General features: G+C 45.6%; 2 protein-coding genes across 3 annotated transcripts in view; both read left to right on the top strand.

The window, feature by feature from the left end:
- Positions 1-27064: 27064 nt before the first annotated feature.
- Positions 27065-55572, top strand: ATCAY (ATCAY kinesin light chain interacting caytaxin). The gene is made up of 13 exons (XM_006278683.3): positions 27065-27452; positions 29541-29672; positions 36486-36550; positions 37881-38102; positions 39112-39297; positions 40224-40326; positions 40957-41088; positions 42646-42732; positions 43075-43173; positions 44637-44672; positions 47157-47192; positions 49182-49217; positions 50204-55572. Exons 2-13 carry the CDS (start codon positions 29596-29598, stop codon positions 50211-50213), a joined length of 1089 nt encoding a protein of 362 aa, XP_006278745.2. The 5' UTR covers positions 27065-27452; positions 29541-29595; the 3' UTR covers positions 50214-55572.
- Positions 55573-66015: 10443 nt separating this feature from the next.
- The window catches only part of NMRK2 (nicotinamide riboside kinase 2), a 9078-nt gene continuing 3404 nt past the window's right edge, over positions 66016-71689 (top strand). The window contains exons 1-4 of one of the 2 annotated variants that reach the window (XM_019485390.2): positions 66016-66214; positions 69659-69749; positions 71203-71251; positions 71438-71609. In XM_019485390.2, the coding sequence (XP_019340935.1) occupies positions 66189-66214; positions 69659-69749; positions 71203-71251; positions 71438-71609 (338 nt within the window). In that variant the 5' untranslated portion in view covers positions 66016-66188. Of the gene's footprint in view, positions 66215-67995; positions 68156-69658; positions 69750-71202; positions 71252-71437; positions 71610-71689 lie in introns of those variants that run through there. The other variant, XM_059719476.1, reaches the window with a different exon arrangement.

The following is a 71689-nucleotide window of genomic DNA, read 5'->3' as shown; positions in this document are numbered from 1 at the left end:
GTCTAACTGCCTGATGCTTCCAACCTGTGTAGTCGGTAGGGCGACAACTGCACGACAGAGAAGAGACTCTTGTCTCAGAAGGTGATGGCTCCCCTGCCTCTCGTTACCTGGACAATGTGACTAAACACAACCTTGGCACCGCTGGCGAGAGAACCACAGGCGGGTGACATTCCTTGCAATGCCCTTTTCTATTGCAATGGGATCGCATTGACGTCCAGTCTGCTTTTCACCCCTGCCTAGGCCTTAGCAGCGATGAGTCTCGGAGCAGCCCGCTGAAGTCATTTTGTTGCACGTGCTCTGTGTGAGGACACGACCCGCTTCCCATTACACTGACTATATTTGGCTCTCTTGTTCCATAATCCATTTAGCTTATCTTTCTCCTACTTTTCCTGCTGCCTCCTTAGCCTTGTTCAGTCAGGGATGGGCCTAGTGTTCACATCCAGAGGACTGTCAAGCCTACGCCACATTCTCCCCTGGGCCAGATGCTGCCTTTTCTTTTCTGCCCATGGAAGATGTCAGCAGGTAGATGAAGAGAGCAAGTTCAGCCCAAGAAAAGCAGAAGTGACACTGCCAGGGCTTGATTTCTTGGCATCTAAGAATACAAGTTTGGTAATGCTGACAGTAGCAGACACCTCAACTGGTACAGGCGGGTTAGCCACAGAACTGGGCATGAAGAGCCAAATGAAACCCCATTCCTTCTCCTAAAAGTAGACCTGGGTTCAGGTTAAGCTGGGAAACGGGCTTAAAGTCTGGATTTTCCATTACACTGGCCACATCTGCACATGGGCTTAACTGCAGAGGAGACTAATTAATTGTGGAGCAAAGCGAGACTGTCTACATGTGTGACGCTATTAGGCCTCACTAAACTAATTAACATCACCATAAGATGTTGGGGACAGTACTATCTTACGGTGGGATAATTCAATTAAACACGTGTAGATGCTCAGCACCCTCGTGTCCCAGACAGCTCGACACTGCCCGACTGCCACCCAGAGCCCGGGACTGACCTGCTGGTGCCCCCTGCCAGCAGGGCAGGAGCAGCCCTGGCATAAACTCCTCTACCTCGGCTCAAATTGCTGCTGTCCCAGGTGCACGTGCAGATGCTGTGCTGGGAGTAGTTTACTCTGGCTCAAACTGCTCCAGAGTTTATTGCTTCAAATTAATTGCATGTGTAGATTCCCCCCACTGAAGGCTGGTCTCCACCTGATAGTTAATTCAGATTAAACTAGAGTGTGTTTAAAAGCACCATAGCCATTCCCAACTATCTCCCTGGGCAGACACGCCTATTCCAGGATACAGCTGCCCTGCTCCTATTTCTTTTCATTCACTTTCGAAGTGGACTAAACTGAAGGGTTGCCTACACAGGGAGTAAACGTAGAGTAACTATTCCTCATTAGCGGGGATCCTGGCTTTCTCTGATTTTAAAAAAATCCCCAATCTTCAGTTAAAAAAAAGTAACCCCAAATCCACATTTTTTCCATGATTAGAATAAAACAGCACTATATATAGGTCTGTATATTAGTAGTGTTTTATTTAAATCATGGAAATATGTGGATTTGGGGTTACTTTTTTTTAACTGTAAATTGGGGATTTTTTTAAATCAGAGAAAACCAGGATCCCTGCTCATTAGTTCCTTATGGGGAGGTTCTTATTCTGGCGTGACAGTTCTTAATGCTGAATTTGGAATTTGGAAGCGGATCAAGGTAATCTGGAAAACGGCATTCATCTGTGAACACGAGTGGATCTACCCATGGAGTTCCTCCAAGAGTGCTATTGGGTGGATAAACTCCTTGGTACCTTGCCACCACTCTGGTACTAAAGTGTATACACCTGCTATAGTCCATTTACATTGCTGGAGGGGTGTAAAGGAGTCTTTGGATGAAGGAGAATCAGGCCCATAGACTCCCAGTACCACTGGCAGAAGCTACTGGGGGTTCCTCAGTGCCGAATGACTTTCAAACCCAAACCCTTTCGCCCAGCTCCATAGAAGCTACTAAGATTCCTTAAAAACCTCCCCTTACGCATAACTGCCAAGTGATTCCACTTAGCCCAGACATTTCTCTGCTGAGGATATTCCTGCCTAGGCCGCTAATGGACTCATTCAGCCACATGATACTGGCTGCAAAAAAAATACAAGGAAGAAAATTATTGCTAGAGCTGGAAACTGAAGGTCACCTCCAGCTGAGAGAGAATGAACACAAAGGATCCAGCAGTGGAAAAGCAGCGTCTTTCTTTAAATAAGTAGCCATAATTTACAGCTGCTAGGTCTGCTCTGTATAACTGCTGGAAGAAAACCTGTGTTAGTGCCAGGAGACCCTCTTTCTACACATCTGTGATATTTGAAGGCAACAGCTATCCAGAGCTGGAAGAAGAAAATCACTTCTAAGGGCAAAACAGGGCTTATTTTTGTAAACTGTCAGCTGCAGTCAATCAAAACCAGTTGTAACTTTCCTCTGTATGTGGTAATGAATTCTCTATACGTCCTGGGGCTGGTTCTAAATTAATACATATCCGTGACCAGGCCTGATTCTGGATCGTTGAAATCCAGGGGCATTTTACTAATGACTTACCTTCCGTGAGAACACAATCATGACTTTGGGTAGAGATTTGCACCAACAAGTGATAGGTGTGAAATGAAACCAATCTGCTTTGCCCAAGTGGAAATACGTTACATTTGTCAACGTGAACGAGTGCAAAAATGTGTGCGGCTTTGATTGAGAACAAGCCCAGGAACTGTTCTACCTTTTCCCCCCCCCACATTTTCTAATACAAGAAATCATCCATCATAAATAAAGCATGGAGTTTGCAAGGTATGGACTTTCGAAGCCTCCCCTGACCCTGTGGGCTCTACAAAGAGGCAATTACTTTGTGAAATGAAGAGAATAGTCAAGGAAAGGAGATATTCATTTCCACATTTAAAATTATTTCGAGTTTACTGGCCAGAGCCTCTATTGGCATGACCTCGCGTGAACTCTATCGATCTCAAGGAGCTATTCCAGGCTCCATCAGCTGGAATTATGATCTATGTTTTGATAAGATGCACCCTGCTTTTAACCTCAAAATAATCTTAAAAAATAGAGTGATTTTTTTTTTAAATTAACCTTTTTGTGGCATTCATCTTTCTAACCCTCTCATAAAAATACTCAATAAAATGTTGGCAAAACCTCTGGGAGGCCTAAGGGATTTCCGTTCCTCTTTATAGTCTGACTGGACCCCTTTTTGCTGAACAAATTACAAAATATGTGGGTGTCTGAGGTCTACCCATATTGCTTTCTTACTCCGGGCATTCAAAGGTCAACCCATTTGCAACCATTTTCATAGGGCAAAATAAGCTACACATGAACTGTCACTGAAGTTTCTTCTTTGGAAGCATAATCTGGGCAAATGCCCCCAAATTCTAAACAGGTACATCAGTAAAGCAGAGAAATTTAGACTGTATCTGTTCCTTTATGACATAATGATGTGCAAGCAGACATGCAGTTGCAGCGCATGAAAGGGCAAAAATCGTGGCGTGTACATACGCCCTTAAATCATAATTTACCCCAGACTCTGACAATGTGCCTCAAAGTAATAAGACATTTGTTAAAGTTTATCCAACCAAAAATATGTTTGTTCAACTTACATTTCTCTCCAGACTTCTGTTCTTCCTTATCATCAAATCTGTTTTTTTCTTCTTTAATTTTATTTTTAACACAGTTCAGAGGTTCTGAAATTTCGTGTAAGCATCCATCTCTTCCAGATCAAGATTGAAGTCAACCTGTGTATAGTTTGTTCCACTCAGGGCAGTAGAGGCCACATAGGCAAAAAGAGCAGCTGGTTAGCAGCGGTATGGGAAGGCAGCTGGAGAGCTACCAAAATACTACAAGAGTACAGGCACAACCACAAAAGCATTACTGGGATTTACTCCTGATCCCAACAGGAGTAAAAACTCAAAAACAATTTGCCAGTCGCACTGATATAAAGGAAAAAAAATCCCCCTTACATTCCTTGCAAAAGTTTCTTGATTGCAAAAGTTGGTTGTTCATTCCCTGGTAACAATGTGTTTGGATAGTGTATAATTTCTCATTGCAGAGGCAAAAAGGTCACATCATGCCCAAGAAGAATCAACTCTGATTACCTAATGCCCAGCCCTGGGGGATTTTTTATCACCAGATAGCCTCACTTCTCCAAGACTCCTCCAAAATTCAGATCTTTCTTGAGCAGTGACAGGGCTAGGTCTTCAGCCAATGGAGAAATTACTGTTGGCTTCAGTCAAGCTGTCAGTTTACAGCCAGCTGAGGTCTGGCTCACCTCACCTGCAAAGCTGTCCAAGAAGGGGGGCTGTGCGAGCAGCAAACTGGTAGTCAACGTACTGCAATGGCCTTGACATAGGAGAGATCTGGAATTCATTTTGGATCCTGGATCTTCTGGGCTGGCAGGAGGTGGGAGCCCCAAAAGCAGTGTGTGTGTGTGTGTGTGTGTTGTTCTGCGGTAGCTTCCTATTAGCAACTCCAAAGAATTATTTCTAGCCTTAAGATAGAAACCCATCTACTCCTTCTTAGCCAGACAGATGAAAAGCCATTGCACGGGACCCTGGCTTTGCCAAAGTTAAAGGAAAGAGGTAAGAAAAACCCCAGTATGCTGACAGAAAATAAGAGGAGTCTGGCTCCAGGAGAGAAAAACAGTGGCTCTTGGCTTATTTTTTAAAAGTATGAATGTTTCAGTTCCCCTTGCTCCCAAGACCCATGAGTGATATCAGTGCTTATATGAGGTTTTGTATCAGCAAGTCTCAAAGGCTTTACAAAGGAGGTAAGTTCTTGAGCAACCCCTGTAGAAGGGGCTGATACATTAACACTGTTAAGTCGGGCAAAAGGCAGATGGACTATAGACTTACTCAGTATTTCTCAACCAGTGGGACGTGTTGAGAAAAGGGGTGTGGGTACGCACTGTGGGACATGAGAAATAAGTGGGACATTTCCCACTGGTGGGACACAACAGTCGTGTAGGTGGGACTTCAACTCACTTGAAAATTTCCATTAATTATTAATATAATACTAAAAGGCATGTAAACGTAAAATTACACTTCTTGGGAAAAGTGGGGTTTTGTTTTTATCATGGTGGGACCAGGGTTTTTTGGCAAAATAGTTGGTGGGACAGAAGGTGCAAAAGGTTGGGAACCGCTCGACTAACTGAATCAGAGATGCATAAGGTTTCACGAGCCACAGCTCATTTCATCAGATGCTGAATGTCCAAGCTGGGAATTATTGACATTTTTAATGGAACGAAACATTCAGAAAATGTTCAACTCAGAGATGTCAAAATTCATTTCAAATGGAGCGTGGCGACCTGCCCAAGGCAGAAATATTTTGTTTCAGTTTGTGGAGCTGACCCAAAAGGCATCGAGTCACCGTCAGTCCATGCTGTGGCACAGGGCCCCATAAAAGTTACAGCAGGAGAGCCCAGTGCTCCTTCCTAGTTTATATGCCCTGTTTTCTGGCTGCATGACATCACTGATGATGAATCCATACTCATGCGATTCCCAGAGTCCACTATGGGAGCTTAGTCGAAGCAGGAAATGTAATCCTCCAGCCAAAAAAGACAGACTATGGTCTGAATTCCTAAGGTCTGAATACAAACCTATACAGAGAAGGAGCCCACCTTAAGACATTTCCCACAAGCTCTGAGCACCCTCCTCTGAAATTCAGGCCCTTTTCTGGTGCCTCGTGTTTGGCATCTGAAAACCATCGAAGTCTCGGCCAGACATGAGTTAAGCAACCTGTGACTTCTTCAGAACTTCATTAACCAGAATGAGTCTGAGATGAAAGAAATGCAAAGCTTCATGTGGAGGGGAACGTGCCTGACTCATCCTGAGCACATCACAGGCCTGTTTGCACTCACTTCCCACCAGCAGAGAACTCACCCTAAAGACACTTTTTCTGCAGACAAAGCCCTTTCTGGAATTTGCATGTTCTGCCTGTTTATTGAGCACTTCTCTGCCTACGTGAGTCTTCCCAGGCCTCAGGGGATCGTGGCCACACTTGCCATCTAAGGAAAAGCCTTTGTTCTTGTCCAAAGAACCTTTCCAGGAAATTCAAGGGCTTTCCGAGAAGCACAATCCGCAGGGCCCGGTAATGCACGTGAGGGATTTTAAACAAACTGCAAGAGCAGCATGGTTTCCAAGGAGGAAATAAACCTGAAACGTGGGTCTCTCACACCCTATGTGAATGCCCCAGCTCTGTGACTAGTAGAAGAGACACAGACCCATCTCTTCCAGGGGCTGTGTGGAAGCAAGGACTGCCCTCTGCTTGGTGTTTGAAAGACAAGGTGCAGCCCGCAGCCTGCCTTCAGGAGAGGATTCAGGACTGTGGATCCCGGCTGGGGAGATTCCTCCTCCAGGTGCTTAACACCAGGTTGTGGACTGCACTACAGGCAGTAGGCACAGCTACAACAGCACGCTGTGGCACCCACACCCGTGTGGCACTGAGCACCGAGGAACTGGCCAGAGACCACAAAGCAAGCCTGTGGTGGACCTGGGATTTGAACTCAAACGAGATGGCTCCATGTCTTCAGGAGGGATTGCTTCATAGACTTAGGATGTGTGTAGACAAAACAAAAATTTCCATTTACATCCATGCAACTGCGTTTGTGTTTGCACGACCCGGGATTTCCTGCCCCTTTCAAGTCCATTTAGTGCCTTAAACTAACACTACTCAGAGAAATTTTACTTTGCTGTGCTTTCCTGTTACGCCACTCCAACTGTGGATTTTGTTCGTGCAAACACCCACAGACTCCAAAGGAATCTGATGATCCTCTGTTCTCATGCAAAAATGCTGCCGGGACTTTCAAGATGCCACGGTCGGGACTGAAGTGTTCTTTCCCATCAGCATGAAACGACCTAAGCATCACGCTCATTCCCCCGCAGGATACCACCCTCCCCATGTTCCAGCCTATACCCAGAGGTCTTTGCCAACATCAGACAAGGCCAGGAGGGATTCACATTAATCCAGCGTGTCTGCTACATGCACCAAGTTGATCGCGTCCCCAGATAATGTAAGTTGAGTCCTTGGAAATGAACAGACCAGGGATCTGAGTTGTGCAGAGCTGGTGAAGAAACATCTTGGCAGTCATGCGACAACATCTGTTGGCTCTGGATTGAGGATCCAGAGGCCTTGTTCTTGGCTTTTCAGAGTCAACTCTGCAGTGACTAGCTTGTCCTGACAAATGAGATGCAACTTTGATGCATTGCAGGAAGGAGATGAGACTCCCATAATACACCAGGCCAATTCTACCGTCCGGCATAGAGAAAAGAGGGGAATGCCTTCCTGGACACCTCACGTTGGACTGGGTGCGCAGCGGAAGTTGCGTCTCTCCTCTGGCGCATCGCTGCTGGTCGCTGTAAGGAGCTGGATACTGGAGTTAACAGAGCAGACAATGCCCGTGTCCTAAATGCACCTCTCTGAATGACAGCGCCATGTGTCTTCCCATCTGACTTGACCTCCACTGCCTTCTTATTGCTCCTGAACTGCAGCCCACCCAGAGTCGTTTCCTTCGGTCCTGGATCCAGCGCAGAAGGGAATATCTCCAGGCGGCTATTTCACACGCTCCTACTGTTTTGGATTAGACTCCAACCACCTCTTAAGCTGTTTAAATTTACAGGCCTGAGAAGTGAACTTTCCACTCCGGCAGGCGTGATTTAGCCACCGCAGCGCATGACAGAGGCTTGGATGGCTTAGGAACGATAAACAGCGAGTATCAAGCCTTGACACCTCCTCATAAACATCCAGGGAGCCAGCTCTGGATCCAATTCCAGCTTGGGCTAATTAGAAAATTACCTTCTAATTATAAACCGGCTTTCAGCTTGCCCAGCTTTGCACCTTGGCTGTTCAGTCACACATCAGAGGAGCAGACAGGCCCTGTAACCTTATCTCCCATACATATGGTGCCCTATGAAGCAACCACCTGCCTGTGGAAAAATAAACCCCAAACTAATGTCCATTCGTCGGCATTAAGCTCCCCTTCACACTGCGAACTCGAGCGAGGGAACCCTTTGCAACTAATTAGCTATGTTGGTGTTTCATTTAAGATTTTCTGCCTCCCAGCAGGGAAATCCATTAGGAGCTACTATGCAGCCATGAAAATGTATTAGTTGCAGACAGATCCGTGCAACTTTATTTCTCCTTCTTTCCACCTTCAAGCCTTGCCCCATGGCTGCATGGGCTTGAAAGAGAAATCTCGAGCCATATGTGTGAAACATCCTACCACAGAGGATTGTTAATCCTCATGCATTTTCCACCAGCAAACTAGAAGCAAACAAGGTTTGTAGAGAGGGGCACAAAGGATCTGTAGAGGGTTTTCTTCTTTTCCTTTCACAGCTGTTGACTGCTAGAAATGACAAGGCTGCACATAAAAACAACCAAGGTCTCTATGCTGTATCTGAGAGAGTTCACACAGTCACTGGCTGGGTATGTGAACTGAAAATTGGCTGTGAAGTGGAAAAGGTGGAATGAAAGAGGACCTTCAACATGCTTTGATGACCTCTTTCAAACATCATGTCCAGAGCCTGAGGAGTTTCTGTACAGGACCGACACCACTCCTGTGCGGGGTCACTGAGTTATCGTTTATAAAGTAAATTTGAGGGGGGTGAGAGGAGCTAGCCAATGTCCTAGTGGACTCCAAGATGAACATGAGCCGGCAGTGTGACGAAGCCATCAGAAAAGCTAATGGCACTTTATCGTGCATCAGCAGATGCATGACGAACAGATCCAAGGAGGTGATACTTCCCCTCTGTCGGGCGCTGGTCAGACCGCAGTTGGAGTACTGCGTGCAATTCTGAGCACCGCACTTCAAGAAGGATGAGGATAACCTGGAGAGGGTCCAGAGAAGGGCAACTCGTATGGTTAAGGGCCTGCAGACCAAGCCCTACGAGGAGAGACTAGAGAAACTGGATCTTTTCAGCCTCTGCAAGAGAAGGTTGAGAGGCGACCTCGTGGCTGCCTATAAGTTCATCACGGGGGCACAGAAGGGAATTGGTGAGGTTTTATTCACCAAGGCGCCCCTGGGGGTTACAAGAAACAATGGTCACAAGCTAGTAGAGAGCAGATTTAGACTGGACATTAGGAAGAACTTCTTCACAGTTCGAGTGGCCAAGGTCTGGAACGGGCTCCCAAGGGAGGTGGTGTTCTCCCCTACCCTGGGGGTCTTCAAGAGGAGGTTAGATGAGTATCTAGCTGGGGTCATCTAGACCCAGCACTCTTTCCTGCCTATGCAGGAGGTCGGACTCGATGATCTATTGAGGTCCCTTCCGACCCTAACATCTATGAATCTATGAAAAAGCCCTTAGGATGGTTTTAGACCCATCTGACTTGAAGCTGTTTCACTTGGGGGGGTTGACAGTCGGGGATTTCACAGCTGTCATGTGCCTGCTCGTTCCACCTGGGAAGAAACAGCCAGGATGGCCGTCTCTAAGACCCAGGCTTGAGCATAGACGGCGCATAGGGAGGGCATTGGGGGAGGCATGTGCCCCCCCACCCCCACCCCGAGAGCACTGGTGCCCCCCTTGACAGCGAGTGCTCCAGCTGGCAGGGGGGCACAGAGATCGCCAGTGCCCCCCCCCCCCCAAATTGCCCACTGGCGCACTCAGCAACTGGCTGCTGGGGACCTCCCCTCCCAGTTGTGCCCCATGGGTGCCCCCCAGACTTGGGAGGCACCATGGGCTTGAGAGCCTGGCATCGAAGCTCCATCAGTCACGCAGACCTTGCCGTCAGCCTGGGGACCCCTGAGCAGCCCAGATTGGAGCAGCGCGAGTTGTTGTTCTGCATCAGTCATTGCCCCCGGGGTGGAGGGGGACAAAAAGAAAACCAATTTCTCCCGGCTGTAGTACAAACCCAAGGCAGGAGCCCCTGAGGTATAGTGTAAGCATTACTTACTCAATTAAAAATGGGTTTGAGGGAATCTGGTTTCCAGGTTTGAGGCAAGGGAGAAAGCTAACCGGATCCTTCTGACGGCAGCTGGCAGTGCTGTGGATTTACGAGCCGGAGTTTGCAAGGGGTCTTTCTGCCAGAGCATGCTATTTACCTAGAGGGAGATTAATGAGAAAGCTTGCATCTCACGTCACAGGGCTCAGATCTGACATGGCTACCCAGCACGGCTCCTCGCAGCCGAAGCAGGAGTGGATCAGGAAGGGACGCTGCGGGGAGACAGACAGAGCCATTCAGCGATGACCCAGTGGGAGACACAAATTTTGAGTTTGCATGTCAGACAGGATGGTCGGGGGCGGGGAGAAGGGTTATAGCTGGGACTTAGCACACCTGGGTTCTCTTCCCATCTACAGGCTCCCGGTACCTAGGACCCTGGCTCTATATCTATATCATATTTCCTTTCTGGGATTGTGAGAGGGCAATCCATGGGGTGATCACATACTGTGGTGACAGCTAAAGTACCCTAAAGAGCCAGGCTGGGTTTGTAAAACATATGCATCACCACCGGGCACAAGGGAATGCAAAAATCAATGTGGCGCCTTTCTGGATAAACCAGGAACTTTCCAACCAATGGCTTCCTCTGCAAAAAGCTTCTTTTGTGTGCCTTTTCCAACCCTACTCTCGCATCTGGGGAGCCCAGCTGCCTGGCTGGTTCAGACCACCCAAAGGTATCTGTAAGGTAACACTGCCAACATTAGTGCACTTACTCAAGGTTTTTATTGGGTAATTGAGAATAGACTCCGCTCTGCTGTCTTTTTTTAATTTTTTTTTGTCTTCCTTATCCCTATGAAATTCTTCTCAGTAACGCGAACATGCATCTGCCATGTTATAGCTCGTGAATGGCTTCCAGAAATGGCTGCGGACAGGGGCACGGGGCCATTTTTACACATCACGCAAAGATGCAGAGGAGGCACGTGGTCCCACAGCCATGGCATGAGCTCAAAGGAAACCAAGCCTTGCATAGGTCTGAAAGGAACTGCTCTACAAGGAGGCCAACCTGCTTTCTACAAAGATGATGGAGGGCAACCTGGCTCCATCGCTCCCCATAGTCTCACTCCCTATTTCAACATCCTCTTCAGACCTGCCCTCCTGTGTCTGATGTGCCTGGGGGGTCACACACCCTACCTGGGGGACCATAGAAGGTGGAAAACACTGACTGGAGAGCAGTCTGTAGTTACTTTGCATATAGCAAAGGGCATTAGAAAACCAGAGCCCCTTCCTCATCTCTCTCCTTTCAACACGGGCCTCCAATCATGCATCGTCCACTAGCAGCGAAGACTCTGGAAACTTTGCCTTTGGAAAGAGAGAGACAGGAGAATCACAGAAAATGAGGGCTGGAAGGGACCTCAGGAGGTCACATCTAGTCCAACCCCCTGCTCAAAGCAGGACCAGCCCCAACTACATCATCCCAGCCAAGGCTTTGTCTAGACAGGTCTTAAAAATCTCCAAGGACGGGAAGTCCACAACCTCTCTGGGTAACCTGTTTCTGCGCTTTACTACCCGCCTTGTAGGAGAACTGTTTCCGTCCCCTTCGCTCTCCTTCCTGGGACAGGTTTGGTCCATGGCATTGTAAAGCCTAAAGAGCATGCACGCTAGGTGAAGCCTGATGAGAGATGTGGACCTTCCTCTATGCATCAGAGACTGAAACCAGCCTGGATAGATGTTACCATCCTGCTCCAGTATTGTGTCACCTTTCCCTAGCATAAATGCTGATGAAGGTGCTGGGCTGAAGACTTGGGTCCCTTGTCTTTAAGTGAATTTAGATGTTCCTACCTGGAGAAAGAAATGCTTCTAATCAACAGCAGAGTTGGATTTTCCCTTTGAGACAGTGCAATTGTTTCCTTTTGTTTTTACAGGAAGTTATTGCAAATGTTTTTTTCTCCAGAAATGATCAACCCAAACCTACATCCCAAACTAATAAATGTTCCTTTTATTACTCATGCAAAGTAATCCGTAAAACATCCCTGCAATCTGATTCCTCTGAATGTATGACTCTTCCTGTGCTATTAATTCATCCCAGGTCTTTTCTTTTTTGTTCCCCATGTAGAGTAATTCACAAATACCTCACTTTGCGTGTATTTTACAGACATGATTGTGATCACTCATATCTGGAAATGCCTGTGTGAAGTTATTACAATAGCTTTAATATACCACAGACTCCCTTCCAGTGACTCAAGAGCAGGGAATAATATAGCATTGTCAGAGGTTGAATGGACCAATTCTCTAAGGACACTTGATGCTCAATCAAAGGAATAATCAAGAGCCTTGTAGCTCATAAATGTCTCTGTGAATTGAGTCAACGGGAAGGGGTTTCTTGGGTGCGAGTTTTAATTTGTTGCATTTTGGCGGTGCCAGGATGCCCACGTTGTTGGGCAGTGACATGAATGGTTACCGGATCCGAGGAACTGGTGCGTGACCAGGAGCAAACTCCAGAACTGAGAATGGAGAATCAGGAGCTGAGAAAAGCAAAAGGAAGAGCAGGCGATTAGGAGGTCTTCAGAAGAGGTGAGGGTCCATCCAAGAACACTACGTTGACACTCATGCCAGTTTGAACTAGCCGCCTTCATGATGTGCTCAAAGCACTTGACAGAGAAGGTCAGGATCATCGTTTCCATCCTAGAGCTTGGGAAACTGAGGCACAGAGAAAGGAAGAGACCTGCCTGAGGTCACGCTGCAGGTTAGAAGCAGTCAGAAATAGAGCCCAGGCCCTCCTCCTCCCGAGGTAAAAGATCAGCGGCAGGTCAGACATGCGACAGAGCTGTTCTGGAGGGGGAAGGCAAAGTAACCAAAGGCTTAAAGTTAAGCATGTGCTTAAGTGCTTTCCCCAGACATCATCTGAAGGAGCTGCTGGGTGCTGAGTCCTACACAGGACCAGGCCATTTCACCAAAGTGCTTTCCAAAATCTTCCCGGGGATGAGCCCGTTCTATTCTGAGCACCGCTGCTAACCTACCGCGAGATCCCAGGGAAGCCCCTTGACTGCTCCAAGTAAAATGCATCCATTTCTGGGGGTGGAAATGGCTGATTAACACTGCAGAGCCCCCAAACCTGATGCTTGAGGACAGGAAATGAAGCACCGGCTATCAAGTAGAAGACACAGGAGCAACCCGGTGGGCAAGCTCAGTGAGTGCCCTTGTCTAATTACCGTCTTCCATGGGAAGTCTTGCTTAGCACAAACTTTTTTATCCCTTCAAATGCCTTTCAGTTTATTTCTTCCCATCTTTGATTCCAGCTGCCAAGGCAAACGTGCTCGTGGATGGGACTGTATCTCATGCCTGCATTTTCCAAGCACCGTCATAGCATTTTTCAAAGGAAGAAGGCCGGAAACTGCAGTCATTGCAATGTTCCCAAATGGAAATGATAATGGAAATGGTCATAAATAACCATCCGGAGCAAGAAGGGGCCTTCCATGGGTGGATCTCAAGACCACAGCTTTGCACAAACTAGTGGACTTGGCCTCATGGCCTTCCCACCCCCGACCCGCCTTGTGAAGCAGCTCATTATTGTTCACATAGATTACAACTGGGGAAACCAAGGTACAAAGGATGTAAAGCCAAAGTCAATGGGAGATGCAAGCACTCAGTACATCTGAAAATAAAGGAATGAAGGAAGGAGCCTAAAGTCGGTGGTCTCGTGTGACCTTTGCAAGACCACACAGGGAATCTACAACGGAGCCAGGACCGGAACCCAGGAGTCCTCGCTCCCAGCCTCCTCCTCCTCACCACGCTGCTTCACCGGAGAGCAGTCACTTTTTCTTGTAAAGAGCTTCCAAATTAATAGCCTTCACGTCTCCAAGGTGTCAACCCCAGAGGTGCAAATATTTATCCATACTTGGAATTGCCCAGTGACGTCTGACTAAGTGTTCCCAGACCCTTGAAGAAGGTTGTTGTTTTAAGACCTGGACTGGAGACACCTGGCTGGAATTAATCAGCAGATGCAAACGCTGAGGCTGACTGAAGCCCCGATTAACCCTTTGCACATGGGCAACAAGGTCGCTCAACGGTTCATGGAGGCACCTTCTCAAAAGGTTTGTTCTGTCAGTGGTCGGGACCGTGGGTTTTAATGGTAAATAGGGAAAAGCAACTGCAATCGGCTGTAATGGCCCCGAATCAAGAAAGCCTTCGTGCAGGTGCTGACTTGGACGAGATGGGAGTTAAGCACCTGATTGTTATGTAGTTTAATCTTAACCTCATTAGAAGGATTGGCACAGGTGGGAAATAGCCAAGAAGCGGGGCTGATGGCACCCTCTGAGAAGGGGGTTTGGGCTTCAGGTACTTCTTGCATAGAGAACTGATTGGACCACAAATGATCAGAGATAGCCCCTGAATAGTGATCGCTGCCTAAGGCTGCATAGAAAGGGGGCTGCTTCTGGTTTCAATGGATGGCACCTTCCAGGCCTTTCCTCTATTGCCCCTTGTCTAGAAGGACGAGAGAATCCAAAATGCAGGCACCTGCCTAGACCTGAAACCCCACATCTTCTCCCAGCCAGTACCCCGGTGCCCTGAGTCTCCTCAAAGAAAGCGTTAAGGAACGTTACCTGCGTGCAGCATCACCAGCTCAGCCTGTTGAATAGATCGTTATCACCATTAATCTCGCAGGGACATTTTAAATATCACCCATCACTGATGAAGAATGAAAGCAGCTGCAAACCGTCCAGAGCCCCCTCTAATGCTCTACCACTTACCTCCTAAAAGACAAACACCTCCACTAGTGGCTGAGGGTATTGGAGAGGCTGCAGGGTCATGCATGGATGGGGTTTTTCACAGATGGTTGAAGGTAGGGGGAATAGGTCACCTCTCCAGGAAGGTCTCGCTGATCAAATGTGGAGAGTCAGGCACTGCCTCTCACAAACACCAGATGAGAAGGAGTGGACAGGACTCCTTCCAGAGCCTGCATGCCTACGGGGGCCAGTAGTGACCAGTGGTGAGCCCCTTTTCCCCCTTTCCTTCCTCCCCTAGGGCTGAGCACAGCCCTGCTACGGCCAGGCCCCGAGAGACCACAGCTGACTCCTCTCTCCTTAACCCAGACCTGCTCCCAGTTGGCTTAAACTAAACCCATAAGAACCCCTCTTACACCAAAATAAGATGAAAAGCTGGAGTTTGCACCAGTGCAACTGGTTTGGTTGAAATCCAAGACAGGAGAGAAAGAACCAGTGCTCTCTGCCTCTAATCTGCTGCATCCTTCCGGTACTGTGTGCTTCTCAGCCACCTTCACTACAGTGCCGGGCTAAGAAACAAAACCCTACTTCTATTTTCAAGGAGAGGAGAAAAGCTTCAGTGCAGTTCTTGGATCCTTGACTGTAGCTCTTAGCCCACTGCCAGCTATAAAAACACAACGGTCTTGAATAACATTGGTTTTCATGGTCCATTTGCCTGTTTGTTTCAATTTCCCCTTCTGCCCTACTCAACTTATTGGCAACTTGAAATCTGCTTTCACAGCCTTGCAGGCAGCGTGGGGATCTTGGGGAATAACACGCCCACAAACTGGGGACCAAGACAGAATTAGGACTGGGAGGAATGGAAGGGGACTTGATGAAGAGGTAAAAGGATGGAGCTGGGGGAAGTGGTAGAGGGCAACATATAGGGGAAGGATGGGGTGGAAGGGGTGGGCGGAAGGATGGGAAGAAAGGGTGGAGAGGAGATGCAGTATGGGGATGGGGGAAAGGAGGAGGCAGGGGAGGGGGTGTGGGATGGGATGGAGAATGCATGAAGGGGGTTGGGTGGAGGGTACAGGAAGAGGCCAGGTAGAAGGGAGGGAGAGATCATCCCCACCTGCCATCTCTCCAGCTCCAGCTCCCCTGCCTGCAGCCCTCTGCCCAGGCCCAGAGCAGGGGCACTACGGGGCACTGGGAGATGGGCAGTGCCAGAAGTCTGGGCTTGTGGGTGCCTCTACTGAATAGCCAGGCTGGTCCCTCTGCGTAAGCCCTGGTTGGAGAAGGTGCCATGACTTCATTCAGCCCAGTGACCCTTTGTAAGCAGAGCAGGGATGCAAGGGTTGCCAAAACACCAGAAGACAGGTGCTAAGGATAAGCATTGGAGACTGGTCCACTCCACCCAGGATGGGGTCTTGCATGGTGTTTGGGCCTGAGCCCGTCCACTGGCTTAGTGACAATGTCTCTTCCTGCACCAGTGGCCACGGAGCTGTGTCCATCCAGTCCCTCGCCTTCCTCCCAAGGTCAGACACACTCGCCCCAACCTCAGCCCGAAGGAGAAGACCCACGGATGGCCAACATGGTAGCTGTGGTATCAGGGGTGTCTGTCTCCCCTCTGCAGCCTGGGGCTGGGAGATTAACAAGGACATCGAGAAGGGAGGCTAGTGGTAGAGCTAGCAAACACCGACCCAACCAGGACCCCTGATGCTTTGCAGCCACCTCGGCCCTGAGCAATCTGCAAATCTCCCCGTCCAGCCCAGCAGAAGCCAGGAGGGAAATCCCATGCTGGACACCACTCTTTGCACGTTGGACTGAGGGGCCAACACAGCTTCGTCCCTCTCCCCGCATATTTTCTTACTCAGGGAAAATAAACAGGCAATCAGAAGAGCAGGAGGCTTTGCTGCTAATTACCAAATGGGAAGGCGTGGCGGAGGTTTTCTCCCTTGTTTATGAGAAATAAACAGCCACGTGGCTCAGGTTGGGCCGTGCAAAGCCCCAGGGACGTGAACTATTTAGCTTGGCGTAAACAGAGCCCAGGGCAGGACCCTAATCTCTCCCAGATGCCTTCACTCCCTGACCATGTGCTGATCTGAAGGATCCCAAGCTTACCAGGAGACACTGCTCCCCTGACCTATCCCCCTGCCAGAAGGGCTGTCCTCACTTGTACGACAGCTCGGGAGAAGGGCAGAACCTCCCTCACCCCTACGGTGGGCATCCCCGGTGCCCCACAGCCTCCTGCCCTCACTTCTAGCAGTGCAAAGCGAATGGAAACCCTCGCCCAATGGATCTGGTAGCACTTTAAACCCTACTTACATCGGGGTAAATGATGGCACAAAACGCCTGGCTGTGGTGGATCGGGGCCCAGGGCATGAGGGTGTGGGAGGCTGGAGCTTGGGGTGCAGAGCACCGTCGAATCTGGGCCCAGGCAACAGGAATAGGGCAATGAGGGGCCTGGGTTGCACAGCGGTGGCCAGGGATGGGGTAAGGAAAGGGTCAGGGGCTGGGTGTAGTGCAGTATCAGGTGGCTCTTGGTGTTTCATGAGCGCAGAAGGGAGTCTGCGAATGAAAAATAGGCCTTCAGCCTAATGGCTGACTTACCCCAGCCTTACCCCCCCACACACACGTATTCTAGATAGACATAAATGAACAAACATTCATCTGTAACAGTGTGACACGTGTTTACACAGCGCTAATGAGCGCCTCCATCCTGGAGACTGGGAGCTCCCTGAGGGCATCTCGTCTGGGAGCAGTGAAAGGGATGGGATCCCAAGACAGGGAAGCGCTTGCGCTGGGTAACGTTGGTTGGGCTCTGCCCTAATCCTGCACCCGTTGAGGGAGCTGCCCCTGGCCAGCAGCAGGAGCAGGAGCAGACCCTGGAGTTGAATGCAGAGATGTCTGGCAGCCCAGGATTCATGGAGACATGCGGTGGACCCTTCTGCTGTGGGAGAATTTGGCAGCCTTACCTGGACTACAACCAGGAAGGTCTAAACCTGGGAATTTCTGCAATCCACCTAAGCCCATTTGGATATGCAGCCTGTGTCCCACCTGAAGCCGTAGTGTGGCTCTCTCCCAGAGCCAGAGGTTAAAGGGGGCTCTCCGGGAGGAAGAAATAAAGGTCCTGGAGACCAATTTATTCTTTCCTGATACCTTCTTCCAGTGCTTCTTGAGGGACAGAGGTGGGGGAGCTCAATCAGATGCTCCCACAAGGGCACTGAGTCACAGGCCTGGCTTTCAAGGCCTCCTGGATGCACATTGCTCTCTTAGGACCATCTCCAGTCCAAGGGATTCACTTGGATGATGCAAAGGAGTCCCTGACAAGGACCGGTCCCATTTTCTAGGTGACTCATCCTGAGGGTTATTTGTAAGATGCAGGCAAATAGGATATTAGAAGCAGCCTTTTCCTCGGGTCTCTTGTTTACGCTACAATATACATATCTGGTGTGGCTTTCGCCAACTTTCCGCTCGGCCTTCCCAAGAAGTCGTTAAGTGGGAGGTTTCTGGGAATAGCCAGGGAGCTCTTGGGCCCAGACAAGGGGAGGGTCAGGCATCCTTTTGGAGACGGAGAAACCATCTGGTATGCATGAGAGAGGGAGGGTCCAAGCCGTGGTGTGCCCCTGCCTCAGATCTCACTCCCTCATACCACACAGATCCCACATGGTCCCAGTGCTTGTGTCTCTCTGAGCCTCTGTGGAAAGTTTCTAATATCCATGTGAAGTGATGGGGCCATCAGAAAATGGCCATGCATTCCTCTGCCTACGCTCGGCTTGTTCCTCGGGACCTCAACCACACAGCAGCCTCCATGGACTAGACTTGTAGTTGCCTCCATCCCTTGCAGTCTGGCCTTCCCTCGGCGCTGCTGTTTTCTGGGCTACCAACAGTGGCCGGTCTGCTCGGGAAAGCCCCCCTTTATACTACCACGGCCCCGTTGTCCTGACCTCCCCTCGTGGCTGCCTCAGTCGGGTCCTGGCATAACCCACCAGCACATGTGTCTCTGCCAATTCGCAGAAGAAGTGAGCTGTTAGCTAGGGGGGATTAACTCAAGCTGCAGCCATCGGTATGGTTAGCGCTAGAAGTCTCCCGTTCAAAGTCCCCTGGGTTATCCAGGATGGCAGTCACTGCGTAGGCAAGAGGAGAGATGGAAAGAAGTGGGAGGCATTTGAAAGGAAGGGAATTGGGCCGGGCGGTGCAGATGTTGACAGGGTGGATGTCTCAGAGGTGCCAATGGATTCAGGCACTTGGCTCAGACTGCCTTGCCGGGCATCCAGGAATGAACTCCCTTCAGCTCCTTTGAAAATCCCAGCTTGGAGTAGATGGCAGGAAACAGCACAACAGTGCAGATATCTGCCGTGTGCCAAAGCTCACACCCAATAACATCTGTACCTGGCAAAGATAAAAGGCGCCTTGAAGATCCCAGCTTTCATTAACAAATAAGGGGACCTGCCTCCTCCCAGCTTGGAAATCCCTAGCCCTCAGGAAGGAGGAACCAGGGCACTTGGGATGGCAGCTCCTGTAGGGAAGCCCCTTGGAGGAACGGCACTGAAACCCACTCATTCATTTTGCACTGGTGCCCAAAGAGGCTTTGGCTGGTAATGACTTTCTACCCCCAGGCCTGGAAACCAAAGCAGTGTGATCCAGAAACCTCAACCCGCTCAAAGGCAAAGAAACCTCCCACGAAGAACTGGAAGGCGCTGCCTGGGGAAGGGTGTAGGGGTTTCCACATGTTTATTCTGCGATTGCTAGAGCTGCCAAGATCACGCTGGGGTCCCGCAGTCAGGAATATGCTAAGAACGTGCCCCTTGGCCCCACCCCAGTTTGTTTATTGGCACCGAAAGTCATAACACAGGAGGCCTGCACAAATTACAGGCTCGGCCGTGCCAGCATCCAACTCCCCACAAGCCACTCATTAGTCAGAGCCAGAAACTGTTTTGTTTGTAGTGCACTGCAAATTGCAAATGTTGAGCCACATCATTTGCTCCCATCGTGTCTGTGCCTGGCCATCACAGTGCCCAGCCTCAGACAAACCCGGCTCCCAAGCGTTCACCTTGTCCAGGCAGAGGGATGCTGTTGTGCAGAGCTAACATCCTGCCAGGTCTCTGCTTCCTTCAAGCAGGGTATAGGAGCTCAAACACCACACTGAATTAACAAGGACTGAACGCCGTGACATCTGCAAACGCCCTGAGCTAAGCATCGAGGTGGAGGAATGCTAAGCAATGGCGCAGGCCTTTCCCTCTGCCTTGCTCGGTGCCAAGAGGAAGACGAAGCCTTCGCCTCAGTCACCCCCACTGCAGATGACCATCTTCCTCCTGCTCCTCCTTTGCAACTGTGCACTCCTGGTCTGAAGGACTGGCTGGCCTCACAGGTCCCTGGTCCCTAAAGGGGACTGCCCTGTTGCACCATGACATCTCTGGTCCAAATGCAACATCCTCCAGTCCACACACAACAGCCCTCCATCCCCACAGCAGCTTCCTAAGGAGGGGCAAAGTGGAAAGGAAGCAGATGGCTAAATCCAAGCAGGCTGCAGGCCCCAGACAATAGTCCTAGTTTTAAAGCAACCAGCTTGGGAAGGAGAGATTAGAGCTGGGACATGCCACCTTCTTCTGTGCACCCTCCATGTAGCCCTGGCCACTCTTGCAAAGGGGCTGCTGGTATCCTGACCAGTCTATTCCTGCAGCTCTTCCCCTTGCAGCTGTAAAACCCAGTCCGCTGATGTGAATAAGCCTGGCATGGGAGTGCTGGTAAAAGACCTCTGCAAGCCATTGATTCTCGGTTCATTGGTTGCACCAAAAATTCAAGAGGGGAAAAAACTTCCTTCAGGGCAACCCCAGCTGACAACGTTGTAGCTCTCCTCGTGAAATGGAAAATATAGAAACAGAGTCGTTTGGGGTCAAACAAAGCATCTCTGTTCAGGCCAAAATGAAACAGCTCATGTTTGCGAGTTTTTGAGCTCCTTTTAAATGCCTTCGCTCCGTAGTTAAAGACAGGCAAATTTCAAAGTGAAAATTTAATTTGGAAATTAAAAGCTGGAAAGTGCCATTACAGAATTATCAAATAAATGCGAAGCTTTGGCGTTTCCCTTGGGGGTTTTTTTTTGTTTCTTTTAGATGAACCTAGTCACCAAATTCAGTCCAAATTCTGAAATTGCTTCCAACAACCATATCAGAAATATCCCCCACCTCTGCTGGTACTTTTCTTAGGAGGTTCACCAGGGAAGCATTGGGCTTCTGCAAAGTCTTTTGTCTACTGGGATAAGAAGGTTACATTGCACCCATTAGACTGTATGGAGCAATTAAGATTCAGCTGAAGCTTTGCTGAGTTGGAGATCGTTCCCCAAATCTCATGAAGTCTTGTATTAGTCCTGGACTTGGACTCATGTGAATACATGAGAATCTCATCGTTTTTTCTTTGTAGAGTTCTAACCTTTATGGTTTCTAGGGAAACTTTGAAAATAGGACTGGAGAAAACAAAAAGCAAGAAAAAAAAAGCTTCTTTTTTTTTTTTTAAAGAAAAACCTCCTGCTTTTTTAAGCTCATGCTATCCATCCTGGGGAGATTTACTCATGAGTTTTGAATGCTGAGTGTCACTGCAGTCACTCTGCTCCCTGCATCTTGCTCTTTCCTACAATGACCATTCCTTCTCTGGGCTCATCCAGGAGCCCATCGACCAAAAGCTGAAAAATGCATTTCATTTTTCATGTGAAATTTTGAAAAAAGGTTTGAGGTTTTCCTCACTAATATCCTCTGAAAATTGTTTCAAGTTTGATCTCTTTGGAGGGGTCAAGCTCCTTGGTCACCTTGCCAGAAAGACCACTGGTGGACAAGGGGGCATGCTGATGGGGCCTGTTTGGGGTTGGGGAAGGAAGGGGCACCACCATACTTAGATTAGTATTGTGCCAACTCCAAACCCTACTTATTTGGAAGCCCTTGCCTCTGGAATAAACTAACCTAAAATTCTCTAGGATTCATATAAAATCTGCATGCACGCATGCAGGGGTTGTCCGGGCCTCTGAGAGCACGCCTACGCTGCAAGCAACACAAATGTGTTCTTCATTTGGTTTGCTCTGTTATTAACTTGAATTAAGCTGGTAACTCAAGCGACTGCGTTCTCGTTGCTCTCTCAAACTGGATGATTCGGGAGAGCCAGTCCTAGTTAAGAGCACCCCTTTTTTGGCAGTGTGGACGTAGCTGCAGAATCCCTGCTGGGATGTTGTTTCAAACACTTCAGTAATGTCGTTATAACCATGATGGTCCCAGGAATAGAGAAATGGAAGATTTGTCTGGTTAGGTCTTCTATTGGACCAGCCACAAGTCATTTCAGAGACATGAGATTTCATCTCATGGAAGATCATCGGGTCCAACCCCAAATAATGATGACCTCGTTCCCGTGTTAATTAAAACACTTGGCATGCTATAATTTAGCTGCTCTCTTTCAGCTGTCCTTTCCTTGGTCTGTAGCTGCTTCTGATAACTTCTCTGGGCTGCACAGGTTTGCTGCCCTCTTGCCCCTTTTTTCTCATGGCAATTTTCACTTGCAGAAAGAAAGGTCTTTGTTTCCACCTAGTGTTTAGCTTAGGCTGCATCTGCTTCTCTCCCAGACCTGAGGGCAATTTGTGCCCAAAAGTTTGCCTAATATCTCTGCCACCTGGGAGCCTGGGCTCATTTAAGCTATTCCCAAGCAAACCTTGCTTCTTTAGTTCGACCCTTGGTAGCTGTGATCTCCTGGCACCGAGTGACCCCTGCAGCCCAGTCCACAGATGGCCAACCCTGGGCGGAGGAAAGGTTTTTACGCCAAGCTGCTTAGAATTGGGACCTGCTGCCCCTTAGCGGCCAAGTGCAAAATTGGTGAAACTGGAGAGATGTTTCAGTCGGTCAGAACTGGGATCTGATTCCCTCCTCCAATAAAACACAAGGGGAGAGGAGGGGGGTTCACTTTAAAATCTGTTGCTTTAAAATCTGACCGTCAATAATAACTGCTTTTATTCATTTTTGCACCTCACCAGCGTAACGACTGATGTGGATGTATCTTGACAGGACAATAAATACAAACGAGATTCCTTCCCTCGTCACTCCTTTTCCTTGATGAGGAACTGAGGCACAGAATCGTAGCAAATGAGGGCTGGAAGGGCCCTCAGGAGGTCACATCTAGTCCAACCCCTGCTCAAAGCAGGACCAGCCCCAACTAGATCATCCCAGCCAAAGCTTTGTCTAGACAGGTCTTGAAAACCTCCAAGGATGGAGTCCACCTCCTCTCTAGGTAACCCGTTCCAGTGCTTCACCACCCTCCTAGTGAGAAAGCTCTTCCTAATATCCAACTTAACCTTCCCTTGCTGCAACTTGAGACCGTGGCTCCTTGTCCAGTCATCTGTCACCACTGAGAACAGCCCAGCTCCATCCTCTTTGCAACCTGCTGCAGGGAGTTGACAGTGGCTATTAAATCCCTTTTCAGTCTTCTCTAATCTATACTAAATTAGCCCAGTTTCCTCATCCTCTCCTCACAAGTCATGTCCCCCAGCCCCCTAACCATTTTCATTGCCCTCTGCTGGACTCTCTCCAATGTGTCCACATCCTTTCTGCAGTAGGGGGCCAAAATTGGACACAGTACTCCAGATGTGGCCTCACCAGTGCTGAATAATCACTTCCCTGGACCTACTGGCAGCACACCTACCAATGCAGCCCAGGATGCCATTAGCCTTCTTGGCAACAAGGACGCACTGTTGACTCATATTCAGCTTATTGTCCACTGTCCCTCCAGGTCCCTGTCTGCAGAGCTGCTGCCCAGCCAGTCACCCCCAGCCTGCACCGGTGCATGGGATTGCTCTGTCCTAAGTGCAGGACTTTGCACTTGTCCTTGTTGAACCTCATGAGATTTCTTTTGGCCCGATCCTCCAATTCGTCTAGGTCACTCTGAATCCTAGCCCTGCCCTCCAGCATTTCTACTACTCCCCGCAGCATGGTGTCATCTGCAAACTTGCTGAGGGTGCGCTCCATCCTATCTTCCAGGTCACTGATGAAGATATTGAACAAAACCGGCCCCAGGACCAACCCCTGGGGCACTCCACTTGATACTGGGAGGGAGGAAGAGTCATCAGGGGACCAGTGGCATAACTTGGGGAGAAGCCAGGTGTCCTGATGCCCAGTCTCGGGCCTTATTCCACACTGCTGGCATGGCATTGCTCAGCGTGGTCAAGCTTGCTTCCTGCCCCGCGCTCCTCCCAGATGCTCAGTTGCCCACACATGCATCAGAACCCGGACCTGGCTGGATGGCGTGACAGAGGGAGGCCACGAGTGATGTGATGGGAACGATGAGGGAGGCTGGTTTGATGGGAAATGGGTTTGTGGGGCAGAGGCTGAGACAGAAAGTTCAACAAGATCCCATGGGAAGAGTCCACAAGCCTGGAGGCCCCTCCGAACTTCAAGTAAGCCCCTGGATTGCCAAGGGTGGAGCCCCTGGAGATGAATCTCAGAGGAGTCACAAATGGAGAATCCAGTGCCTGCAGCTGAGCCCAGCTTCCCCCTGGGGACAGAGCACAGCCTTCTAGCAGGGGTTCTGGTTTGAGCTCTTCCAGGCCTGCAGGGATGACCTTGGCAAGTCACTTCCCTTTTCTTTGCCTCAGTTTCCTCATCTGTAGTCCTCACAGTCTAGCTGGGAGGAGGCATCCATTGGGCCCCCAGGGGTCTGTCCGGGGCCCAGTATTGTTTCACATCTTCATTAACATTTTGGAGGATGGCACTGAGCAAATGCTTAGCAAAGCTGAGGATGACACCAAGTTGGGTAGAGCTACAGTACAGACACTCTGGAGGGCAGGGCTAGGATCCAGAATGACCTGGCTACACTGGAGAAATGGTCTGAAGTCAGTCAGATGAAATTCAACAAGGACAAATGCAAAGTCCTGAATTTAGGGTGGCATAATCTCACACCCAAATCCAGACTGGGAAAGTGCTGCTGCAGAGAAGGACCTGGGAGTTACAGGGCACTGTACACTGAATGAGAGCCAACAGTGCACTCTTGTTGCAAAAAAAAGGCCAATAGCATATGGGCTGTACTAACAGCAATGTCTCTTGCAAACCAAAGGAAATGTTTTTTTTCCATTCTGTTGGTGAATGCTGGAGTCCCGTATCCAGTTCTGGGTCCTGCTCTTCAAGAAATAGGTGGACAGATTGGAAAGAGTCCAACATGAGTCCAAATTGATAGCAGTCTTCAAATGCCGGAAGGGCCATTATAAAGTGGATGGAGATAGACTATCTCTATAGCCATATGGGACAGGACTAAAAGCAATGGCCTCAAGCTGCAGCAGAGGAAATTTAGGTTGGAGATTAGGAGGAACTTTCTGAGTATGAGGGTGGATCAAACCCTGGAACAATCTGCCCAGAGAGGTTGTGAACACTTTATTCTTGCAAATTTTCAAAAGCAGGTTGGACAGACACTCGGCTGGGATGGTTTAATCAGAGACAATCCTGCCTGAGCGAGGGGCGAAATGAGATGTAACCTCATGAGGTCCCTTCCAGAGCCAGCAGGTGGCATAGGTAAGCTTTGCATTGGGATTCGGCTGCCGCAAAACTTCAGAAGAGAAAAATGCTTCTCATGCAAAAATGAAATAAAAGCATGAGCCAAACGGTCCCCCCTAGCTGGACATTTCTATGCCAGCTTTCGGAAGCAGTAGCTGAGCTGTCTTGTCTCTTCTGTATCACTCTTCTGATCTGGTCTTTAGCGCTGCTTGAAAAATGGTAGTGGATAGAGACCGGGCAGTGTCCTTCTCAAGCAGTGGTACTCCACCTTTCTACAGTCAGGATTCCCCTTGTTAGGATCCAGGCACTCCTTGGAAAATGCCAGCTCTTAGTTTTCAGTCCTTTGTGGACTACAGAAAAATTATGGAGCAATTCTTTTGTTGCAAAGAACGCAGAAAGACCGCAGCTAGTCAGGATGGAAGATTTGGCCTTCATATGCGATCACCAAGTACAAGCAAGGTGTAGTAGATCCACTATGGTCTAGTGCAGTAGATCCACCATAGGCTGTGTCTGCTGTGGCCGGATCTGGACCACTGACAATGGGAGTGGGAGACGAGTATGGGGCTATTAGTTGTGGAGCCCTGTTCAGCCCCTCTGTGACATGCCATGCCAATGTCCCCATGTGATGAAACCATGACACCTTGCTGTTTCGGGGCCTTGCATTTGTGTGCAAGGGATGGGATCGGAGTGGGATTTGCTCAGCAGTTACATCATTGATTGAAGCTTCTTTCATGAACATGGGGCAGCCTTCGTCTCCATGCTCTGTGCAGTGTCCAACAACTCACCGAAGCTAAACCCATTCAAGTGGGATTTTCTACAGTGCTCCCAGTCACCTCCACTCTGCTCCCATTGATTTCAGTGGGAACTGGAATCTGCCCCCGTGCCACCATGCAACAAATCACGTGCAGCTTTTTGCCTCATCTTGCCAGACGGAAATCTGTTTCCTGATCAAACAAAGTTCCAGAAACAGAAAAAGAGCTGGAGATAGATCCTCACCTTGTGTAAATCCATGCAGCTCCATCCGTGTCTATAGCTTGACATCAGCTGGCCCTTGCAGGGACTATAAGGAACCAGGCCATAAATGATCGTAGAGCGTCATTGTCATTGAGGATGATGCTGATGATAAAGAAGAAGCCTTAACTGTCCTGCTGGATGCAAGTGGCTGGCCATTAGCTCTGGTGTAGGATTAGTCTGTATTAGTCTTTATATGGCACCCAGCACATTGTAACTCCAGTCCATAGCACTACAGCAGTGCAAATAAAAATAATACCTAACAGGTGTGAACACAGCAGCAACGAATTTCCAAATGAGGACAAATTTCCAAACCAGGCTGAAATGCAAACAGGGATTTTCATGGGAGCCACTGAAAGACAGAGAGCTTTGGACACTGGTACCTCTTGGCAACCTCCCAGCCTAAATCCCCAGCTGTTCCCATTTCCCAGAGAACAGCCTCCCAGCCCCCACCTCCTCTAATTTGATTTTTCTCAGCTGCCACCAAAGACCCCCTCACTCCTGCATTTCCCAGATGCCTCGCTTGGCCTAGAGGCTCCTGGTACTAGCAGCAAGGAGAGTGCCTGTGTTTCTAGATGCAGAGGGAGGCTGCTGGGAAGGGGCCGGCTCTTAGGTTTGGCACTGAAACCTTCCTTGTACTGCTCCAAATGCGGAGGCCACCGCTTTGCTTTTGAATGAATGATGCGCTGTATTAAAAAAAAAGCCCTTTCTTTTTGCACTGTGCCAAGTCCCTTCCTTGGTCGGGCCCTGCCGGAGGCTGAGTATCCTCCGTCCTGCAGAAATCGGTGACAACCAAGAGAGCTCTGCACCTTGCGGTTCAGCCCCCTCCCTTCCTCCCCCCAAAATATTTGCTGTCTTCTATCCAATCAGAGGAGACAAGACACTGAAAGCTCCCCCCCACCCTTGTGTTTCATACTGCCCGCTCTCCACCCACCCACCCAGAGCACACACCCCCCACGCTCTCCCAGCACACAAAAGCGGTGCAATTAGCTGTCTTAAGGGAGCTGAGGCTTTGCCAGCTGTGAGCCGAAAATAATAAAATACCTCAGAGGCAGAGCACAGGCAGGGAAGGTGGTGGCGGCGGCGGCAGCGGCTGCTGTAGGAGAATACAAATAGCTGCCATCGACATCTGAAACAAAGGGACAGCTCCTTCCAAAAAAAGGCCAGCACTGATGCATCCATCCATTCTCCCAAGGAGACAGCCGGGCCCATCTGCATTTCTCTTAAGACACTGGACATCCTAAGGAGATCCTTTCCCTAGAAGGAGGAATGAACAGCTGGGATACAGGAGCGGTTGTCTTTGTTCCTCAGTAGAGAGAACAGACGGGCGAACGGTGAGTACAGAACGCCCTCCATACTGCTGGGGAAAGGTTTATTTTATCAGCATCAGGTCTGGCTCTTGGGGTTTGGGGGTTTTTTTTGCCTCGACAATGCTATAGAAAGGGAGCAGAGAGGGTAGGTTGCATTCTTCGGCTCTCCGTGGGCTCCAAGACATCCATCCTTCCGACATGTTGGGAAATCAGGACCTGGCACAAATCTGCTGCTTTCATGAGCGTTGCAACCAGCAAGGCGCTGGGATAAAGACAGACAGTGGGATGTACGTGCTCAGAGGCATCATGCAAACACAGGGAGGGGAGGACAGCATGGTGATGCCTAACTATGCAGCTCATCATGCTGCTCCAGCTCCCACCTCCCACAATAAATACTAATATAAAAATGACCAAGTGCTTCTAGCCAGCTTCCCCTCCTCAGAGCAATGCAGGGAGAAGAAGGAATTGATCACCCTCTAATCCATCAGTCAGATCCCCCTCTTTAAAAATACATGACTGCTTAGGATGCATAAAGGCGCTGGTTACCAAGAAAAGCTTTCTAATATGTGAACCTTGGGTCCAGATTCAGATCTCACTGGCCCCGGTGCAAGCCTGGGGAAAGTCCATTCACTCCAGGGCTGTTACTCAGGTCTCGAGCTGATGCAACGAGATTGCAGTCTGGCCCTTTGCATTAAAAATGTTACTGGACAAATCATGTAGATCATCTGTATTGTGCACCATGAATGCAGGGTAAATGCTTGTGCGCATTTCCAGCATGTGCTGCCTACCGTGCATATGGGATGTTATTTATTTAGCTTGACTCTATGCCTGGTGCTGAGCAGAAACAGGGCCCGACTCTGCTTGCTCTGATGTCAAAAGGCTGTTCGGTGCCATCCGGCAAACTGAGGAGTGTGTGGGCCCTTCTTAAAGGAGCATGCATTTGAAGACGTTGGCTCTGAAGCTGTGCACGCCCCAAATTCCTGTGGGCATCACGCGGAGTTTTAGGTAGGCAAGAAATACAGCATCGGTTTCTAAAAATAGACAAAACAGAGCTGATTCGTGTTGACTGGCAGTGTAAATGGCCAGTCAATGGCCAGTAAATGGCCTTAAATCAAAAGCAAACTATAGGCACCTCATTTTTAGGCCCCATGACACTGCTGGGCTGTGGTCTTAGCATAACTGAGAGTTAGGCCTGTTGATCCTGATTGTGCTGGCATTGTACTGGCCTGGATCAGAAGTGTTTCCATTAAGTCAAGGGGTTACACCAATGTAAAACAGGTGTAAGTGAGCACAGAATCAAACCCACTGAGTCCATTTGTGCCACCACCATGCAGGTACTCTGCACGCCCAGCACGCGGCTTTATACCCAGTTGAGGGTCAGTGATGATTTCCACCAGGATAGCACTTGGAGGTCCCTCAGTGAAGCTGGACCAGCCCTTTCCTCCCAGACTCACCACTCTGCTCCTATCTGAACATGGAGGCTACTTGGATCCCAGCACAGAGGGCAGCAATTTCCTTGGGAAACAAGATATTCACATCCCTCTGAGACAGTACAATGGAAGCAGGTGCCACGAGACCTGAGACCAACTTGGTATTTTTGCCTTTCAACCTGTATTTCATCTCCTTTGGCCCTTCTGGTTGTGACCAGCACCGTTGTTATTGCCAAAGATAAACTGAGAGGAGTGTCTATGGGCCACACAACCAAACACGATCATTCGCAGTGGATCTTTGCAACCGCTGGGCTTAGTGAGAATCACAAAGGGGCAGGAATAGGTTGTCTGCAGTGGTCTCACCACCTACCTGCCAACTTCACCTGATTTTTTGGCCAGCAGCATTGATGTCCATGGAGCACTTTGCCCTGGAGCTTTCTGGATCGTCCATGCTAATTTTACGTAGAACGTATATTTAATCAGTCGCATTCAAGCTCATGCTCCCCGTCCCTCCCCTGACACCACCCAGGGCTGGGGCTGGATTTTCCAAGTGGTTCTGCCAGCCCCTCTCCAAGCGCCAGCCCTGGGGAATGACATGGGGAGGCAGAACCCAAATTCTGTAGTTTTAAAGGCATCTTTGTCGAGGTTCTTGTGACCAGCCCTGCTGTGTTTCATGCTGCAGACCAAGCCTCCCAGCACGTGACACTTTGTGTGACCACAACCACTCCAGGAGCAACATGGGCACCACGGAGGCCACGCTGCGGATGGAGAACGTGGATGTGAAGGAGGAGTGGCAGGACGAGGACTTTCCCAGGTTTGTTCCAGCAAAGCCTCTGCTAAAGGCTAGGGAAAATTCAATTTGTTCCCCAAAATCGTCAAATAAGAAAAGGAAGGTGGGGCAGTGGTCCTGGGGCTGCTCTAGGCTGAGGTCCAGACAATGCTGCTCACCCTGCAGTGTTTGGGAATTGGTGTCTCCCTCCACTTTTTAAACTGTGGGTATGGCTATCATCATGAACCACAATCATCCCTCCACAGGCACGCAGGTAGCAGCGTGGGAAGTGTAGGGTGGGCAAGGAAGACCGTCAGACATAGTGAGCCGTAACAGAAAGACAGATGCCTGCTTTCCCCATCTAGGATAGAGAGTGCCTCCACCAGAGAGCAATTCTGCCTCCCCTGGCTTTGCACTCAGACAGGGAGTCCCGGTGAAGTAACTGGAGTCAAGGGCCCATGGGCCGCGAGGAGTGAGACTGTTCTGGGCTGAGGGATCCGGCCCAAAGGAGGAACGTGTTTCAGGCCACCTGGCTGAGGGAATGGAAATGCAACGTGGTTTTGCTCCAGCTTGCGCCTTATCAGCCCGCTGGTCCCTTTACACTTCCTGCGCCCAGGCAGGGCAGGACTCACCGAGGCCATTCTCTTTATATGCGGGAAACTCCTGGATGTGCTTCCCTCAACTTGCAGCCCTTAACCCTGCTGCTGTTCAGCCAGCCAAATCTCCTGCTGCCCCCCCTCCTTCCCTCCTTGGACAAGGAAGAAAGTCAATCCAAACTCGCTGGCAAAGACTGCACCCCGTTAGGCCAGGTTGTTGCTATTTATCTGTATTGAGTGCATGTGAAATTCCCTTAAACTCATAAAGCCTCACGTGCAGTGACTGAATTGACTGAGCGGGTATAAGCCTGCTCCATTAGGCATTCAGTAGAGATGTTTAGAGCAGAGTGCAAGGGGAGGGGGCATCAGGTAAGCCCTAGCTTCTAATTTGCCCAGGTGGCAATGGGTAAGTCACTGAGCAAGTTTGGAAGAAAAAGGAAATTTCCACTCACTTGGAAGCCCTGCTGTAAGCTGAGGCCTTGCAAGCGCATGCATTACTGATCAAGGTCCTTCCAAAGCAGGCCAGGCTCAGCCTGGGTGTAAGCAAGTCTGCCCCACTGAACTCAGAAGAGTTCATAGACTCACAGATTTTGTCGTGAGGAAAGACCAGCCAGGGCAGAACTCCCTCTTGTATTGTTCCCAGGGTTTGAAACCAAGTCTAAATGCCAGGGGCCACAGTCAGTGTGGACTCTCTCTTTTCCACATGAAACCTGTTTCCCAATAAATAGGCTTCAAAGCCAGGAGTTATTTACTGTACGTCTCCCCCTTCTTACTTCCACCCAACTTATCCTGTTTACATACCCCGTGCCATGCTAGGATGCTGCCTTGCCCACCCCTTGGCTGCAAGATAGTTAGAGAAGGGCCTGGCTACATCTGCCCACACCCAAAGCGGTCCAGCGCTTGCCTCACTCCTCTCTCCGTTCTCCCGGAGATACCTGTGCAGAATGCCGACGGCCCAGCTCCATGCTGAGACTGGAGGCAGCTGGCACTGCCAGACGGGACTCGGATCCAACAGGAGGGGAGTCCTGGCACCTGTGCTGCGGGGGTGATGGGCCCTGTCAGCGAGCCATCTCCTCTCCCCAGCTGCAGCAGAATCCCCCCGTCCCCGGGCGACAGCGCCTCTGTGTTTGCAGGACAGAGACCCACTGTGCGTCTCCGGGTGGTGTGTGCAAGACCCTGCCAGGGCACCCAGTGCAGTCAGAGGCCTCCTGTCTTCCCTTTTCACTGGAGGATTAGCGGAGCTCTATTTATGCAAGTGCCAGCTGCAGAGCTCATCTAAGCACCTCTGTCTGCCATCCCTGGTACCCTGCTCCTTTTCATTCATTTGCCCTTCTCTCCCAAAAGAAGGCTTAGACTCAGTGAGGCATCTTCCAGAGGATGGGAATGGCCTTGCTTATTGCTAGGAGGATGAGGGCCCCATACTGACAAGGAGGTATGAGAAAGCAAGGAGGTTTGCAGAAAGCTGGGACCTGAATCCCAACCTCCTTGAGCAGCACTGATATTTATACTGCAGAAGCACCTAAAGCATGGTCCCCAACCCTCACTAGCTCGGGGGCTGCAATGCCGAGCAAGCGATGAACCATGGGCAGCTTCATGCTTTGCCGTTGCTGTTATCGTTTTTATTTCCTGTGGCAGGAGTGCAGCAGGAGAGTTCCCCCGGGCAGCATGCTGCCTGCAAACCTTACGCTGGGCACTGCTGGGGACCATCCCCTATAGAAACTAGAAGCTACCTGAGATCTGGTCCCTTGCGCTAGGTGCTGCACATAGCAGCAAGCAGGCCCTGCCCTAAAGATCTTATAGCCTAAGTAGGCCAGACAGTGGGAGGGGAAACAGAGGAGCAGCGATGTGCCCGAGGAGGCCAAGGTCCAAGGCAGGAGTGACACCCAGGCTTTCTGAGTCTGAGTCCAGTGCTCCATCCGCTGGGCCAAACTGTGATGTCGATGCCGGAGCCTCAAGTATCCATTTCTCTGTGGCTACTGAAGTGAGTGACAGACTCGTTGTCCATTAATAATACTCACTTCTCTCAAGGTATTTCCCATTTAGAGCTCTCAAAGCTGTGGGTTGGTATGAACAGTCCCAACGGGCAGACCGGGAAAGTGAAGCCCAGGCAGGGGAAGCGACATGCCCAGGGTCATGTGGGAAGTCAGTGGCAGTGCAGGTAGAAACCAGGCAGCCTGAAGCCCAGGTTCCCTGGTCTGGCCTTGCTTCTGCTGCATAGGAACTGAATGAGCAAAGATGCTGCAGTGTGTAATGTAAATGAAACAGAACCAGTTACAGTGACCTGAAAAATGCCCAAGCTCCTGCTCAACTGGCTGCATTTAGCTGGACTTGAAGCATTATTTAAAGCCATTTGGTCCCCTTTGGCTTTAAAAATCACAGAGCTCAGAAGCCGCAGGCTGTCCCTTCCAGCTTGCGCTGGCGGCAGTAGCTCGTTCCCCCGAGGACATGCCGAGCATCCATTTTTGCTTAGCTGTGATTAACCCATTCAGCTACAAAACACACCCCGTTTCCCATTCAGTTCCTTGCCTAGGACAGGAGGGGACTATTCGCTCTATGGAAAGCTGTTGTAGGTTGTGTTTCCTGATTCTTCCTTGCAAAAGTGCAGATTAAACGTGAATTATTGCAGCTCCAGGCAGAGAGCTGTAACGCAAGGCAAGACTGATCTCACTGGAGCAGGCAAGAAAATAAATCCTCCCCCTCCTCATCCACTGCTCCCTCAAGGTTTCGCCTCCTGTCTACAGTAGGTCTGCACTGTTTGTGACTCCGGTCCTGCAATGATGCTGTAGCGATGCCTTGGGGTGGGTGCGGGAGCATGCTCACTGGGGCGCAAAGCATCCATCTAATCACAGCAAGGAGAGGCTCGGGCTGTTTGCTGACTGAGAGCAAGTGCCTCATATGGTGAAACTGGGCATCATATGATCAGCACAGAGCAAAATGGTGGCGCAGGACCCTTAGAAAAGCTGCTTTATTCAGGAAACTCTTAAGCTAGCTGCACATGGGAAGGACAAGCCAAGGCAAGATTCACCCTAGGAACTGGGAGCTAACAGTTTCAGCATCCTTTTCATAGATTTGTTTTGTTTCCTTCTACTTTTAGAAAGACTATTCGAAAGGATCTGAAAATCCTGGATCTCTGTTATAAACCATAGAGCCTCACTGCAGCATGTATTTTGGATCAATCGAAGAGATGGATGGGCCTTTTTTTGGACACTGCACCCCTGTGCAGGGCTGTGTCAGGCAGTGGGGGTCAAATCACAGTCAAGTATTCAGCCCAGCTGGAAAAAAAAAAAAAGGATCCTGTGGATCTTTTCAATAGATCTAGGAATATTATTCGTTCCTGTCAGTTCAGGGGAACGCTGTCTGATATGCACAGACGCAGAGACTCAGACCACTGAGCCTTTGATCAGAACTCATACATTCATAAATATAAAACCACCAGCTCCAAGAGGATTATCCCTTAATCTAAATATTCATACCGTTTAATGTGTCTGGTGGTTGCAGCGTCATGGCAGCGCAAAAAGAAGCCTCTGGAGTTTCATAAGGCATATGCAGACCTCTCCCTTATATGAGTGTGCCAGTCAAAACCAGTTCTCTGTTGCTTTGCAACTGGCATCATAATCTGGAGGATTTGGCTTCTGTCTTTGCAAAGCATCTTCCCACAGCTCTGAGCAAGTGCTGGCTAATGGGATGCAAGCTCTAGCGTGGCTTGCTATGCAATTAGCAGAAAGAAAGCAGTGTGGAGCGTTACGCTGTGCCCTCTGGACTTCAGGATAGCATACGCCGCGTGCAAGAGAGCGCCCAGGGCAGCATTCAAAGAGTTGGCAGGGTGAAAAGTGTCACATGTATGAACTGGGGGACAGATTCTCATCTCACTTTCCAGCCTTGGCTTCCTCAAAATTACGCAGGGTTTACATTAGTCTGAGCGAGCAAAGAGCCTGGCTCCAGGACTTACATTTGAAAGCAAGATGGTAATTAAATTGGTATTTCTGAGCCTTGCAGTGATCCTCTTGTAGAAAAGCGTCTATGCCACAGGGAGCACAAGTGCCTGGTGGCAGGAACTGAATGTGCTGCCCCATCACGCTGTACCACGGGGTGGTGGTAACAGCCCAGGGGGGCCATTTGTCATGTCAGCCTGGTACTCCCGGAGACGGGCATGGGTTTGAATTCTTGGGTAGGTCGCAAGCAGTGAAACTACCCAGCCTGCTGGTGCTTGTCCAAGTGTATATTTTTGTGTATTACAAAACCGCTGCAGGTTTGGGGTCTGATCATCAGGTCTTGCACAACTGAGAGCCAGGATTGAGCTGGGAGAGGCATGGTTCAAGGGTGCAAGCTCTGAAACAGGAAGCCAAGGTCCATGGAGTTTTAATTCCATCCCTGGTGCTGACTCCCCTGTACTGTAGTGAAGTTCACTTATGGCACCAGTTTCCTCCCTTACATAAAGGAGACAATAATCCTAATTTCCCTCGGGAGGAGCTGCTACGAGGATGAATCAGTTAATGTCTGCAGGACGCTGAAAAGATCAATAATGCTCAGTAGCAGCAGAGGCGGTGTACACGTTCGACTGTGATACTCCTTGCAGGATGGTGAATAGACATTTTGCAAAGCACTTCCTGCATTAAGAGCCAGATTTTCCTCCCCATATATCCCTGTGCAAAAATACCAGGCCAGGACAGAGAAAACATGCCTACGACCCCTGTTCACCTTGCACAGCAATGCTCATGCTTTGAGGGGCCACATGAAGTTGTTGGGGGGTTAGGTGAGGGAAGGCGATGGCCATGGCTATCACTAAGTGATACCACTGCCTCACACACTGGCCTGTTTGGTCTTCTCCTCTCTATCTGTCTCCACCTGTCAGCTCTACTTGGGGTAGAAACCATCTTTCCAATCTGTGTGTGTTGAGCATTTAGTACTATGAGGTCTAGATCCAGGACTAGTTAATAATGCAGTGTTCGATTCAGAACAGTCTCATCAGAGTAGGCCGGGAAAGAAATATTCCAGGTATTTTTCCACCAATGAAAACAAATTCAATATGCCTCCCTATGAGAATTTGCCAGCCATGAGAGCAAGCAGGTCTGCCAGGCTTGGCTGTTCTGCAAAAGCAAAGAATGCCTTACATGTTAGTTCTGAATGAGCCTCCTCCGTGCACAGATCTGACAGAGCCAGGTGCTACAGATTGGTGACTGGGGGTCCCAGAAGCATTGTCATTAGGTTGTTCAGGCATTGCTGGCAGCAGGAAATTAGTCACTGATGCATCATCAAAGAGAATCTATAGTCCCTGGTAGCTCAGCTTTGAGGAGAGCAGAGTGGGCTTCATGCAGTTGGCCATGAAGGACTTTGGAGCGCAAAATACTGCCAGAACTAATTGGCAGTTGTTTGGGTTATTCCCAGGCAAACCATGAGACGTATGAAAGAATGGATGAAATGTGTGAAAAAGAGGTATGAAAAGAAAGAAAGAATGGATGTAAAAGATGTATGAAAGAATGGACTTGGAGTCTTTTGCCAATTTTTCCCAGTGCATCGACCATGAAAGACTGTAGATCCCTCCATCCATTGTGGGCAGCACTGTCTGCCTATATGTGTAAGGTCAGCGGTGCCAAGTCAAAGGAACAACATCTTAGTATTTTGGTATCAAGAAATACCATATAAAGCTCTTTGTACTTTGAGGTCCCAAACCATGAGCTCTGTCCTGGTTCTCTGTTCTCACCCAACGGTTAAGGCTGATGAAGGTAAATGTCTTCTCCATCCCTAGGTTCAGATAGGCCCAGCCCCGGATTAGGGCTTCCTCTGTCTAGAGATCTGCTTCAGACTCCCTTTCTGGGCTTCTTCACTAGACGCCTTGGAGATCTGGTGGGCTCTGTATTCTTCAGTTGGCGTTTTCTAGATCACTGAGGAGTCACTTAATCACTTTTTACATCTACCAACCCATTTTCCCTTCCAGTTCTTTGTATGAGTTGTGAGTCGGTCTCTGTTGCTAGGGAGCTCAGTGAGAGGAGGTCTTGGCTTAAGGATCATTGGTTATGTTTTGTATAGTACGGGGGCTGGTTGGTTCTTTTGGATGTACCTTGTACCTTTTGTTTGAGTCATGCCATCGACATCCAGTATGTATGTAGGCTTAATAAATACGATAAGACTCATGTGCTCAAAAAATAGTAGCTTTGAAGCCACAAGCACTGAAATGGGAACATTTGATTTGTCCCTGCTAACTCTGTTCTTCCTGCTTCCTTATCTTGGTCTCTGGATACTTTGCGCTGGCTGTGTTTTGCAGACCTCTCCCAGAAGAGACAGGAATGGAGTCTCTGGGCAGCCCTACAGAAGACGAGAACACATCTTGTAAGTATTGGCCTTGCATATTTTGACTTTGAAGAGGCATTTTGCAAAAGTCAGCTGTCGGAGTAGGCTGTGGCTAGAGTGGGAGCAAATTCCCTTCAAGGTTTAACCAGAACACTTTGGCAAGGATGATGAAGCCAGTAAAGATTTCTGTCTGTTCCAGTTTCACCAGGAGTGCTTAACAAAATCTGGAGGGAGGTTTCTGAAAATGGGACAAAAGTGCTCATTTGAAGAAACCTACAGGATGCCTGGGACAGGTGTTCAGAACAGGACAGTCCTAGCGAACGTGGAACGTATGGCCCAACAGTCTAGAAACATCCATACTTTAATATTTTTAGACCCAGTTTCTTTGTAAACAGGGCCCCTGTGTCTCAGTATTCTTGCCTGTAAGATGGGAATGATGATACTGATCCTGTCTCATGTGGGGTTGTAAATGGTAGTTGGTTACTGTCTGCACAGCTCCTTCCAATAACAGAAAACATTACATTAGTGCTAAGCATTATTAACTAAGTAGAAGCTCTTGCTGGGGAACATTTAGGTCCAGTCACGTCTCCAGCTCAGGAGACGGATGGAATTTGGAGATTCCTTAGTCGTGCATAACAGCTGTGAAAACTGAAAACTAGGGTTGTATTTCATAATGTGCTGGGAGTGTCGCCTAGTAGTTAGAAGAGAAAACTGGGAGTCAGGACTCCTCGCTTCTGCTCCTGGCTCTTGCCACTGACACTGCCTTGTTTCGGTTAAATGGCTTAATATATTTGTGCCTCAGTGGGCACGTCTACACAAGATGCTTCAAGCACAGTAGACTAATTTCTACTGTGCATTAGCACAGCGGGCAAAATGCATGCTAATGTGCTAATGCACCATAGAATTAGCCTAAAAAGGTGTGCACCGGTGCTACTGCACAGTAATGCTGGTTACTGCATATTTAGTTTAGTACCTGTAATAACAGATACCTGTAATAACCAGCTGCTGGTTACTGCACATTTAGTTAGTACCTGTTACTACAGGTACCATTGTGCATTAATGCATGTGTAGGAGAAACCCCTCCATAAAGGGGTTTCTAAATAATAACCACACTTTAAGTGCATCCTTGGTTGTAGTAAGCTAAGAGGCCATTTCTTAATATGATATTTTGATCTCTGTTCTCAAGGCACTCTTGCTGGCTGCTCTAATGCACGTGCCCAGTTTGGACCTTGTTGCTATAGGAATAATAATATCTACTGCAGAGAGGTGTAAGAATGCTTTTTATATAAAGGGATCCATACATTCAATGTCTTGCTAAAGGAGTAAGTCATTAGGACAAATTATTACTTTCTTTCTTTCTTACTTGCAGCTCCTCCTAACACTTTAAACTTTAACGGGGCGCATCGTAAGCGTAAGACGCTCATAGCACCTGAAATCAACATTTCACTGGACCACAGCGAGGGCTCCATCCTGTCTGATGACTTCCTGGACACCCCCGATGATCTGGACATTAACGTGGATGACATTGAAACCCCAGATGAGACGGACTCCCTGGAGTTCCTGGGAAATGGGAATGAGCTGGAGTGGGAAGGTAAAAGACAAGTTCAGGCCTCGGTCTGGTGTTGGATTAACTCCAACCATCTTTCTTTTCACCCTGCTTCACTGTCAAGAGTATTGCCAGTGGGGTCTACTAGCTCCGAAATACTGCTACCAATTACTGAGGTCATCGGGACTTATAACGATAGATGGTGGGATACATTCTGCAATGGCATAAATGTTCACACCCCTTAATGAAGCGTCTGACCAAGCATAGCACTGTGGTCCTGGCCAGATGTGATCAGTGTATGTGCTCTGCTACCTTTCACAAGGAGGGGGGCATTAACGTCAAGGCAAATTCCAGCACAGATCATTCCATTCTTCCTCTGTAAATCCCCCCCACCGCCTTCAAAGGGCAGTTTTATACAGTGACCCTCAATCATTTGCCCAAACTCGTGCATAATGCTGCTGTGAAACACCCAAGGGGACAGCACAAGGATCAAAAAGCATTTTGTGATCCTTCGTGACTGCAGCAGTATAGAGTACAAGGCATTGCAACTGTTTCTACTGCTGTTTGACAATGGAGCTCAACTAATTATTTGCAATAAACACAAACCTAGGGCAGACCAAAGCATGAAAGGAAAATTTTAATTCTTAATCTGTGGTTGCTACTGCCTCCCATGGCCTTACTAATGGCTCGTCTACACTGGGAGTTGTCCTGGAACAGCTGTTCCTGTTTAACTCCCTAAGTGGAGGCTCTTACTATGGAATAAAAATGTGTATATAATCCACTTTGGGAGTGAATAGAGCTCATTTGGAATAAATCACATTTATCCTGAGGTTAATATTTTCCCAAAGCAAAACTAATACAGAATAGTTACCCCACTTTGAATTCATATACTAACTTATTTTGAATTAACTTCCATGTGTAGACCAGCGAACAGAGAAGAAGCTAAGATTCAGGCTTATAACCTTACTGCAGGAGGGTGAGGCTAATAGGAGCACCTGGAAACTCTCCATCCTCACAGAGAAGTTCACCAGTGTGCTCACTTTCCCTTTTTCAGATGATACACCTGTAGCCACAGCCAAGAACATGCCCGGGGACAGTGCTGATCTGTTTGGGGATGGAGTGGCGGAAGATGGCAGCACTACCAATGGGAGACTCTGGAGGACCGTTATCATTGGGGAGCAGGAACACCGCATAGATCTGCAGATGATCAAACCCTACATGAGAGTGGTGACACATGGAGGTGAGGGAAAGGGAAGCCGTGGTGTGTTAAATGGCCCTGCTGGAGTTTCTTTCAAAAGTTTGCTGCTTAAGCTGTTGGGCCAATTAAGATTGAATAACTGGTTGTCTTGACCATAACATTAAAAAGCAAGTGATTTTTATTGTACATGTCCAATAGCAGACAGTGATGTTTCACATCACACTAAGAAACCCAGCTACATAACAGCCAGAGCACAATAACAAATTGCAGCAACAGATATAAGGTCTGAATTCAAGAGGCAGGGCACCCTTAACTCACGCTTAAGTCTCCTAATACAGCAGATATTCAGCAGCTCTGAAAATGAGTCCTGAAAACTAAGCCCAAATTTACTAGCCCAAGTGATTTGACCCAGGTCTAGCAATATGTCAGTAGTTCAGCCAGGATAGAAAACCCTCCTTCCCCTAAGTCCAACAACTGCTTCATATCCCAAGATGAAATAATCAGATCACAATTGTGAATACCTCTCTTGACTGAAAGCAGATATGGGACCTGATAAAACATGTTAAGATCGAACAGGAGGTCCTTGTAGCCCCCATGGTAAAATTCTTCAGGACTGGACTGTCACTTGGACTCTACTTGAATCCAGTTCTCGTTGTAGTTTGCTGGGATCCAAATCTAAATAGGTTTAGGGCACACAGCCAAGTGTAGTTATTTGCTTTATTTAAATCTTATAAATAAGCCCATAGCTGGAGCAATTAAGCCAGTGGTGGTTTATAGTGGTACATGGCTCCAGGAGGAGTGCTGTGTGGGCTCAGGATACTTGTCTAAGGTGGGGGTAGACTTATAGAGCACAGCATGAGCACAGGTCTAGCTGTAAAACTCTCCCATTAAGCTCCCCTTTGACCTCATGCCTCTCTGCTGTCTGTCCCATTTCCAGCTGTCATACTGTCCGTCTCTTTCTCTATTAGGGTATTATGGAGAAGGTCTCAATGCCATCATTGTCTTTGCTGCTTGCTATCTCCCAGACAGTAACTTGGCTGACTACCATTACATCATGGAGAATCTCTTTTTGTAAGTGGCTATACACAATTGCATGACAGAGGGGAGGCAAGGAAGGGAACATGCCTGGGGACTAGGGATGCTAACATCTATTGAGCCCACTGCATGAAGAACCTCCATTGGAAAAAATGAACAAGGAGGAATCTATGAAGCTCCTGAGTGTATATGGCTGAATGCCACTAGATGCCCTGTCCTCCATGGTGTCCTCTAACATGCAATCTAACATGCGGTGTTAATGGATGCCCATATTACAGCCAGCAAAAAAAAAACATGTCCAGGATAGGACTCCTCCAGATGGGACTGAAAAGGGTTAATAGATGCTACTCCTGGGCAAAGGGTGCACATAGACGTATGGACCGTAGCTCATGACTCAAGACCATAGCCTCCCATGACTCCTGCAAAGACACCGTACGAAAGGTTTGAGATATCTTCTGTACAAAAAAGACCAGAAAGTTTTTCAATTCCAGTCTTTGTTGGACTCCCCATGGTAAAGCATGGGGACGTATCAGTAGACTGAGGCATTCTTAGTCTGCTGATGTTGTGGAGCAAGGACATGTGAAGATAAAAAAAAAGAAACTCCAATCCATCCGTTTACCTTTCTGAAGTTTCACCCCGTTTCTGCTTTCCATTTCCATCTGTCAGGTATGTTATCAGCAGCTTGGAGTTGCTGGTGGCCGAAGACTATATGATCGTATATCTGAATGGAGCCACACCACGTCGGAGGATGCCGGGCCTGGGCTGGTTGAAGAAATGCTATCAGATGATAGACAGAAGGTGAGAAACCAGCTTAATGCCATGATCATACAGTCTAATTGGATTCTGCTATTCTACTGTAAGGTAAGGCCAAAACAGTGTAAAGGCACCCTACTGGCAGTGACACTTAGGACTCCAGCTTTAAAGGTGCTTTCGGGCTTCATGTACCCATGCAAAGTACTTTAGGACTGGATGCATGTAGAGGTCTGAATTCCACTGAGGATTAAGCAGCAGCAACAACAAAAGAGGTGCTGAGCACCTCAGATCACATTACTGGTATAGGTTTATCCTTTACAACAGAAAGGGAGCAAGGTCGGTAGTTTATTCCCTGGCTAACAGTCTACAACTTCCTTGAGGCATCATGGACTCTTTCAAAGTTGGATATTGGTACAAGCAAGCCCAGAGTACTGAAATGATGCCATCAGGGGGAGCTGTTAGAACGGATTCAGCCAGTTTTCATCTCTTTCCTGAGTAGAGTACTGTGTTCCTACTTCATACCTGCCTGAGTTGTGGCACATAAGAGCAAAGGGACAACATGTAAAGACCTGTTTTCCATAAGCATAAAATAGAAGGTAACTGTCATTTTATGTCACTTTGGTTCTACATTTTCAGTAGTATTTTTATTATATTTCACTAGACTGTTAGATAAAATTCAAGTACATTCAACCATGACAACGTTCACATAACTAGACGCGTTTCCTTTTGTCTCTCCCACCCACCTGTCTCTCTGCATTCACCTCTTGTCCCTTGCCTTGTACATAGATTGGAAGCTCTTTGGGCAGGGACTGTCCTTAAAGGGGTTTCTAAATAATAAGCACACTCTTAAGTGCATCCTTGATTGTACTAAGCTAAAAGGCAATTTCTTAATATGATATTTTGATCTCTATTATCAAGGCACTCTCGCTGGCTGCTCTAAGTCACTTAGCAGTGCAGAGAGGCTCCAATTTTCAGAAACCGAGCACCCACAAACCCAACTGAGAGCATAGATGCTCAGCACCTTCCAAAATCTGACTCCAAGTGTCTCCTGTTGGGCACTCAGATACCGAGGCACCCAAAAGGAGAGTCTTTTTCAGAAACCATGGACATAGGCAACTAGGACAAACTCAAACAGCAAGTCAGAAGTAGAGCCAGAAATTAAATCCAGCTTTCCTGACTCCTGGTGCCTAACTCTCATAGGCTCCTTAGAATATCCCAGCTGTAGGTCTCATGCCCTTCAACTGACATTATACATTACAAATCCACCACAAAAATGAATTAGTATGGCAGATTTTCCTGTAATTGTCTGGGCTTTTGTTGCTTTTAGACTAAACTAGCTCTTCCCTCTTCCTAGATGGTTTACTTACCTATAAAGCAATGCTTGGGTAAGGTGCTGAAGGATATAACATGAGGTCAAGTCTGCAACAGCTGAAACATATGGCTCAGTAGATCATTCCTGTCCCTAATGTATTTGATCCCGTGGGCCTATGTCTGATCCAACACCCACTAAAAGTCACTGAAATCCATGGACTCACACAGGTGAAAGCAAGCTCAAAAGAAAGCCCTTCTGGTCTAACCTCTTATCATCTGACTTTTCCACAGACTGAGGAAAAACCTGAAAGCTCTGATAATAGTGCATCCTTCGTGGTTCATCCGGACAGTGCTGGCTATATCCAGGCCCTTCATCAGGTATACAGAAAGTTCCACCAGATACGACAAGTGGTTTTTGGAGTGGAAATTAAGCTTTTAGGGCAGTTAACTAGTAGAGCCTGGGAAGAGACTTAGATGAGGGCAGGTTGTCCCAGAGCTGCCTGCTGTGGGCCACTGTCAGAGACAAGATATTGGGCTACATAGATGGATTTGTTTCCCAGAACTGATACCTGCTACGAATCATAACCCTGCCATATTGAAATCAATTGCAAACCTCCCATGGATTTCATCAGGAATGTGATTTAACCCCATACATTCATCATTATGTGAACGCGAAAGTCTGAACAGGGTCTTTAGTTCTCTGTGCTCTTTCCTTGGCAGTGTGAAGTTTATCAGTAAGATCCAGTACATTCACAGCCTGGAAGACCTGGAGCAGACCATCCCTATGGAGCACGTGCAGATTCCCGAGTGTGTCGTACAGTAAGTATTGCAGGGACCCTGCATTCGAAAGCTTGGCAACTCTGGGGTACTGCTGCCACATCCCATCATCCCCTCGCTTTGTGAGGCCAGCCCTGTGGGCAAGGCAAAGGACTTGGATCCAAGCTGCCTGTGTGTTTAATTCTAGTTCAGACATATTTATTCTTTGGCTCTGGGCAAGCCACGAGTTCCCTGCGTCAGCTATAAAATGGGGAGAATAATTGTCCTTCCCCTTCGGGATATGATAACTCTAACGTAATTTTTGTAGAGAGGGCCATCTTTTCACGCACTGAACTCCCCGTTTTCATGAGTACAGATATTGTGTGTGGGCAGACCCCCAAGTTGTGTGTGCACAGGTCGGGTTCATGTATTTGTAAACACGTAGTGATTAGAAGTCATGGGAAACTCATTTTTCAGAATAGCTCACCCAATCAGTCATGGGTTCTCAGCTTTGCAAGCAGCTTCTGTGCCTGCAACGCTGGGTGGTGAGGAGGAGACCTCAGAAGTATGGAACCTGAAACGACTGTCGTTGTAAGATGAGTATGGGACAGTTTGACAACCCCTGGAGAAGCAGGTCACTCGCAGGGAAGTGAAACAGTCTCAGGGGACTACTGTCAATGGAGACTGTTCCATTTCCTGCTTCCTCTATTTGCTTTTTGCTTCTGATTTTACCTAATTTGTAGAATTGACTATGGAAGGGACCAGTCAGGGAGGACTTAAACAAGGACTTGACATGGTAACTCTTCCACTAGCTTATCACATGGCTAGGACACCATGGGACAGAGGGAGCATGCTAGTGGGACCTCTGTCCACTCAGTGGGACTCTGTCCTCCTCCACTGACAACTGATTGCTTTAGCTCAGTATCGTGTCATGGGGCGATGGGAGGGAAGTGGGCCTGGGCAATGGCTATATTCTTCAAGGGGTACAGCAGGGTTCCCATCAGAAACCCTACCGGAGCTAGCCCCTTTAGTTCCTCTTGCGGGAACACTAGTAGTCGAAGGAGAGACTTCGACTCCATCTCTGCAAGATGAGCTGCACAGAATTTAGGGAGTCATTTTCCCCCTACAGTGGGGAAGGGGGTGTCTTAATAAATGGATCAGCAGCAGCCTTGGAAGGAAAAGTAAAGGACTCAAAGCTGATATCAGGTGGTTATAACCCTGGACTGAACAAAACACTAAAAAGTACTATACAGGAAGCTGTAGCATGGCCTGAAGGAAACTACAAACCTTCTCTGCCTCCAAGCATCTCTGGCAAAGGAATATTAGATCTGCTCCTGTATGTAAATCATCTTATTGAACAAATTACTTGCCAGGTCTTCTATAGGAACAGAATGCAGAACAGTGTCATACTCTTTGTATACTGTAGCTACTGCCTGCACCCTTCAAAGTAAATGAAGCATTTACTAAGAAGCAAAGTAGACAGTCCTGACTGCCCATTTACTGAAAAAGTATCTGTTTTGTTGCAGATATGAAGAAGAGAGAATCAAAGCCAGGAAAGAAAGGTAAAAGCAACTTTTTGGAGATGCAGAATGGGAAGCGTGGGACTCATATTATCATAAAGCCATTGCAGTTTGTTTTGCTCCTATGAAAACTTGCAAGTTATCACCATTACATTTTTTGTGCCTTATAACCCAGCTACTTGTGGGGCGGGGGGGGGTTGTTCTGTTTTTTGTCGATCCTACAAAGAGGTAGTTAGTTGTGTTAGTCTGAGGTCAGGCAGAATCAGCTAGAAAATAGGGCCGGGTTCTGGTGCAGGATGCAATCAATCTACAGATATCAATGGGATTTAAGTATATACTTAATATTTAATTTACCTAAGTGCATATGTTATTGAGGCTCATGTTGCCTGCTGATGGGGCTGCTGGGCCAGTTAGGGCTGAGTGGCACGGGGCTAGCTCATCCCGGTTTCCAGGAACTCTAGGCCTTGCTTACAGAGGCTCTGATTCAACAAAGCATTTATGCATGTGCTTAACTCTAAGTATACTTGTCAGTTCATGACTATTCAGCAAATAGAAGTCATTTGACAAATCATTTTCAATGATGGAAATGTTTGAGAAATCACAGGCAGTTCATGGAACAGAAGAATATGTGAAATTCATCTGATCAGCAATAAAAGTGAATTATTTGCCTGGTTCTAATTGGAATACTTTTACTCCATGGCCAAAATCCAAAGCATTTCTGCCAGTCATAGAGGAATCAATTTTCATTATCTGGCCATATGTTTTGTGCTGAAGGATCTGTTGGAATAGGGCTATGAAGGGAATGTAATAGATGAGATTTTACAAACACTAATTGCCGGTGTAAGGTGGTGCAATCCCATGAATTTCTTTGAAGCTGCAGTTGATGATCTTAATGGTGAAGCTGACCCACTTATCTAATCATGTGCCCAGAATCCACAGTAACAGGCGCCTTATAAATCCTCGTAAAACTAATAGTTGCTATTGACAGTACCCATCAAGAATGGTTTCCCCAGCTTTGCCTACACTTGTCTTCCCAACTGGAAAAGCAGTCAAACTGTTTTCAGTGCTACCTGAAAGAGGGCTAGGGGAAGTCAATTGTTCACAGCTATTGTCAAGAAGGAACCAGAGTAGAAGGGCCCTTTGACAGTAATAAGGCAATTGAAAAACTGATGAGTATTTCTAAAAATTACGTTGGTACACTCCTAAATAAAAGTCTACTTACCTCTTTCAAGGCTCATCTATTCTCAATTATACCACTTAACCTATACCTCTGCAATCAAAGTGATGCACCCCTCTGCCACCACAACTTGAAGGCATTAATATCAGTAAAGTTTATGCCAGTACAGAAGAGGGAATAAGCATACTCCACTATAAAACATCTTTAAAACTGGTATAACCACATCCACAACTAGAGGCTGTAGTGATTTAACCCCTTTAATGAAGACTGTACCCAAAACAAAGTAGTTATGACAGTACAAAACTTTATATAGATCAGGGATTGGGGTCAGAGTCTATCACTGTCATTGAGCAGGACCTGGAAGAAGTGCCATTGACTCATGGGCCGGGTGCAGACATGCAGACATGTGTGGTTTGTGGCAGCACTGCACACCTCTTTGTGGTGCCACAAACTGCACGCCCGTCACATTAAAATGTGCCCCTTATGGGGGCAAAATTTGCTACTAGGAAATCCCAGTAGCAAAAAAAAGCAGTATGTGCCACAGGAGTGTGCACCAGCAGACACAGAGGCTCAGTCCTCCTGGGAGACCCTCTGGCTGCCAGCCAGAGTGCCTCCTCTCCTCTAAGTCCACCCCGGCTCCTCCAGTACGCTGGGAGCTGGGAGGAGTGGGGAATGGCAGTTTCCTCTGCACCAAAGCCCATGTGCAAGGGCATGCACAGAGGCAAAATGTAGCAGCACAAATCTGCTACTTCTTTTGCCACTGCAAGCACCTGCCCCTGCTTGTGGGGATGTGCCCATGGGGTGAAATCTTGGCCCCACTGAAGTCATTGCAAAATTCCCATTAGGGTCAGAATTTCACCCACAGAGTAAAAAGCCATTCAGCAACAGTAAAACTCCCAGAATCCAGTTCCACGCTATTAGAAGTCATTTGGAAGTGTTCATGTACATTGCTAAAAGCCAGTCAAACAAAAAATATAAGCTTCTCTGTAGCTCAAGAACATCAACATAAAAGTTGACTGAATAACAGTGTGAAAAACTTCATGGGAACAAGGATAACTCACCTGAGTAGAGGCTGCAGTATCAGGATCATAATAAGCCCTTTACATCTTTAAAATCGTTCCCAAGTGATTAAGCTATAATATGCATGGGGTAGTGGAACAGTTTGAATCTACACATTTTCATAGCTTTTAGGCCAAAATGGATCAGCAACTGTCACCCAGTAATTAATTTCTGTAGCAAGCTCTTAACTGCTCTTTAGCTATAGCATCTGTCTTAGAATAACATCCAAGCTTGACGGAAAGGCTGATTAATTCTATGCAGTAGATTTCAAATATGATTTCTCCTTACAGAGCAGAAGAGAAACAAGACATGGCAGAAAAAGAAAGGTAAATATCCCATAGCTGATGGTAAGCTGCATGTGCTTACAATATCCCTTGGGAATCCTAGATGATTAATTAATAATTATCAGTTTTTTTCCATTGAAAATTGCTCTAAGGGTCCTGGTAGCATCTGGAAATATTTTTATATGAACCACAGGGAAAAAAGTCCTGCTAGGAAATAAAAAAGGTCTTCAAAAAAGAAAAAGGAAAAGGAAAAAAAAAAAGAAGTGAATGCCATTTAGCCATCTAACCGAGCTCTCACAACCTATCAAAGCAGACCAGTCTCCTGTTGGCATAACCAACACCCCCTTCTGTGTAGCAAGTCACAAATTGCTGCTATTAATCCCCTCTTCAGTGGATGGGCTTGCTCAGTCAGCTGAGTTCACTGAGCCACAATAAAAGTCCTGTGTGTCCTGAGTCACTGGAATGAAGGAGCTCCGGGAGAGAGAAATATGTGACTCATGTAGGGACTTGTAAACCAAAGGATGTAAAATGAGAGCCAGGGAATGTTATCATCAGAACCAGGGACTGTTACTCTGAGGGACCAGGGGAGATGTAGTGAAAAAAGAAGACAATTAGAATTTGTTGTCTTCTAGTGGGGAAATGAAAAGTTTGGGGTTTTCTTTTAAAAGTATAGACACGTTTGATATTGCAGTGACAGCACCAAATGAAACGAAGCAGGCTCTATCTCCCATAAATCAGGACATAGTCTCTTGTGTGTGGATGTATCAGACAGGAAGCTGATTCTAATCTTACTCTTAGCCCAGAAATAATATATGAGAGGAAGAGAATTTTACAAACTCTTGTTGCATCACTGCCACTAAATCACTATTCTTTCTAAGATTAGAGGCTTTTTTTTCTGTCTGGGACTTGCACCCTGCGTTTCCCCCTCACATTTATGCCAGGAGAAGCCCAAGAGTGTAGGTCAGTCTGAATGTCTGTAAGTACATGCAGCAATGTTCTGGAAACAAGAACCTGCAGAAAATTAATATTGCTCTCAGGTGCTGCTATTATCAGAAGGCCCCACGATGTCAAGATGGTTCAGGTATTTGAAATTCTCAGTTATCAGTATCCGTGTCACAGAGTTGGTCGCGGGGGTGAGACCAACTCTTGTTTTGGGGACTACTGTGTTCTACACGTGTCCCTATGGTGCCTTTGTTACTGCGCCGTCATATAGTACTGCCTTTTGGAAGTACTAAATGATGGTGCGGTAACAACCCATACTGCACCATGCATGCAGCACATGGGTATTTTTAGCTACTACATTGCCATAGCAACACACTATAACGAGGGAGCACGTTGCTACGGTGACGTAGCGTCACGTGCAGACGCACCCACTGAGACTGAATTTAGAATATATTGATCAGCTTGATCTTATTCTGGTTTTAGTTTTATCTGTCAAAATGAATTCATGGCAAAGCTCTTCAACTTTCTAAAGCTATGGAAAAAAACATTTGATCAGGGAATGGAGCCAGAAAACCCCGAAGTCACCAACAGTTCTCCTGAAATTGTGCTGCAATGTTTGCATCCTGATATTGCATCAGCATATTGCAGAAGACTCAGTTTTGCTGTCTGGTGTATCAGGGCAATTCCTTTGATCTCATGGTATAAATAGAAGCCAAATGTGTTCTTATATCATCACATATGAATGCAAAGCTATAGGAAATGCCAAAATGTACTCCAGGCATGAGGTCTTGCCATTATGGGAAACAATGAGTGCAATTTTCCTTTAAAAAGTTAGAGCCTGTTAGCTCTGATGCTATTGAACACAATCTCTCCTTTCTAGTCTCTCCTTTTATTGCTGAGAGGAAATGAAATGGTGGATGCTCTTGCTATTCTTCCCCAGAGTAAGAGGAACATTGATCAAATGTATGAGATTCTACTGGATCTGCCTGTGTTGCTCCAAAGAATTATATCAAGTTCAATGGATATAAGTTGAGGATGAATGGTTTATGGTGAAGATATGCTTATTCATGTTAATGTCTGTCTCCCTAGCAGGCCTGTGCCTCCCACAGAGGATCAGGAAACCAGGTTGGATGAATACCTCTTTCTACTGTCACTACCCTCATCCAGTCGCATTTGTAACTATGCCAGTTGAGTGAATCACTAGACTGGGTCAGATGTACGAAGTGTCTTTGTTAAGGATCCAGTAGCAAGCACCAGATGTTTCAAAGGAAGGCTTAAGAGCCCTACACCTGGCAGATGGGGAACAATCTCCTCACACGGAGATCAGAATGAGATCTTCTAGTTAGAAACTGGCTCCAACACATGGGGTTTAATAGCCCTTCCAAAGTTTTTGTTCTCATTAATTGTCATACACTCCCTGTGAAACAAAAAGATCTTGGGTCCAGTCTGGCTCTAGTTGATTTAGCAGACTTCTTCTCTAGGGATTAAGCCACAAGGGTACTGATCTTCACCGGGTTTACCAAATTGCAGGGGATTTTTGCTTCCATTTTGTGTGTTTTCTATTTCCGAAGCATAGAAACAAGTATTCTTGATGGAGTTTAAATAGCAGGGAAGTGAGGGGTCAGTGAGGAAGGGCTGGATTTAGAATTAACAAGTCCCTGAACTACTGGATGGAGAAACTGGACTTTGATAAATTATCTTATACAGAAGAAAAGTATGTATGTGAGATCTGAAGAGTGGTAAGCCAAGGAGATGTTTACGCTCCAAAGAAAGTGTCAGTCAGTAAGAGTATGCAACCCTTAGTCAAGTAACTAAAGCATTATCATCAGTGGAACTACCTGCAAGAATAAGGAGTGATCAAGTGAGTAAAAATTAGCAATATTCAACTTGCAGTCCTTATTGGGATAAAATTCTGATTAAAGTAAACCAAAGCTTTGACCAAATACTGGTGCCTGGACATGGATCTATGTGTTTTTAGCTTGCAGAATGTTGTAAAGCGCACAACTCGCGCACACCCATTTTGTTAGATTCTTAGCTATATGGACTTTAAGGCATCAGATTTATTTTAATTTGTTTACTAAAAATAATCCTCTCTCTCTCTTCCCTCCTAGTATGTCATGAATTGAAGTAATGAGGAATGAAAGAAAGGGAAGAATGACACAGCTGGACAGTCACCCACTGTAAATGCCCTTCCCAGTATAAGATCTCGTCACCATCTCATTCTGAACCCTGTAAGATCAAGGAGCCTGGCCCATGTCTCAGAGATGCAAATTCCTTTGAAGCTTTTGAAAAAAAAGATATATATATAAAAAAAGAATAATCCAATACTAGCACTTTCCAGGACAGGCTCCAACCTTGTTTCAGTGATGGTCTGTGGAGAGATATAAGTAGTGCAAATATATACAATATTTCCTCTTAGAAAGTAAACAACACCTCATAGCCCATTACAGCCACCAGCCCAAACAAAGAGATATATTTTTTTTTAATTATAAATCCCCTCTTTAACTTGCTGCTGGCCGGCACTGTAATTTTTTGCTTTCAGTTGCACATCAGTTTCCTCCTTATAGATATTACGATGGCCATTGCTCTAGGTGTTAACAAACAAAGGATATGAGAAGAGTGAGTTTTCCACCTTTTCAAATACAGTGTATGTTTCATCCAGTCAATACTGAGGATCCACCAATCTTTGGCCTTCTTGCTCCCAAAATTCCAAGATCCGCAAAGTCGAGATTTCTTGGTGGTCATCTCACGGGCTAAGTTCTAGTGAAACTTATCTAATGATGAAATGCCGTGATGTTTAATTTGTCCTGTTCCTCTTCATAAGACACTCTGATGAAGACTAACTCTGAAAGAAGGCTGCTATATTTTGGATGCCAGCCTTTTTTATAAGCACCTTCCATACCAAGGCATAAAAAGATCTGTTCTTAAGAAGGTGCCTTATGGACAGGAAAGATTCCCATCTCCTCTTTACAGAAGTTTCATGACACTGGACAATCATTCACTAGTTATACCTCCTACTGCAGAGACAAGCTGCTAAATATTTGAAATTTTCCCACATTCTCTTCCTGGCTGGTGAAGGTAAAGAGTAGAAAGCGTGACTAGAACAAGCTCAGGTTGAGACTGTTGCAAATACAAAGGCAGGGAATTGTATCCGGGGTCAGGCACTCAGCTATCAAAGGATGATGATATGATATTATAAGACTTTAAAAACATGAGGATTTTTAAGCAGAGGAGAGAAGAATTTGAACAAGCATAAAAGCCTAGCAACGTCATTTGCAAGCCCCTGTCTCCATCCAGGGTCAACCTATGCAAACAGTCTCACATGTGCACAAGGCACAAACTCCCCTTGTGGAGTTGTGCAGTTGAAGAATTATCTGCTGATTTCAACAGTCAAGAGAGATTTTGTAACTGGAGCCCCAGACAGATCTTTTTACAGGGCCCTAATAGTCAAGCTGTTCATGACCATTTGAAAGTAATGCTCCTTTACTTTGCTGTGAAATCCCACAAGAGGGCAATACTGGCAAAGCAAGATTTTCTAAACCTAGGGATCTGCTTTCTGTAAAGTGAAGAGTTTTGATTTTTAGTCTCTTCTACACTTAACAGCAGCATAGCAGACAGGACCTTGTTTTTTAATGCTACAAAGGAGTACAAAGTATGCTGGCTAACATTATTCTTGCCGATTTTCTTTTCTTCTCATTTTCTGCATGTTTGTCTCATATTGCGGGCAGAAGAATTTCAATGGGACACATGACTCTTAAGTCATGGTTTTATTTACTGAGCAGACCTATGCATGGAAAGAGAGTCTTACATTAATATCATTAACCACTGAAGCAGAAGACCACATATCTTCATTTTTGGTGTACATTAAAAATAAGCAAAAAAGCAAGCACTCATGAATCACAAGGCCTCTTATTCTTATCCAGCTGCTGGCTGTGGGGATTGGATTGTTATGTTACATGCAAAAGAAAGCAGCACTTCAATTTTTTGGAGTTTAGTTTTTACTCCAAGATAAAAGGAACATTTTACTAAAAATGTTACACTCCCAAAATATTGGCAGTCACCCTCTTTCAAGACAAGCAGTCAGCATTTTTAGAACATGTAAGTGTAAATCTCTTCCAAAAGACGTGTGACCTGTCTCTCATGTGCTCTCACAAACGGAATGATCAAAAACCTACAGAAGTCGATAGAAAAACTCCCATTGAATCAAGGGACTTGGACTTGGGCTTAAAATGAATAGTTACAGATCCTGCTCTAGTACAGAAGATGGGAAACTCCCATCAGGAATTCACAAGCCGAGACTTTCCTTCTCATTTTGAGAAACTTTTTTTCTGCATTTTGATGGAAGTCATGTGCTTTGCTTTCTGCAAAAGAATGCAATAAACTGTATGATATTGGATGCTGGGAGCGAGTTTTAAAGTCATATAGTGAACAATATCATAGTATATTTAAGAAGTGTTTGAAAAAACAACCCCCAAAACCTCTTTCGTGCCTATAGTAGCTAAATGTTTTAGCAAAGATGTCCACAATGCCCCCATCTCTGGAAAAACACTGTTCTGAAATAAATCCGACTGGGAAAAAGAACACAGATTTATCTTCAGTCTCGGGACCTTAAGACATAAAACATTTTGTGATAATGGACAGCAGCAACAGTAGGTGAACTTTCTTAAGAAAAACATGTCACCGTTGATCTTAGTCTTAACAGAGCAACCACAGAATGAATGGGCCTGGAAACTGAAGTACAAGTGTTTTTTAGAGCAATTCCAATGAACACCTCAACAGTTTCATTTAAACAAGCAGGAAAAGCTATTATTTAAAGTGGAGAATGTCAACTTGAATACTTTTTAAAAATATTTTTTCCCAAAATTTGCACTTTCTAAAATAGCATTCTTTAAACAGTATACTAGATTAAAAAATAAATAAATAAAAATGGGAGCAGAGACTTTCTGCTCCCCAACTGCTGTCTATAAGTCTTTTCAGCATAGGTGAAATACAGGTGAAAAGATGAAATTGGCAATACAAAAAAAATCAATTATTTGCATAAAGTTAAAAAAAAAATCAACCGAAAATGTATAATTAACTTCTTTCAGTCACAGTGCTTTTATACATTACTTGAAACCATAGTAACAATTTTTTCAGATAAAAACACAATGTTCTAATTGGCAGGGTCCTTTTAATAAGATGTCTGCATTATTGACAGCCATGTACCAAATTTAAAAACAAGTGTCAGACCAATAGATGGTAAATACCACATCAGAAAGTGATTTGCATCGTTAGAAAAACATTCAGTTCTCTTTGAGGTCAATAGAAAAACTTTTGCACAGAGTTGTATGTGGACCTTCAAAGAAGAATTAGAGTGGCTGGCAACATTTCAGAGAATGCAGGTACATGATATAACGGCAGAGGTCTGGAGGCCTCAACCTGTGGTTTTAAAACTATAACAAAATATAAAAGTAATGACATGTCATTAAGCCGGACAGCAGTACTTAAGAGGATAAAGACAGTTAACACATATGTGCTCAGAACATAAGTAAGATGTCTGGGTGTCTGTTATAACTGCCTGAAGTGTCACGTGTGATCACCTAACTGCACTTCAGAAACATGATGGCATCAAACGATTCAACCTCCACTACTAATATTATGTGTATTTGTTGTGAATTACTTCCGTGTATCTCTCTGAAGTTCAAATATTGCTCATTATTGGAGAAAATAACATATTTTGATAACATTTGAACATTTTTATTTCAGATAATTTTACTTTCCAATCCAAAATGGAACTTTCATTTTAAAAAAAGGCTATGTCTGAATATGAGGCTGCCTTCCATAACGTAAACTGAAAAGGAGGTAAATTCCTTGTTGTTACCCTTTACAGACCTGACAGTGGCAACTTTAAGGCCTTGTCTGCACTTGAAAGGGTTAGGCAGAATAGCTTGGCAAACCTTCCTAGGGTATCTGCAGTTTGACCAGTTCCCCAAACAAAATAAGTTATACCAGCAAAAGCACCTCTCTGCTGATATAACTGCATTTATACTAAGGTTTTGCCAGTAATAAAAGGTTAAATTTAAATTAAATGTTAAATTAAAATGTTAAATTAAAAAATCACACCCCTGTAGAAACATTACTACATGAGTAAGAGCTTCTAGTGTAGACCAAGCTTTCTTCCTGCCTCATAAAAATACCTCTGAACAGTAGGGTTTTTTTTACATGAATGCACTGTATTGTCTAAATAGTAGGTATCAAATTCGCTTCCCTGGATGAGGATAGTCAGACACTGCCACTCACATGAATTCTCCAGTTCTACTACTGATTCCAGATATAGGGAAATTTTAAGTGAGGGAAAGTTTTATCACATATCTGTGCTATCATATCTATGGACAATACCATATTCTGCTCACAGCCTGTTAATGGTTTCACATTACATAGAGGATAGAACATAAACTGAAAAATCAGATTCTCTCCTATACAGAAATAATTAAAGAACAGAGTGTGAATCATTCAAATTCAGTATTGAGGAATTTGTGCAGACTCCCTAAAAACCATCTCTAAAGTTCATTAAAGTCGATAGGAGTCTTCCCTTTGTCTTCAATAGACTTTTTTTTTGCTTAACAGCTTAAGTGACTTCTCTCCAATCTCCTTATCCGTCTGTTACATTCAACTGAAAGCCCTACAAATCAATAGAACAATAAAGTAGAGTTAATTGGCCCATCCTTTTGAAATGCAGATACTTTTTGCCGAGTTTTTCCTGCAATTAACACGTTTATGCAATCAAAAGACTTTGTTCTGGAACAGTTGGGAAATACAGTATCCACATTTGGAACTGTCAGGTAATTTTTATTGATTTTATTCCACAAGGCACAGGAAATGAACCTGGCAGATTACAGTCTAATCAAGTTGAATAATTAATACAATTCCTTCTGTATAGTACTGTGTAAATTTGAGTGGACATTTAGAACATACCTCATTACAATTTTTTCCATCTACTTTTTTCCAAAGACTGTTTGTTTACAGATGTGTCTACATATTTATGAGAAAAACAATATTTCTAAGTGTTAAGGTCTTTAAAAGCAACACCTATATTCTACATTTCTGGTGATGGGAAGAGAGATAATATAGCAATGATTGCTTTAAACTGATATTGGCATGACAACAGGGGACATGCAAGCAAGATTGCTTAAAAATGTAAACATGATTTTTTTTTTGTATTTCCTTACTGACAGGTAGTCAAAAAGTCAGCATGCTACTGTTAAAGTGAATTTTGATAAATCACAATAATATAACATAACCTCAGTTTTTTTCCTTTGCATCAGGCCCTCCAACCTACACCTACATGTAAAAATGTGTGAACTGTCATTTTTTTAAAGTGTTTGTATTTAGGTAGTTTATGCTAGAAGACCTAGATTGCTGCTATGTATTCTTATTTTTTGCTTTGTATTATGCGATAAATATCTGTGGGTAGTCAATTAAAATCAGACTGACACTTAAATATTTTGTTTGCATTCAATGTAATTCTTACAACTTTTGTTTAGAATAGACTCCTACATGAAAAAAAAAATCAGGTGGGATTTTTTTAGTGCTCTTCGATGAAGGAAGGGCCATACATCACAAAGTGCCAGATATCAGTCATCCTGATACTGCAAGCTGCATTACTCAAAATGCTTTTCCTAAATATAGTATCAATATTATTTTTGCATTTGTCCCTGCATATTTTGATTCAGAGGAGATTCATGGAACAACTGCTTTCTGTGAAAAACCGTACTGTGCCACATGACACCTGTTCTTTGCATATTTCAGTTATTGTTTAATTGCCAGGACTTGTTCAGTAGTCAGTCCCAGTATATTCTGTTACAAATCAACCTTTAAGGGTATATCTGAGATGACAGGATACTGACTGAATAAGAAAAAAAATATTTGCATATCTCAGGTAGTAAGTCTGAATGCAAACATACATTAATACAGTGGGGGCCAACTTTTTTGGCATGCATATCACAAGATAGGTCCTATACTGCCCCTGAGAACTGCTCCAATCTCCTTTCTCTGCCCTGTGCTCCCTGCCTGATCCATTGCTCTACTTTCTGCCCTATCTGCTGCTGTGTTTCTGTTCCCTCCCTGATCTGCTGCATGTCACTTGTGGGATGCATGCTGTGTTAACCCCTGTATTGGTATAATACCAAATAATACTACCAAATATTTTAGGATACATGTCCTGAAAAAATTACCATAAAAATCACAAAATCTGATCTGAGTATAAACTATCAACACTATATTTCAGTTGCAACTGGGAGCAGATTTTGGCCTTCTTTATTATATTGATCTAAAGAGCATCAATCACTATAACAACTATCTATGACAAATTTCTTTCTGTGAACTTTTCTTATCTTGTACAGTTCTTAAATCTATTTATATGGAAATAATTAGTACAGGTAGGTGGAATACTGTGTTTCAAGCTTGGCATTATAAATCTAAAACCAAACTGATGTTTGAAAAATGATTTTTTGTACCCTGCCAGAGTTTTTGCAACGATAAGCTAGTTGGGGTAAAGCTACATAGCATATTGTAAGCTCTCAAATTTAACTGGCTGAAACAAAAGCATTACCTCAGTTGCAGGGTCACATGTTGCATTAGGTTATGAATGAAGCTTCTAAAATATTTCAAGTGGTCTTTTATCCGTTTGCCACTAACACTGCTGTTTTGTCATCAGAAATGTTTGGGTCAGTAATGATAAAAAAAGGCGGCGGAGACTCTTGGCTAAGGCTTGTCAAAACATACCTCCTAGCCAGAAGAAATGTGATCCGTGCAACAGATAAAGTTAATAAATTCCCCAGGTTATGATTACACAGTACAACTGAAATAGGATTAACTGCTACCCTGCGGAAGAAACCAAGTGTCACAATCACAAGACAAGATGTCCTTTCTGAAAAGAAAATACATGATTTGATCAGTCTTTGCTGTATTTTTCCATAAGCTTCAGTGTTTTCTTCCATCTAAGTGCTTGCTTTTGCAAGTCTATATTGTTATTATCACATAGTATTTGTTAAGCACTAACTATATTCAGTGGACCAGAAATAAAAAGAAGACAGCCACAGTGACAGAAAGCATGCAATCTAAAAAAACAGAGCAGAGAGGATAAAAATGCACTGTAAATCCAGAATCTCTGAGATAATATTAAGATTTTACTATGATTTAGGGGGATTAGACTGCTGGTATCACCATTTAATTTACAAGTATCATATTTTCCATTAGAGCATGAGTGCAGGCTATCTCTCCTTAAATAAAATGTTAATACAGTTATTGTAAAAAACCAAATTCTAATGATGAAAAATCAGCAATGGAAATCAGTTTCAATTCTCCCATAATTGATGCTTTAAAAAGCACTAGAAATTAAAGTGCAGGGAGCAATCCTCAGGACATGGGATAGACTGGGAATCAGATTAGTCATCCGGGCATTGATATTTATTTCACCTATATATATTTCACCCTCCAAAAGTCACTTATTGTGGTTTGCCTTCTATCTATCTGGAGAGAGCGCTGAGCAAGACTTACACAGGCCAGTCCTCTGTTGAAGGCATTAGTGAGATATACAAAGATGATACTTCCTATTGAAGCTCAATCCAATTCTGCTGCCATTAACACAGTTTGTCTGTAGGACAAATCCTGCTCACTTTCCTGGCAGGAGGAGTCTCTAGGAAATAAGGAAGTTGTGTCCTCAAAAAAAGTGTGTAACTAAGCATTCTATAAATTAGGTCACACAAAGCATTAACTGAAACTTCAAAAATGTCAGATAACCTACCAGGGATTTTGTAACCTCTTATTCCTCAATTCCCACAAAAGAGGAGGAGGAAAAAGACAAACTCCCACTACCATTCCTTCACCAATATTATAGGCAAATATAGTTTATTAAGTTCGTTCCTGAATGAAGCAACATGGAACTGAGGATGTATGTTATTGTTAGTTATCGACACACACTCATAATCTAAGATACCCAATGGAGACCAAGAGTAAAGAAAGGCCTCTTCAACTCTAAGGAAGAGTATAGTAAAGCAAGTGGAGGAAAGGAAAAGTATATCGTAAAGCATTTTATTTATTTTTCATGCATCATACAGGAACTTAGGACTTGGATCATTTGGCTTGTCACCTTAGGTTACCTCTGTGGGATATTCAGAGCAGGCTCAAGAATCTTCTTTAGCAGCTTCCACAATCTGGGAAAAGGACAAGATGAGCAACCAAATTAAATCAGCATTTTGGGAAGAGTTCTGCTTTTGATTTAAAAGCTTCACACAACAGAACTATTATTGTTCTTATGGTACGTTTCCACAAAATAACCAAAAACAAATCCTAATTTAATTGTGTTAGGAAGCTTTGATAGAACCTTGTTCATTCCCTAAGTGATGTCTTATACTGCAGGTAGGAGTCAGATTCTGAATTGAAGTGTGAGAAGGAATGAGTCGTATTCTGCATCACAAAGGTCAGTGGATATGAAGAGATGGACTATCTTGGGTAAATGATATAATCACTGTGCCATGAACATTAAACTGGCTTGCACCAGCTATCTCATTGGAATTCTTAACAAGGAGGATTAATCTTAATTATCAGTGAACATTACTAATCGTCAAATAAATGTAAAGAGCAGGAAAATAATCCTTATCTATCTTTGATAGGGGTTGATGAGTGGCATTTGTATCAGTAAAGTGTTAAGAAAAAGAACACATCTTTTTTCATTCCTGTGCCTACATAAAGTTAAGTTTCAGATGACTGAACAAATCATGAATCATTGAGAAATGTAACTAAAGATGTGAATGTCTTGCATTGATATGTCATTGTGAGTTGAGTTAAACCTTGCTGAAAAAGGTAAGTATAACTGCCACTTTTCACGTAAGATACTTGTGGTCCATCACTGAGCTCGTGAAAGCACGTAGCCAACATGATTGGGGGCTTTCAACAAAAGATAGGGAGGGGTAAGGCCCCACCCAAAAAAACCCATAGATGAGACTGCTCAGGAACTGGAACTATATGGGTTGATGTTTTGCTGAGTACTTGTGTTGAATACCAGTATATACCAGAGAGGAGACAGACAAAAGCAACAGCACAGAAACAGACTTAGTAAAAGCCAGATACAGCCACAGAAGCGCTGGTGGCATGGCGGTGGAGCAGTGGTTCTCAATAAGGTGCCCATTGTTAAACTCAAAGGACCCCTCTAAAATGCCAACTTATTTTCCACTGGTTTCCTGACTACAGGCTAAGTAATAGAGCATTTCTATTGCAAAGAACTCAGAGACCACTATAGATCAGGATGTTTTTAATACTATGTATTTCTACTTGAAATTTCTGGGTTCATCTTGCAAATCATGTCTGCACACCTAACAGTGCTAACATTGCGTGGCATCCTGCAGCACCTTTGAAAGGATCTCAAAGCACCTCAGGGTGCTGTAACACCCTGGTTGAGAATCATTGGTCTAGAGAAAGAGTTTTTAAGTTGGGTGCTGAATGGACAAGGCCTAGAGCTCAGAGCAAGAAAACATATAAACCCATTTATAAATTTACCATGGTCTGTCTTAAAACCAGTAGAATATCTGCTTCCATTACTCCCCTGGGGAAGATTTTTTTCAAAATCTTATCCCTCTGATAGAAAGCTTCTTCCTGTTTGCAGGCTACCTGTTTCCAGAGTCAGTTCGTACTGTTGCAGTAATGGCTTTGACTTCAGTTCCTGGAGGGTATAAAATAATCTGTTAAGCAAATGATCAGCATGCCAGCACAGATGCTGTCAGTCTGTTGCTAGTACCAGCAGGTACTACAGAACTTCCAGGAGACACTGGGTGCATCTACACACATGGGCGACTGGCGCCTTCAGAGTCTGGTGGGGCACCTGCAGAAGCTGGTGGCGGCAGCGGCGGTAGGGACGGGACTGGCGAGCACCTGCAGAAACTGGCAGTGGCAGCGGGGACAGGGCTGGCACGCGCCCATGGAAACTGCTGGCAGTGTCAGCGCTGGGGACGGGGCTGGCAAGCACCCACAGAAGCCCCAGCCAGCTCCTCAACCAACTGACACCAGAACCTGAAACCTGGGGCTGACCCCAAGCCTGCTGCCAGCCTGGGGTGCTCCACACTGGCTCAAACTGCTGCGGTCCTGGGCATACATGTGTATGCTGCACCCAGGAGCCGCTGACTTCAGCGCAGACTGTGCAGGAGTTTATTGCTCCATGCTAATTGAATATGTAGATCACAGAATCATAGAAAACAGGGGTTGGAAGGGACCTCAGGAGGTCACATCTAATCCAAACCCCTGCTCAAAACAGCACCATCCCCAACTAGATCATCCCAACCAAAGCTTTGTCTAGACAGGTTTTGAGAACCTGCAAGGATGGAGCTTCTACCACCTCTATGGGTAACCTGTTCCAGTGTTTTACCATCCTCCTAGTGAGAAAATTATTCCTAATATCTAACCTAGACATCCCTTGCTGAAACTTGAGACTGTTGCTCCTTGTTCTGATGACACTGAGAACAGTCCAGCTCCATCCTCTTTCGAACCTGCTTTCAGGTAGCTAAAGGCTGCTATTAAATCCCCCTCAGTCTCCTCTTCTCTAGACTAAATAAGACCAGCTCCCTCAGTCTTTCCTCATAATTCATGTCCCCCAGCCCCCTCAACATTTTTACTGCCCGCCGCTGGATTCTCTCTAATTTGTCCACATCCTTTCTGTAGTAGAGGGCCCAAAACTGGACACAGCACTCCAGATGTGGCCTCACTAGTGCAGAATATTGGGAAATAACCACTTCCCTTGACCTATTGGCAACACTCCTACCAATACAGCCCAGGATGCCGTTAGCCTTCTTGGCAACGAGGGCATACTGCCACCTCATGTCCATCTTATTGTCCACTGTCACCTCCAGGTCCTTGTCTGCAGAGCTGATGCCCAGCCAGTCAGCCCCCAGCCTGTCCTGGTGCATGGGATTGGTCTGTCCCAAGTGCAGAACTTTGCACTTATCCTCGTTGAACCTCATGAGATTTCTTTTGGCCCAATCCTCCAATTTGTCTAGGTCACTCTGAATCCTAGCCCTGCCCTCCAGCATATCTACTACTCCCCCCAGCTTGGTGTCATCTGCAAACTTGCTGAGGGCGCACTCTGAGCCATCATCTAGGTCATTGAAGAAGACATTGAACAAAACCAGCTACAGGACTGACCCATGGGGCACTCCACTTGATACCAGCTGCCAACTAGACATTCAGCCATTGATTACTACCCTCCAAGCCTGATGCTCCAGGCAGTTTTCTATCCACCCTACAGTCTATTCATCCAGCCCACACTTCCTTAGCTTGCCTGTGAGAATGTTGTGGGGGACCATATCAAAAGGCTTGCTAAAATCAAGGTACACCACATTCACAGATCTCCCCACACCCATAGAGCCAGTCATCTCATCATAAAGGCAATCAGGTTGATCAGGCATGGCTTGCCCCTGGTGAATCCATCCTGACTGTTCCTAATCACCTTTTTCTCCTCCGAGTGCTTAGAAATGGATTCCTTGTGGACCTGCTCCATGATTTTTCCAGGGACTGAGGTGAGGCTGACTGGTCTGTAGTTCCCTGGATCCTCCTTTTGCCCTTTCTTAAATATGGGCACTATGTTTGCCCTTTTCCAATCATCCGGGACCTCTCCTGATCACCGTGAGTTTTCAAAGATGATGGCCAATGGTTCTGCAGTCACATCAGCCAACTCCCTCAGCACCCTTGGTGCATCCCATCTGACCTCAAGGACTTGTACACATCCAGCTTTTCTAAGCAGTCTCTAACCTGTTCTTTCACCACTGTTGGCTGCTCACCTCTTCCCCAAACTGTGCTGCTTGGTACAGTAGTCTAGAAGCTGACCTTGCCCTTGAAGACTGAGGTGAAAAAGGCATTGAGCACTTCAGCCTTTTCTGCATCCTCTGTCACAAAGTTGCTTCCCCCATTCAGCAAGGGACCCACACTTCCCCTGATTGTCCTCTTGCTACCGACATACTTGTAGAAACCCGTCTTGTTGCCCTCACATCCCTTGCTAGCTGCAAATCCAGTTGCATTTTGGCCCTCCTGACTTCATCCCTGCATGCCCGAGCAATGCTCTGTATTCTTCCCTAGTTATCTGTCCATGTTTCCACTTCTTATAAGCTTCTTTTTTGTGATTTAGTTTACTGAAGAGTTCCCTGCTAAGCCAAGCTGGTCTTCTGCCATACTTGCTAGTCTTCCTGCGCATCGGAATAGTTTGCTCCTACACTCTCATTAAGTCTTCTTTGAAGCACAGCCGGCTCTCCTGGCCTCCTCTCCCCCTCAGTCTGGCTTCCCAGGGGATTCTGCCCATGAGTTCCCGAAGCGAGTTGAAGTCTGGTTTTCTGAACTCCAGGGTCCTTACTCTGCTGCTCTCCATCCTTCCTTTCCTCAGGATCCCGAACTCAATCATCTCATAGTCACTGATGCCCAAGGTGCCATTCACTTCTACATCCCCCACCTGTTTGTGAGCAGCAGGTCAAGAAGAACACAGCCCCTAGTTGGCCACTCCAGCACTTGCACCAGGAAGTTGTCCCCAGTACTCTCCAAAAACTTCCTGGATCACATGCGCATTGCTGTATTGGCCTCCCAGCAGATGTTAGGGTGACTAAAGTCCCCCATGAGAACCAGGGCCTGTGATCGGGAACCTTCCACTAGTTGTCTGAAGAAAGTCTCATCCACCACTTCCTCCTGGTCTGGTGGTCTATAGCAGACCCCCACCATGACATCACCCTTGTTGCTCCCCCTCTCTGACCCTAACCTACCTGACCTTCCTGAACTGCTTGTACCCATTCATGACAGTGCTCCAGTCCTGCGAGCTCCCACCACGTCTCTGTTATTCCAGTCATGTCATAGTACTGTGACTGTGCAAGGACTTCCACTTCTTCCTGCTCGTTTCCCAGGCTCCATGCATTTGTGTACAGGCACCTGAGGTAACTAGTTGATTGCCCTGATATCTCAGAAACTATGAGAGCACCTCCCCTGTTGCCCCCTCCTGCTTGCTCTTCCTCCAGATCTCCCACTTCCCCACTTACCTCAGGGCTTTGGTCTCCAACCCCTGAAGAACGTAGTTTAAATCCCTCCTCACTAGGTTAGCGAGTCTGCACCCAAGGTGTTGGAAAACCATGATTAAATGCCAGTAAAGACTTTGAAGATAAAAAAAATGAGCCAGATAGGATCTCACTCTGACCCAAATACAGAAGCAGAAACTTTAAGGCTGCATTAGGAGAAAGAAGAATATCACCCATTTTAGGGCCTGGAGTTATGTGACTGAGCACTGGGAGTGGATGTATAATGTGAGGCACAAAGAGTTATCATTCCCCCATCAGGACAAGATCAACTTTCATCAGAAGAACACTGTACCATTTCTTTCTTGAAATCCTTAGCTTAAAGTTATATATACAGTGCCCAAATATGGATGGAAACATGAAAGGAATGTCACATTAAAGCACACTAGCAGATTTCTATGCTGATAGTCCTTCTCTTCCGGGAATAATGGGGACACCCAGGCTTTCTTTATACAGGTACACTTTGCCAGCCTAGACACAGAAAAACAGAACTTTTCAATTCCAGGTATAAAAGCTTCTTAATAAAGATGAAATGAAAGAGAATATGAATCCAGATTATATTTTCCTTTGCTGACCACCCTTAAGCATCAGGTTCAGATTAATTAGAATCTCAGCAATGCTAACTCTTCACTTCATTTTCTGAAGGTAGAGAACAGACTACATGTTGTATATTTTATGTGCTCGCTTCAAAGTCACCTTAAAAGCCCTGGGGAGGATGCGACTAAAACTGGGGAATACTTTTTCCCCTTTAGTAAGGCTTTATTACTTCAGGGTTGCCCACGGGAAAACTGGTTTACAACTTCACAATGCAAATATTTACAGGGCTTTTTATGTAAAGATATATTACAAGCAGGCACTGGCAGCTCAGCTGTCAGGCCTACATAGACTGCTTGCCATTTGACCTAGATGGAAAAGCAGAAAATCTGACAAGGGCATTAGAATAGACGTGCTGCCCAAAGCCCTGCCCATTGCGTCCTATCTGCCAGCACGCTGTTAGGTAACATTGTGTTGTGCTTTTCTGACTACTGCCCTTCATAGTATGACCCATTTCTCAGCACCACAGGACTGCAGAGTCACTATGAGGGTGAATTTGTTGCCCTACACCCACTTGGTCTTCAATTTGAGAAGTACTCTTTCTACAAGAACTGTGTTTTCCACCCCCTAAGTTGGTTCCCAGCTCATGCACACAATACTCTTGTCATGGCTTCCCTTTAGGAAAGGCTATATCCTTGGGAAAGGGACATAAGCGGTGATCTTCCTTACATGTTTCTGTTTTATTGGGTCAAATTCTAGGTGTTTTGCACAGTGCTTCACTGGAAGGTCAGGGCAGAGACTATTGGGGAAACAGCTATTGCACTTTGGTCTTCTTCCCGCTCTCCTGTTTTCAAGTTATTCTGTTCTTATTATAAGCCACCCTGAGCCTTTGTTGGGAAGGGCAGCATATATACTGAATAAACAAATACACTGACTGATGAAATCTAAAAGCTTAGAAAGAATCCTTCCCTCCCATCCCCTCCAGACTGCAGAGTACTGGTGGAATTGCTCTACTATAATTATTGGAACATCACTCTTGCAATCATTTCCGAGCTTGCTGCATTCTTCTTTACCTAGGATTTGGGCCATGAAAATATTCCCAAACATCCCCAGTACATTACCTATACATACAGTAACACCAAGATCACAATACAAAGTTTGGCTCTATGGACAAGAGAATAGAAGCGGAAGAAAACACACACTGCATTATATATATAAAAAGCAATTTTTTTTTTTATTTGTGTAGAATGAGCAGTGGAGATAAGGAATCTTTAAATAAGTTTTTAAAGTTTCTATTAATTGATTTTGTGAAAGGCATCACAAAAGGATATGTTGCTTTAAGGATTTTTAGCCCTTTAAAGAAAGTATTAGTGTGTTCTGTACGTTGCATGGCATCGTGTTAAGCTGAAAAATATTATTTAGTATTATATCTGGGTTGCTACTGGGTTACTTTCTTTTAACCTTTTCCCACCTTCCTATATCTGCAAAAGTCTTTCTCAAATAAAACATTGTGTCAATAAGAAAACAAGGATTTAGGAAACAGTAGGTTCCACAGTCCTTATTCATTGTGAGTAGTGCCCAAATGAACTCAATTTACACATATTACTGTGCTCAACATAGGGAAGTTTAGCAGAATAGGGCCCTTAAGACAAGTGTGGCACATCACTTTTTTAGTGTGTGTGACTCTATGAAAAATAAGCCCGAATAGTAGTAGATTTAACTCAAAATGTCTTAAAGCCTTGAAAGGAATAATCAGCATTATTTAATCTTCTTCTACACATATATTTTCTTCTAAAATAGCCCTCTAAAAATCATAACAGAAAAAATCATCGTGAGAAGTTCAAAAAATTCCTGGATGCCTGCAATAATTAAACAAGAGCAGTGGAAAGAGGAAAGCAGAGAGATCATGCATATGACGTCCTGGAAAATGCAAGACATTTTACCAGTACATACGTCCTTGCCTTGCCCCAGCACTCCCAGTGGAAATGTAAAAACGGGGTGACATTTTCACCTACCCCATTACTAATTTAGGCAAAGGAAAAGCTTGCCAAAAATCTATTTATAACAAAGCCAGCCAAGGCAGCAAGAGATAGTGGGGTCTGTGAGGGGTGCAAAACAGGTGCAGCTGCAGTGCGCATGATCGAAAACACTGGGGTCAGGATTGGTTAGAGCCAGACTCTGAAATATTAACCTGGCAAGCTCATGATAGTCATAGGGCTTTTCCATCACGATGTAGGGGCGGGGAAAACGCAGAGGGAGGGAAGGTCATTGCAGCAGTGGGGTATAAATGCAAGTCACACCCGCCTTTTTTCCTCAATGAAATAGTAAAGCAGGGTAGAGCTGAGAGAGAGAGAGGCAGGAAATAGCAGAGAAAAAAGAAAGCCTTGGGTTCAGACAGATCTTGGCTTCACTTTAATTTTCGTCATTTGTAGTTGTGAATCCACATTGCTTCTCTCCAGATCCCTGCCAAGGAAGCGACTCTACAAAGATGAAATACATCATAGGTATAGGGGGGTAAGTTGCTATTTAATTTATTCATGGCTGCTTTTATTTTTGCTGCATGCGGGATACTTTAACCTTTGAAAATTATGTCTTATCTTTCTACAGTAGCCTGAATTTTTAGTCAATGCGGACAGCTCTGGAACTTGCTATTTAAACAGATTTTTTTTTCTCTAGTTATAAAAAGCGTGTTCGAGTAGTAAAATATTTGTAAAAGAATAATTTTGGAGTAGATTGAAACAGAGGTCTCTCAAGCTGGGAAAGGGAAAGACTCTTCACGCAGGGTGAGATTTTAGTATCCCAGTGACAACTGCTTTTAGATGGCGATAGAAAAGTCGGTGATAGGGGAAAAAAATGGTGATTGAAAAGTTCCTAAAATGAGTGCCAAAAGGACACTGTTTTTTCCTCCTCCAAATGAATGAAATTTGAAAGCAGGGCTGCATAAATAGGATGGCGACAGGGGCCAGATCCTCAGCCAACGTCAGATCTCACCGATTCATTGACTCCAACGAGACTAGGACAATGGACCCGTCTGGGATCAGATTTGATTTTTATTTTTTTAACTGAGCAAAAGTGTGTCCAGGGTTAAATGCTTGTTCACTAGCACTTCAGCCTTGATGTCCTGATCAATTAGGGAGGAAACTCTCTTGGATCTGGAATGAAATTAGCAAAGGGGAGTTTGAATCCAGCTCTGCCCCAAAACACACTTCATCCATGGGGGGAAGGAAAACTCCCTCCTCCTCTAGCACTAATTATGAAGGAAATATAAAAATGAAGGAGCACTAATTATGAAGAAATACGTAATAATGAAGGCGAGGGTGGGGGGGGGATGACTCCCTCCTCATCTAGCACTAATTATGAAGGAAATATAAAAATGAAGGAGCACTAATTATGAAGAAATACAAAATAATGAAGGCGGGGGTGGGGGGGGACGACTCCCTCCTCCTCTAGCACTAATTATGAAGGAAATATAAAAATGAAGGAGCACTAATTATGAAGAAATACATAATAATGAAGGCGGGGGTGGGGGGGCACGACTCCCTCCTCCTCTAGCACTAATTATGAAGGAAATATAAAAATGAAGGAGCACTAATTATGAAGAAATACGTAATAATGAAGGCGGGGGTGGGGGGAACGACTCCCTCCTCCTCTAGCACTAATTATGAAGGAAATATAAGAATGGGGTGGGGGGGAAGTTACTTTTTTTAAGCATTTCCCTTTGTTGGCATGTGCTCAGTGTTTGGTGGCTGGCGAACGCACACCACAGCCATAGGGATTATAAAAGACAGTAATATAAACACATGGCACCTATTTTTAAAGCCATGCCCTGCGTGGGAGACATCTGCTCTGCCACCCCCAGGTCCTGCTCATTCCTGGCATATTTTTTTTTAGCAAGAGCTGCAGTCTTTTCAGCGGCCGCTTCCCTCACGGGGTCTGAGGGGAAGGGAGTGGGGCGCAACTGTGTTGCCCCCCAATGGGGTCTGTGACGGGGGGGAAGCTTTCCCACTCTCCCCGTGTGTGAGGGAGAAGCGGCCTCAGCCCCTGCGCTGGTCTGTGAGGAGCGGGCGCGTGAGGGGGGGAAATGGCGGGAAGCGGAGCCCGCGCGCGGGCGTCCACGACCGTTATTAACTGGCCGTTATTAGTGCCCGCCACAAGGTGGGGGGGGCGCAGGCGAGGAGCGCCAGCCAATCAGGACTCAACGCGCCACAAGGGGGGGCGGTAGCCAATCGGGACGCAGCGCGCTCGCCGGCCGGCCGGGGTGGCGGGAGATTTAAACCCTCTAAGGCGGGAGCGGGGGAGACACGAGGTGCAAAATGAAGGGCACAACTGAGAGCAAAGGATGGAGCCCCACAGGGTTTCCCAAAAGGGACAGCTCTCCCCCCTCCAAATGAATGTCAAGGTGTGGGCTGGTTGTAGCCTGTTGGTCTCAGGACCTAGGCAAACAGCGGTCTTTAGGTAAAAGTGGCATCTTTTATTTATTAGACCAGCTAAATGCTTGGACAGATTGTTCTTTGTCCACCAAAGTCCTGGAAAACTGCCCCCAAAGCTTGCAAAGAACCATTTTCCCCCAATCTTGAGTCGGTCTAACCTTTACCTAAAGAGCTTTGTCTGCCTAAGGAGCCAGTTCGGATATTTAAGTCTCCAATCCCTCTGCGCCCGTCACCTCCCCCCATTGTCTACCCTGGGGTCTCTATCCCCAAATCGGATGCAGGATCGGTCTCCGTGAAAGCAGCCAAAAAGCAAAGTGCTCCCTCTCTGATGGAGGAAGCTAAGATCCAGCAAAAATGAAGTACTAACACGGTAGTGAAGTGCCAAGGACTCATGCTTGGGGCACGGGGTAGGTTGTAGGACATGGCAGACAAGGTCCTAGCCCTTCCCTCCAGGAAGAGCGCACGCACCAACTGCAGATGCTCCTCAGCCTGACCAAGGGTTTTTCAACCCAAAAGCTTGTTAAAAAACAAAGTCCAATTATTTAAGTTGGTCTAATAAAAGCGATCAGATTCACCCAAAGAACCTTGTCTGCCTAAAGACTCATTTGGGTACAAAAGACTCTCGATTCCTCCTTAGATATGCCGCTGGGCATTAATTGCCAGTTCTCCTCCTGCTCCTGACTGACGAATGCAACGTCCATTCGTTTACCGTGGAGCCCATGCTATGAATAACATCCGTAGCCACAGGAGTGAGGAGGCCACATGCACTGTGTCCCAGACTGTTTCCTTTGCTTATCTGGTATTTGTCCCCACGGTATCTGCATACCGGAGTTAGCGCTCACATCTGTGCTCCTTTAAACAAGGTCAAAACATTTTGGGGGGGGGGTCCCTGCATGTTGCCAAAACAGCCGGGATGAAGAGATCAATTTGCTAATTTCTCACAGTCATTTGGTGGAGGCTGTCCTCTATAGGAACCCTTTTCAATGAGCCATATTTCTCTTTTATAAAGGAGAGTTAAAATCTCTAGATTGGTATTTATTTTTCCTTATATGCCGTTTCATTATATTAATGGACTAGGTCTCGTGATATTCCTTCTGGCTGTATTGCCCATGATCCTATGGAGTCTGGTTAGGTCTTTTTTTATCTAGGAGGTTTAAAAGCCTAGAACTAGGACTTAGTAGGTTTTATTGGATTCGCTATGAAACTGTTCAATCAAAGTTAAGTTACGTTTGGTTAGAAGTAACAACTATCAAAAAGAAAGTTATGAGATTAATATAAAAAAAACCTCTTCCTTTTAATTATAGCAAATAGCCCTGATGTATGCAAATGAGAGACTATGTAGTAAAGATTTTTTAATAGATGCAGAAGCGTCATTATTTATATTATAAAATCCTATATAGAACGATATAGCCTATTTATATTATAAAACCCTATATAGAAGTGGCGTTAGTCTAAGTTATGCATCAGACTTTCCAATTATCTTAATTTTAATACTTCTTCCACAATTCTGCTTCAAATTTTTATTTAGTGTAACCAATGGTGGCAAAACCACTTTGACCAATAGACTTATCAAAGCACTTCCAAACTGTTGCGTTGTCCATCAAGACGACTTTTTCAAGGTAAGAAAAATTCACTTGCTTATTTATTTTTAAATACTTACTGATGTTTTGTATATTTAGTGGAAATGTTATGTCAGTGTCTGCGTTTTGTATACATGTAAGTTTTGTTGTAACATTTATTTGGGATATACATATTTGGCCTGTGAATTGCTTTGGACAGATAGAAACACATTTGTCTTATACCAAACAATAATGTGTGCTAGTCTCACACAATTTGTGTAACTCAGGATGTTGCACTAGCAAAATTTGTATATAGAGAGAGACTGCCTGTGGTAATTTGCTTAAATTTCAAACCAAATACGTTTAACCCTTGATGAACAGTTTTGTTCAACTGAACTCTGTTTTTACATCAATTTACTTCCTCTTTCCCCAAACTTATTTCCTTTCCTTGCTGTTTGCTTTTAAATTAAACACATTGTATACACTTTGAAGCGTTATCATGAAAGCTCATTTGAGAGGAAACTCCTTGTTTTAAAGAAAACAAACAAACAAACCTACAAGTCTTCAAGTTGGTGAAGACAACTTTGTATGGAGTGACGGTCTATTTACCACAGTTCAGTCTTACCTCTATTAGATCCTGATCCAAAGCCAGCTGAAATCAGTGGAAGGACTCCTTTGAATTCATCAGATGCTAGATCAAGCCCAAAGTAATGTCAGGGCCCAAGTCAGGTTAGAACTTTGTTACTGAATTGTGTTACCCTAAATTGAAACAATCTCATAATTGTTTATAACAGTTTGATCCCACTTAGAGAAGTAAGAATAACTCATGAAATAACACAGCTGGAAAACTGTTCAAATGTATGCATACCCTACTACACAGACCAAAATAAAATATATTTATTGCAAAGGGAAACTGAATCAAGATGCAATTTGTAGTCCAAGTTGGAAAAAAGTGTAAAAGGGGTAGAACTCTAACCAATTTCACAGTAAAATTTATCACTTCCCTCTAAATACTTTTTGAAGTAAGTATGCCAGTCTATGAAGGTGGAAATCTATCCTACCTTCGCCTAACTTAAAATTGGTTACTGAAAGCAGAGCTGAGATTAAATGACTTGTACCTTATTCAACTGCATCTTTATTAGAAATGTTAGCTAAAAATCATACCATATAATAGCAACTGTAACTTAATACTACCTTTATTTTAAGACTTACGATTCAATTTCTTAACTTAAAAACAGGGGCCTATATTTGATTAGTATACAATATTTTAAACTTAGAATCCCATTGGAAAAAGTGGCTCACTTAGAGCAAACTCACTTTTTGAAGCTCTTAGGGTTGGTGGAGAATGGGGTTATAAAAATGTAACTTCAGATTTTACACATGAAGGATTTCTGTTTTGTTAAGTGGACACTTGCTTTGTTGTGTATTGCAATAGTGTCCAGGTTGTGATCGAATCGTGGGTAACTGATCACCCTGCGTTTGCAGCAATGTTTTATTGCTCACTATATTTCAGCCACAAGATCAGATAGAAGTCGGGGAAGACGGCTTTAAACAATGGGATGGTAAGAGCGGTGTTCGCTGTAGGATGCAGTAATGTATATATTTTCCTAAGTATTTCTTCTTAACTATAATCTTAAGATTTAATGGTAATTTATACTTCCATATTACAAGTTCCTAATTACACACTTTCCAACTTAGGTCGTTTGTAGTATTTGACTGGTTTTGTTCCGTTACTTTCTTCTAACTAGTGCTGGACTCCCTGGATATGGATGCAATGGTGAACACTGTGCATGCATGGACTGAAAACCCAGTGAAATTTGCTCGTTCCCATGGTGTGAATGTAATACCTGGCTCAAAAGAGCCAGACTCCAAAGATATCCACATATTGGTCATTGAAGGCTTCTTGCTTTATAACTACAAGTAAGTGGGGTTGGGTTTGGGGTTTTTTTGTTGGGGGGGCGGGGTTAATTCTCTCCTTAAAGAGAATGTGTTGCAAGTGA

The sequence above is a fragment of the Alligator mississippiensis genome, chromosome 16 (assembly GCF_030867095.1).
Source record: "Alligator mississippiensis isolate rAllMis1 chromosome 16, rAllMis1, whole genome shotgun sequence".
NCBI classification, from domain to species: Eukaryota; Metazoa; Chordata; order Crocodylia; family Alligatoridae; genus Alligator; species Alligator mississippiensis.
Note: the sequence above shows the minus strand (reverse complement) of the source record. Positions and strands in the feature narration are given on the sequence as shown.

What these genes read in the sequence shown, in the direction of transcription:
- ATCAY (XM_006278683.3), top strand. Translation starts at nt 29,596, where the DNA reads ATGGGCACCACGGAGGCCACGCTGCGGATGGAGAACGTGGATGTGAAG. An exon ending in ATCAAAGCCAGGAAAGAAAG is followed by an intron (nt 44,673 to 47,156) that starts GTAAAAGCAACT and finishes TTCTCCTTACAG; the next exon opens with AGCAGAAGAGAAACAAGACA. An exon ending in GACATGGCAGAAAAAGAAAG is followed by an intron (nt 47,193 to 49,181) that starts GTAAATATCCCA and finishes CTGTCTCCCTAG; the next exon opens with CAGGCCTGTGCCTCCCACAG.